At 43.1% G+C, this 72,089-nt stretch overlaps 1 pseudogene; it reads left to right on the top strand.

The window, feature by feature from the left end:
- The first annotated feature begins 17,784 nt into the window (after positions 1 to 17,784).
- LOC118574472 lies at positions 17,785 to 64,334 on the top strand (annotated as a pseudogene).
- The last annotated feature ends 7,755 nt before the right edge of the window (positions 64,335 to 72,089 follow it).

Genomic DNA, 72,089 nt, shown 5'->3' with positions numbered 1-72,089 from the left:
GGCTGAGTCAAGAGATGCTGCCAACCACCGCCACCATGAGAAGCAAGATATAAAGTACTGGCAAGCCAAAAGCCACAATGCAATTTATAGATTAGTAGAAATGGGTTAATTTAAGATATAAGAACTAGATAGCAAGAAGCCTGCCATGGCAATACAGTTTTATAAGTAATATAACTCTTTATGTGTTTACCTGGGTCTGAGTGGCTAAGGCTCCAGTGGGACTGGAAATAACTCCAGCTACATCCTATCATATCTATATCCTATATTTCCATACCATATCCCCCTTTCTTCTTTTAGAAAGATATTGAAAATGACCAATAACAATTTGTAACCAACAACCTAAACAAAGACAAACATCTGTAATCCATTTTTTGGGGGGAATGTGGGTATAGTTTTCTAGGCTACTTCCTACTGATAAAGGGCTCTGTATACTTATGGGGATCCTGAGAAAATTAAGAACTATAGTGAAGTCCTGACTAGAATAATCTGTGAGGCTGCATTGTCTGAGCCAGTTAGTTGCCTTGAAGCTGTTCTGGATGTTGGATCATCTGGGCCATGGTGTCATTGGAGACCTTTCAGAGGTTCTTAGCTGGTCAAACTATATTAGCCTAGAACCAATCCACAGGTTCTCATCTTCTATGGGAAAAAAAGCAGAATCTCTTTTTCAAAGCAACATATCCTTAGACATACATTTTGAAATCAAGATACCTTTAAAATATACATATAGATTTAACTCAATATCTTTTACAATCAAATGTCTCTCTGCAGTTAAAAACCCTAAAGACAACATAATCCATATTCTCTGTGTAATATCCATCTTTATGCGGCTTATTTTTTATATTACCTTTACTGTCTCTTTAAAAATTTTGTTTTAAAACTATTTCTTTATATAACTGTTGATCCTTTTTCCTCTTTCTTTTAAGCCTACATACAATTTTACACAGAGTGTAAACCGTTTAGAGGTTTATTTCATCTGAATCTGTTTTATTGTGAATCTATTGCTTTAAACTGTAGAATGACTAGGACTGAAATGGCAGCTTCAGCTTCTGGCTCCGCCCACCTCAGCTTTCCAACATGGCAGAACTACATTTACCACCAATTCTGGAAAGGAAGCTCACCACCGGCTATGGGAAGCAGTGGGTCTATGCTTCTATCCAGCAGTGTGTAACCCAAAAACCTCTTTTGTTCTGTACTAGCAAAAGCTAAATTTGTGACAATGCATTGCATGTGTGGCTTGGAGATGCCACTATGTACCTTGGCAGAAATCTGCCATGCTGCACTCAATCCCACAGAACCCACCACACTGTAGCTCACAGCTGGCCTGAGAGACACAACTAGGAAGCTCTTTTTACCTTTGTTTTAAAATCTTTTTTGTTTAAACCTTTCTCAGGTTTTAGGTCCCACATTTTGGCGACATTTGTAGCTAGGAGATTTCTCTGGTCCTATGGAATCTCTCCCACCCATGTCTTGATCCCAAATAAGCACACACACGCTTACATTAATTACAAACTGGATTGCCTATGGCTCAAGCCTTTTGCTAACTGTGGAAAATTATAACTATAACTATTAATCTATGTATTGCCACATGTTCTGTGGCTTTACCTGTGTCCCATTACATGTTGCTCTTTGGGCATCTCCTTGCATCTCCTGACTCTGCTCTTCCTCTTCCAGCATTCCTTTAGTCTGCTTGCCCCACCTATTTAGTCTGCTGGCCAAACAGTGTTTTATTAAACCAGTGTACAAAAGCATTGTTCCCCAGCAGTTTGACTTCTTCCTTTCAAATTTGTATCCCCTTGATCTCCTTTGTTGCCTTATTTCTCTACCTAGAACTTTGCATACTATATTGATTAGATACAAAGAGAGTAGGAAAGCTTGTCTTGTTCCTGATTTTAGTGGAATTGCTTTGAGTTTCTTACCATTTAATTTGATGGTGGCTTTAGGGTTGCTGTAAATTGCCTTTATTATGTTTAGGTATGTTCTTTGTATCCCTAATCTCTCCTGGACTTTTATCATGAAGGGGTGTTGGATTTTGTCATGATCATGTGGGCTTTTTTTCTTTCAGTTTGTTTATATGGTGTATTACATTGATGGACTTTCATATGTTGAACCATCTCTGGGATGAAGCCTAGTTGATCAGGGTGGATGATTTTTTTCTATGTTCTTGGATTCAGTTTGCAAATATTGTATTGAGTATTTTTGCATCTGTGTTCATAAGGGAAATTCGGCTGTAATTCTCACTGTTAAGTCATCATGTGCTTTGGGTATCAGGATGACTGTGTCCTCATAAAATAAATTGGGCAATGTTCCTTCTGTTTCTACTTTGTGGAATAATTTGAGGAGTTTTGGCATTAACTCTTCTTTGAAAATCTGGTAGAATTCTGTGCTAAAACCATCTGGCTTTGGGCTTATTTTGTTTTCTTGTGGGGTAGGGGTAGTGTTTTGTTTTTTTGGTTGTTTTTTGTTTGGGAAAGGTTTAAAGACTGCTTCTATTTTGCTAGTGGTTATAGGTTGATTTAAATTGTTTATTTGATCTTGATTTAACTTAAGTAAGTGGTAGCTATTGAGAAAATTACCCATTTCTTTTATATTTTCCAATATGGTGGGGTACAGGTTTTTAAAGTATGTCCTCATGATTCTCTGGATTTCCTTGGATTCTGTTGTTATATCCCCCTTTTCGCTTCTGATTTTATTTATTTGGATATTCTCTCTTTGCCTTTTGATTAGTTTGGAAAAGGATTTATCTATCTTGTTGATTTTCTCAAAGAAGCAACTCTTTGTTTCATTGATACTTTGTATTGTTTTTTGTTTCTATTTTCTTGATTCCAGCTCCAAGTTTGACTATTTCCTACCATCTACTCCTCTTGGTTGTGTGTACCTCTTTATGTTCTAGAGCTTTCAGGTGTGTAGTTAAGTTGCTAGAATGAGATCACTCCAATTTTTTTTTTTTATGTAGGCACTTAGTGCTATGAACTTAGCACTATTTTCATTGTATCCCATAAGTTTGGGTATAGTATGTATTCATTTTCATTGAATTCTATAAAGTCTTTATTTTGTTTAGTAGAGAGTTGTTCAGTTTCCATGAGTTTGTAAGCTTTCTGTTGTTTCTGTTGTTGATATCCAGCTCTAATTTGTGGCAGTCAGATAGAATACAGGGCATTATGTAAATTTTCTTGTATCTGGTGAGACTTTGTGTCCAAGTATATGGTCAGTTTTGGAGAAAGTTCTATGAGGTGCTGAGAAGAAGGTATATTCTTTTGTATTTAGGTAAAATGTTCTATAAATATCTATTAGGTCCATTTGGTTTATAACGTCTGTTAGCTCCAGTGTTTCTCTTTTTATTTTTTTTTCCGGATAACCTGTCCATTAGTGAGAGTGGGGTATTGAAGTCCCCCTATTATAAGTATGCTAGAGTCAACATGTGATTTATGCTGTATTTGTGTTTCTTTTACAAACTTGGGTGCCTTTGGGTTTGGGGTAGAGATGTTAAGAATTAAAATGTCATTTTGATGGATTTTTCTTTGATGAGTATATGGTGTCCTTCCCTATCTCTTCTAATTAGTTTTGGTTTGAAGTCTTTTTCGTTGGATATTAAAAGGGCTACAACATCTTGTTTCTTAAGCACATTCGCTTGGAGAATCTTTTTCCAACTCTTTACCCTGAGGTAATGTCTATCCTTGAATTTGAGGTGCTTTTTTGGATGCAGCAGAATGATGGATCCTGTTTTTGCATCCATTCTGTTAATCTGTGGTTTATTTGTTTTTTTTTTTAATTGGGGAATTGAGACCATTGATATTGAGAAGTATAAATGACCAATGGTTGTTAATTCCTGTGTGGTGGTGGTGGCATGCTTGCTTTTCCCTTCTTTAGATTTTGCTGGTCTGAGATTATTTATTCCCTGTGTGTTCATGATTGTAGTTAACCTCTTTAGGTTGGACTTTTCCTTCTAGTATCTTCTTTATGGATGGATTTATAGATAGATATTGCTTAAATTTGGTTTTACTATGGAATGTGTTATTTTCTCCTTCTATGGTGATTGAAAGTTTTGCTGGGTATAGCAGTGTAGGCTGGCATATGTGGTCTCTTAAGATTCTGCAGCACATCTGTCCAGACCCTTCTGGATTTTAGAATCTCCATTGAGAAGTCAGCTGTAATTCTAATAGGTCTCCCTTTATATATTATTTGGTCCATTCCCCTTGCAGCTTCTAAAACTCTTTTTCTGTATATTTAGTGTTTTGATTATTATGTGAAGAGGGGACTTTCTTTTCTGATCCAATCTATTTGGTGTTCTGTAAGCTTCATTCTTGTACCTTGATAGTCATGTCCTTCTTTAGGTTAGGAAAATTTTCTTCTATGATTTTGTTGAAATATTTTATGTGCTTGGACCTGTGTTTCTTCTTCTTCCTCTATTCCTATTATTCTTAGATTTGGTCTTTTTATGGTGTCTCAGATTTCCTGAATGTTTTATTTTGGGAGTTTTTTGGATTTCACATTTTCTTTAACCAATGTATCCTATCCACTTCTTCTATTGTATCTTCAATGTCTGAGATTCTCTCTTCCATCTCTTGTAGTCTGTTGATGAAGTTTGCCTCTATAGTTCCTGTTCAAATTCCTAAATTTTTCATTTCCAGAATTCCTTCAGTTTGGGTTTTCTTTATTGTTTCTATTTTGATTTTCTGTCTTGAACTGCTTTATTCATTTCTTTCCACTGTATTTTTCTAGATTTTTTTAAAAGGATTTGTTTCTTTCTGCTATTTGTGTTTTCCTGGATTACTTAAGAAGTTTATTCATTTCTGCTTTAAGGACCTCTATCATATTCGTACGGGCTGTTTTAAGGTCTTTTTCTTGTGCTTCTGCTGTGTTGAGATTTTCAGGGCTTTCTGTCGTAGGGTTGCAGGACTCTCATGGAGCCATATTTTCCTGGAGGTTATTGATTGTGTTTTTACACTGGCATCTAGTCATCATGGACTGGGATGATTATAGTTGTAGGTGTTGATAATATCTGGTTGTTTTCATCTAGTCATCAGTGACTGGGATGATTATAGTTGTAGGTGTTGATAATATCTGGTTGTTTTTGTTGGGTAGATGTTTTTTGCCTTGATTTTGTTTCCTCTCTTGTTTTTAGAATGTGGTAGCTGTGTGTTGCTTGGTGGGAAATTTTTTGTGGACCTGATAAATATGGGTTCCAGGGACTCCAGGTACAATGTGTTTCTGGCTTTTGGGAATGGAGATAGGCTAGGTGTTTGAGGGGAATTCAAGGTAGGGAGGAAATCAGAGTGTTCCAACAGGATCTGCTTATTTAGTCTCCTTGGAATTGGAGTAGAAAATGGAAAAAGGCTGAGACTAGAGGATTGGACCTGGAGGAATGGAAGAAGGGGAGAAATTCTGCAGTCAGTCTGCCTTCTTCCCTGGCAGGAGTGGCCTGTGGGTTAGCAAGGAGTTGAGGGCTGGGATAAAGCAACAACAAGTGGAGGGAAAGAGGTTAGGAGGTGGAGATCTGTGGGATTCACTAGAGATGAGGTTGGAGGAGGGCTGCCACATGTGTTCTGCTGCAGAGCTGGGAATGTGACTTGGAGAGGTTGGAGGAACAGAGAAGTCTATAGTCAGTTTACCTGTTTCCCTGGCCTGCTCAGCTGCTGTGTTCACAAGAAATCCCTGCTGGTGTTGGAGGCTGGGATAATGGGATGAGCTGGGGGAAGGAAGGTTGAAAGATGGGATCTTTGTGATCCATTGGGGGTGGAGTCAGAAACAAAAAGGAGACCACAGCAGGTGGCCTACAGTACTGGAGGTGGGACTAACAGATTTGGAGGAGCAAGGGAGGTGAATAGCTTCAGTAAGTCAACAAATCAGGGAACTGGCAGGCGTGGTCTGTGGGTTAGCAGGGCTTGTCTGCTGGAGTTGGGAGCTGGGAAGTTTGTAAGAAGGGGAAAGTCTGTGGAAACCACAGGAGATGGGGCAGTCAGACAGGGAAGACAGTTCAGCAGGTATTCTATGGCAGAGCTGGGGTTAAGACTGGGGAATGGGTATGGAAGAACAGAGGGAGAGGTGAAGCTCTGTAGTCAGCCCACCTGCTTCCCTGGAGTTAGACTACCTGGAGGTTAGCAGGGAGTCTGCATCTCCCTGTTTAAAGCTGAGTAATTAACAAGAACGAAGTTATTCAATTAGTCTGGGCCATAAGGAATGAAATTATGTCATTTTAAGGAAAATAGATGCTAAGTAAAATAAGCCACTCCCACAAAAACAAGTAGCCTATTTTCTTTCTTACCTGGAATCTGGAGAGTCTACAAAAGCATATGATATTTTGAACGGGCTGTGGAATTCAGTTTGTTAGTATTTAATTGGGGACTTTGGCATCTACAGTCATTAGTATTATTAGCCTCTAGTTTCTTTTTAAATCTTTTTCACTTAGTTATTTATTTTGTGGTGGAGGGATATACACATATACACATGAAGGTCAAGGGAAGCTACAGTTGTTGTTTCTTTTTTCTACCAGGGATCTAATTAAGGTCACTGGGCTTGGTAGCAGGCTTCTCTACCCGTTGAGCCATATCACCAGTTCTAGGGTTTTTTTTTTTCCTTATAGTATGTGTCAAGCTAACCTCAAGGGTTTTTGTTGTTGTTGTTGTTGTTTGGTATTCCTTCTACTGACATTTTCTGACAGAATTTAAGAATTGGCACTGATTCTCTTTTAACTTTTTATGTAGGTATGTTAGTACATGTGTGTTTGTGCATATATAAAGTGGGGTGCATGTATGTTTGGTATATCTACATGTGCATATACTTTTCAAGGCCAGAGGGGGATGTCTGGTGTCCCACTCTATCTCCTCACTCCTTTGCTTTATTCCATTGAGACAAGGTCTCTCACTGAACCTAGAGCTTGTGATTATGGCCCATCTCTACCCTGCACTGGGGTTGAAGTTGTGGCTGCAGCCACACTGGGCTCTTTAGGCATCTCAGATCTAAACTCTGGACATCATGTTTGAGCAACAAGTGCTCCTTCACCAAAAAACAAAAACAAAAAAACTGACACAGCAATCAGTCACTACACTCTGAAGAGACTGCATCACTGTACATATCCTTCCTATGTCCAAATCCTTTCTATTTAAACCTAAATAAAGAGCATGCCTAAATACCAAAAAACAAACAAACAAACAAAAGTGCTCCTACTTCCTGAGATATCTCTCTCACCCCTTAATTCCTATTTGAACATGCAGTAGAATTCATCAATAGAATTGAATCATTGGTCTGTTTGGGCTCAGTAAGTTGTGTGATTCTAGGATTTATTGGTTTCTTTTCACTTCTCCAGTGCCTTAATAACAGGCCTATATGGTCCTTTTTTATTACTGTAACACATACTATAATTTGTCCTTTTACATTTTATTTTCAGTGTGTGCATCTTTGTGTGTGTGTGGTGATGTGGAAGGGAACACATGTGTGTCACATTTGAAGGTGAGAGAATGAGTTGTCTTTGGAGAATAAGTTGTCTCCTTCCACTTTTTCATGGGTTCTAGAAATTAAACTCAGATCACTAGCTTCATGAGAAAAATCTTTCTACCTGCTGAGTCATCTCATGTCCCCATTATTCTTATTCATTTATTTGAATGAGTGTTGTCTCCTTCTTATTGGTTAGGTTAGCTAAGTTGATTTTGATATTTTTTAATTTATTTTATGTTAGCATACAAAGTCATTGGCTTTATTATCACATTCTGTACAGACCTGTCATACTTATTCATTCCCCTCTCCCACAGTCATTTCCCCAAGATTTAGCTTGTTTGTTAGGTTGGTTTGTTTTTTTTGAGACAGGATTTCTTTGTGTAGCCTTGGCTATCCTAGAACTCTCTATGTAGATCAGGCTGGCCTCTAACTCATAGAGATCCACCTGCCTCTGTCTCCCCAGTGCTAGGACTAAAGACATGATCAGCTTGATTTAGCTGTATTTAAAATCAACTCTTACTGAAATTTTCTCTACTTCCTGAGTGCTGGGATTACAATGTGCAGCATCATATCCAGCATAAAGTGAATTCTTACATGTAACATGAAATTGACTTTAATTCTGGAAACTTTTTACCCATTCATTTACTCTATTTTTTAGTACTCAAATACTCATAATAAAAACTTAAATAAAAAGGGAGAAAAATACAGTTGATAGCACAGAAATACAGAGTATTATGCAAAAACTGTGGCCAATTTTATGTCAATAAATTTAATAGCATAAAAGAAATTAGTTACATCATAGAAATAGGCCTACCATCACAGAGTCATGAAGAAAAAGAATATCCAAATAGAGTAGTGAATAAGGAGATTGAATCAGCCATCAAAAACAGTCCAAACAAATGTTAGAGAGATGGATCAGTGGTTAAGAGTGCTTGCTTCTCTTGCTGAGGACCTGAGTTCAGTTCCTAGCCCTGATATAACATGACAACTCACAACTGTCTGTACTCCAGGGATTGGACACCATCTTCTGGCCTCCTCAGAGGCAGGCATATGGTGTACACACATACATGCAGCAAAACACCCATATACTTAAAATGAAAATAAATATCTTAGTAATAATAATAAAAGCCAAATAAGGCAAGTCACATACCATAGAAACTTAATAGAATGATGGTTGCTAGGGATGCAGGTAGAGAAAAGGTAAGAAAATGTTGGGCACATGATACAAGTTTTCAGTTATTAAATGACTTCTGGAATCCAATGCCGAGCACAGTGACTTGCTGTGGGATGTCCTATATGTTAAATATGTTGCTCTGATTGGTTAATAAATAAAACACTGATTGGCCAGTATCCAGGCAGGAAGTATAGGCGGGACAAGGAGAATGGAGAATTTGGGGAAGTGGAAGGCTGAGGCAGAGAGATGCTGCCAGCTACCACCATGACAAGCGAGATGTAAGGTACTGGTAAGCCATGAGCCACAGGGCAACTTATAGACTAATAGATATGGGTTAATTTAAGACAGAAAAACTAGACAACAAGAAGCCTGCCCCAGCCATACAGTTTGTAAGCAATGTAAGTCTCTGTGTCTTTACTTGGTTGGGTCTGAGCAGCTGTGGGGCTGGCAGGTGAGAGAGATTTGTCCTGACTGTAGGCCAGGCAGGACTGGAGAAAACTCCAGCTACAGTGACTCAGGTTAATAATGTGGTGGTTTGAAAGAAAATGGCCCCAAAGGGAGTGGCACTATTAGGAGGTGTGGCCTTGTTAGAGGAAGTGTGTCACTGTAGGGGCGGGATTTGAAGTTTCATAATAACAGGAGTTGGTAGATTTCCTGTTGCCTCTGAGTCAAGATGGACTGAACTGTCAGTTCCAGTACCACATATGCCTTCACATTGTCATGATCCCCTTCATGACAATAATGGACTGAACCTCTGAAACTGTAAGTGAACCACCCCAATTAAATGTGTCCTTTATAAGAGTTGCCATGGTCATGGTGTCTCTTCACAGCAATAGTAAACCTTAACTTAGACAATAATGCTATATACTTGCCAAGTGGTGGTGGTGGTGGTGGTGGTGGTGGTGGTGGTGGTGGTGGTGCATGCCTTTAATCCCAGCACTCTGGAGGCAGAGGCAGGCAGATCTCTCTGGTTTCAAGGACAGCTTGGTCTACAGAGGAAGTTCAAGGACAGCCAGGGCTCCACAGAGAAAAAACAAATAACAACAACAATACTAATAATGCTATATACTTAAAATTATGAGGGGATTTTAAATATTTTCAGCATGCATGTACCAAGAAAGATGACAGAAGACCAGGTATGGTGGCACATGTCTTTAATCCCAGTACTCTGAAGACAGAGGCAAGTGGATATCTGTGAGTTCAAGGCCAGGCTGAGCTACATAGCAAGTTCCAGGAAAGCTAGAACTACATAGAAAGACCCTGTCTCAATGCCCCCTCAAAATTAATGAATATACTTAACTAATTTGATTGTGTCAATAATTTCCCTGTATGTATATCAAGTAATCATATTACATTCTTGAAATATATTTCTATTTGGTTATTATTACACATAGACCTGGAAAAATAATTAAAATGTATCATCACACTGAACACATACAGCTTAAAAATTTCTAGACTAGCCTGATTCCCTTAGGGTACACAAAAATTTATAAAACAGGAAATAAATACTTGAATTATAGAAAGCTTTTAGATTTAAATTTGACAGAAATATATTAATGATGAGTTAATTGCTGCACATATACATTTAAATATCTCAGTCATTTATTTATGGTTGAATTCTAACCCAGAAAGAAAAGTCTAAAACTTTCTTTCAGACCAGGAATCTTTTTACCATTTACCTATTAATTATACAACACATAGTACCTTTTATTTTAACTAAGTTCTTAGATCCAAGTTATTGATTTTGCACCATACAGGCTTGGCGGTATAGCTCATGGCCATGATTTGACCCCTAGCACCTCAAAAAATTAATATTGAGTATATAATCATGCATTACTGAAGTGATCTCAAGGTCATTTCCATTTGGTATGCAAATTAATTATACACCATTGAGAAACAAAAGTCTCACCTTGTAGAAGTTTGTGTAAATTTGGACCATCATTGAACATAATTTTCACATTCAGAAGTTGTGATGCTTCTTCCTAAAAGTGACAAGAGAGTGTGAAGAAAAAAAAAATTTCTGAACAAAGATGCAAGCTATTGTAGAAGAAAACAAAGGCTGAGGACAAAGCAACCAGCTCTGTCTACTATGTTAAAATTTTATTCTAGGGTTCTTGTTTTCTGCTTTGCTTTCCTTGGAAAATTCCTATTCTTCATTCAACTCTGAAGGATACTAAAGTGTATTTTAAAAAAAATGTTTAAAAGTTGAGTGGGGGTGGTACATGCCTTTGATCCCAGCACTGGAAGGGAGATGAAGATGGATCTCTGTCAGTTCGAGACCAGCCTGGTCTACAGAGTGAGTTCCAGGACAGCCAGGGCTACTCAGAGAGCAGTTCCCCCCCCCCCACCAAAAAAAGGTGTGAGTATCACAGAATGTTTAAACTAAAATGATTAAATATTAAAGGCCTGATTGTCGTTTACTTTTGCAAAGCAGAGATGTGTTTAACACAGGCCAACCAGTTCAAAGAAGGATCAAAACCCAGCTGTAGAGCTAGAACGCCAAACTGAACACATAAATAGCTTTTATTATAGGATAAAAAAGGCAGTTGAATTAATTTAATTTTTAAATTTTTTGTACCAAAAAATTTTAATTAAAAAATAATTCTATATGTATTTAGAGAACTCTTGATCATGTTGAAAATAGATAATATGGCACTTATGAGTATAATTTAGGTTCATCTTGGGCCATTCTTGTCATTTCTTAGAATTTATCCTATTTTGTTTTACGAGACAGGTTTTTTGTTTTTTTTGTTTTTTTTCTTGTGTAACAGCCCCAGGTGTCCTGGAACTCTGCAGACTAGGCTGGCCTTGAACTTTGAGAGATCCACCTGTTTTTGCCTCCTGAGTGCTAGGATTAAAGGTATGTGCCACCATCACCCAGCTTCAAATTAATTCTTTTAGACTTATTTATTTTATATGTATGAGTTTTTTACAAACTACATGAATGTTGGTGCAACACATGTGTGTAGTATGGATAGAGACCAGAGGAGGATAACAGATCCTATGGAATTACAGATGTTTCTGAGCTGCCATGGGAGTGTTGAGAATTGAACCTAGCCCTCTAGAAAAGCTCTTAACTGCTGAGCCATCTCTCCAGCCTCAGCAACTAAATCTGTATGCATAATATTTGCATCTGGAAAATGAACCACCACAGCACGCAAGTTACTCAACTGAAATGTTAATCTCATTCCAAAAGTTTTGCATATAAATTGTTAGTCACCTTTCTATTGCAGTGACAAAATATTTGGCATAATCAACTTAGAAGAATTATTTATCCAAGATTTTCTGAGATTCCAGTGTAAGTGCATGCTCATTGGCAGTACACGGGGAAGGGAGGATGTGGTAGAGCAAGTTGGTGACCAGAAAACAAAGAAAAAAGAAAGAAGCTGGGGTCTCATTATCCTCTTTAAGATCATGCCTCCCCCAGCAATTGTCCCACTAGTATCGCCACTTAAAGATTCCATCACAACCCAATAGTGCCACAAGCTGGCGGCAAAGCATTTATAAATCACAATGGTTCAGCATTACTATAAGGTTCCAGAATATCAAAGTTATGAAATAATTCAAGGGCAATGAAAAAAGCATGGCACTTGGTAAAGGGTTAATTTTATAAAGTGCAAGGTGTTTGGTTCAACAAGATTCTGAATGTTTCAGAATGACATTTTTGCCCTTTGTCCTCATTAATTTTCCATTGCTAATAACAAAATATCACAAACATGTTGATAATAAGGAAGGCATCATAGAATCAGTTGAAAGCCTAGATGTAACAAACATTCACAGGAAAGGGAATTCCTCCTGCCTTTGTGCCACAGAATGAGGAGGTACTCTTCTGCCTTCCAACAGAAATATCAGATCATCTTGGGTTTTGAGCCTGCTGACTTTCAAACTAAAAGCCACACCCCTCTCCCATTCCCAGGACTGTGTACAAGGGCTAGAACCACATACTCCTGGCTCTCCAGCTTAATAAATACATCGTTTCAAATATATTGGCCTTTGTAGTCAAGTGAGTCAATTCTTTAAGTATATGGATGTATTGTGGATATATGTATGTGAATGTATACACAACTAACAGTTCTATTTTTTTTCTGTAGAACCTTGATTAATGCAGACTTTGCTATTAAGAATGTTCCTAAAAGAACAGACCTTTAAGGGAGAATTTTCTGGCATTTTTCTCTAATCTGATTAGATTTAAAGATACCAAGGGCTATTTCCAGTGGTGAAGCAAGTGCTGATATTTGGATGTGTGATCCTACAGTAGAGATATACAAAATATCATTGGCTACCCCTAATCAAACTCTTATAAGAAGCAAGCATTCGGGTGACTGTGTATATGATACATTGAAACATTTTCAGCAAATTAATGGATGTAATATTGACTGACTGCTTGCCCCTAAAATTACAGGACAAAGAAGAGAAAGATACAGATAAACTCGGTGTTGGACCTGAGTGCTTGCTTCCCTGATCTCCTGTAGCCATCAAGGCAAGAAGGCAAGACTGCTGAAAATCAAACATCCAAGCTCATCTTGTGACTGGCTGGATTCCAATGGAAGTTGATTTCCTAATCTCCTGGGCTGTGTGCTATTGAAAAAACTGACTATGAAGAAGGGGGATCATGGATGCTGGGATAAGGCTATATAGGAAAATGCTGATGAAACTGAAGACTTGAACCACTAAGTACTGATGACTCTCTTCTCTCAGTATGGGCACACTTCCTCTGGGAGAATTACCATGCATGCCTGAGGAAACTGAAATGACTTCTTCACTGGTCTTGCAAATCTTTTCAGGACTCAACTCCAGGACTTATCTCTGCTTCTGAACTTAGAACTAGATTTAAGTCATCACAACCCACTAAAGATGGAATTTGAAGTGTCAGCCACAAGAAAATGACATAGATCTTTAACCACACCACTTGGAAAGTAAAGGCAAGGGGATGAGAAGTTCAAGGTCAAACTATAATCTAGAAATGACTAGGTAAAATGTTAGGGGTCATTAAATCACAAGAAAGTAAACTGTCTTTGGTGCCACTTTTCCCATTCATCCCAGCTGCAGCTTCTTTCTGATAGGGAGGGGGACATAAGCTTGGTGGCTTAGCAACCTATGTCAGAGCGTGTAGTATTTAGTTGGGAAAAACACTTTTACTCAGAGTAATTGCTTAGGAGAAAATCTAGGAATAGCACCTGGCTGAGAAGGAATAAAAACTTAATTTGCACAAGAAAGAAGCTTGGTACCTATTCCCTGTCTGGCCTTGTAAGCAATCTCCTTCAGGGGGAAGTAACTGCCTTAACTCAGTAACTAACAAATGGCTAAAACATCATCCCAGGAATGTGAGCAGTAAATCTCTTAAATTAGGTTCTTGTGTAAATAACCCAGGCTGTAAGTAGGAGTTTAGGATTTAATAGTTAGTGGTTCTTTTCTCTATCTGTGGGTGAAATGAGCTAATGTTTATTTTTCCTCATTTGTCCTTGGAAAAAGGCATCTTTGCTGAAATACTTTTGTCCAGAGAATAGCCCTGGCCAGATATATGTTAATGAAAAATATACACAGCTGAGGACAGTTGTCCAATTACCCCAAATGTGTAGGGAAAGTTGTGCCCAAGATTGAGATGCAATTGTGAGATTACATGCACATGTAACATGGAGATGCACAGTAAATGGGGACTCATATCTGTTATTGCACAAGAACTTTACGACAAGAAACAGCCAACTCATTCAAAAGGCAGTAATCCCATAACACCTTGCATGATGGTTTCCTCTAACAGAACCATTAGTTCTGTTAGGTTGACCTTCTGAACTCTAGTTGTCACTGCTCTATACTCCCATGGACTTTTGCTACTAGCAGCTCTCAATACCCCACCAGATACAAAATCTTCTGGCACACTAATTTTGGACGTCCCAGTCTCAAAAACAGTAGCAATTTCTGTTGCTTACAAATTATTCTGCTAAAGCGTTTTGCCATAGTAGCCAAAATGGAATAAGACATTTCAATCTTTTCATCAAGGCAACAGTATCTTGCTTTATTAAAGTTGCCACTAGAGGACAGCATGTTCCTAAATTATTGGAGAAGTTTTAAGTCTGTCTTTTGATTTTATAACCTTTGACTTCTGGAAAAACTGAAATAAATATCCTCTTTCATTACAAAGAAATCTTTTCTTCGACACTATACCCTTCTACCGAGATTCATAGTTAATTTCCATATTGATGTATATAAAATCCACCAAAGCTTTCAGACAGAAATGAAAGTCTTCCTAACTTTCCCCAGGGCTAAATAAAGATGATTTCTCAGTGGCACACACTGACTTGCCAGCATATGGATTTTTAAAGTCTCAAATCTGGAGTGACATCAGCAAGATGACCAAAGTAGAAATTACCAGTCCACAGCTGCTGGCTGAGAAGAAAAGCTGCTATTTAGAATGAAGAAGCTAGGCCAGGTGGTGGTGGCACATGCCTTTAGTCCCAGTACTTGGTAGGCAGAGCCAGGGGGATCAGTTCAAGGCCAGCCAGGGTGACATAGAGAAACCTTGTCTTGAAAATAAACAAAGGTCAAAATATAATGCCTATTTAGTAGACATGTAAATTACAACACGGGTGGGGGAGTAAAATGTTTGTCAAGTGGAAGAGTATCATCAGGAATGAACATGAAAACACCCTGCATCCCTCACATATCAACACACAGCTACATTCACTGTACATGCTTTTAAACTCAATGCTATTAAACATGTGACAGGACATCCTAAAATGTCCAAGTCAAGGATAGCTCAATACATACCATGCTCTTCCTCCTCTGCCCTGTTATTCAGGTGTGTGTGCAAGTAACTGACAGAGTATCGGTATTCCTTTTATTAAAGAAAATTTATTGAAGTAAAATTTACATGCCAAGTTATACAACCACAATCATAAGTTACCTTGCCAACACCAACACATAATTTTCTTATTTATAGATTTGGCCATTTATTTCAAGTTTTTCTTTTTAATTTTCATATTTATTTATTTTTCTAGTATCAGCTTGATACAGTATAAATTCTTATCCTAATAGTGAAATGTTTCACTGAAGCTTGGCCAATGATTGAGTAAAATCAAAACTTATTATAAGCCAAAGTCATCCTAGGTTTCCCCATTCAAAAGTAGCCTCCCTGGTTCTGTGGGTTGCAGTCTGATTTTCCTTTGCTTTATCTAGTTTCGACATATAACTGAGTACATAACATGTTTGTCCTTCTGAGTCTGGGTTACCTCACTCAGGATGATATTATCTAGTTCCAAACATTAGCCTACAAACCTCAGGAAGTCATTGTTTTTTCTGCTGAGTAGAACTCCATTGTGTATATGTACCACATTTTCATAATCCATTCCTCAGGTGACAGGCATCTAGGTTGTTGCCAGGTTCTAGCTATTACAAAAAATGCTGATATGAACATAACAGAACAAATGCTCTTGTGATATGATTTAAATTTTCACTGCAACGTTTTATACATAAAGTTAAAATAAAACCATGAATACCAAAGGGAAAATATGAATGAGAAGTTTTAAAAGGCAAACTTAGGACCAATAGAATTTTTCCCATAAAAGGCTGGATTCCACCACCTGTATCAGGTGCCGTGGGAGCCTGAAGGCCCCACCTAACAAGGACTGGGAAGGCAATCTTGCACAAACATCATTAGCAACAATAGTGGTTTGGGGATCAATTGTTGAGTGGCCATATAGAGGAGAGGTTACAGGGCACTGGACCCAGACTTTTGAAAGATGTTTCTTTCTACCAAGCTTCCTCCTTCCACAAGGCCTAAAGAGGAAGGTCTTTGGTCCACAGGAGTGGAAATTGGCAGTACTACAAAGGGTGAATGAAATGGTTAGCTCCCTGTTCTTGTATAAGGTATAGGTGACCAAGTTCACCTGTTCATTGATTGCACTGCACGAGGAGATAGTGTTCCAAGAGAAGGGAGAGTTACAGTATTAGCATGGGAGTGCATGGGAAACATCAGTGTCTGTGCTACTCTCTGGGCACTCTCTCATCCTAGAGTCACCAAGGGAATGAGGATAACCAGAGATGACTCTCTAACCACCTAGGGCTGAGGGGCGGTGTCTCAACCTATGGGTCACAACAGATTTAAGGGTTGCTTGTCAGATATTTACATTATGATTGATAACATTACTAATCCAACACCTATGGAGTAGTAACAAAACAATTATCGGTGTGTGTCAGGGGTATGGGTAGGGAACCATCACAACAAAAGACATTGTGGTACTGGGTCACAGCCTTAGGAAGATTTAGCATGACAGGCCAAGGGGTTACAGGGTATAGAGCAGGAGTGGCTGGTCAGGAAGCAATCAAGGCCTGTCTTAGTTAGTGTATTTATTGCTACGATGAAACAGCAACACCAAAGAGCAAATTACAGAGGAAAATGTTTAGCGGGTCTACACTTCCAGACCATCTTTGGAGTTTGTCAGTGTAGGAACTCCAACAGGGCAGGATTTGACTCATAGGCAATGCAGGGGTGCTGTTTACTGCCTTGTATCCCCTGGCATGGTCAGCCAGCTTTCTAATAGAACTCAAGACTTCCATCCCAGGAATAGCACCACCAATATCGGCTAGACCCTCCCCCATTGACCAGTAATTGAGAAGATGCTTTACAGCTGGCTCTCATGGAGGCATTTCCTCCATTGAGGCACCTTCTTCTCTTATGACTCATGTCCAGTTGACACAAAATCAGTGAGTGCAAGCCCTTAGTTATTAACTCCAGACATAGGAATGATAGACCTCGGGCATTACTATTTGAATAGGGACAGCAAGGGCTCCCTGTAATTCCCATCCCTTCTGTTGTATTGACAGTTTCATTTGTCACTTTTGATTTGGTCAACCCTTACTGTTCTTAACAGCAGGGAACTTGTCTGTATGAAAGCCAAGAAGGTCCTCTTGTACAGTTGCAGGGCTGAGCCTTTATGTACCTGGCTATCCCCAGCTTATCTCAGAGCCTTTTCAAACAGACAGAAGGAGCTGGTGCTGTTCAAACTCCCTCTTAGTAAGAAATGATACCACTGCAGATGGAGTTTCATCACCTCCCATTGCCACTTACATTCAGCAGGTAATGCATCCCCAATCCTCCAAAATGGGGACCTATTATTGACCCAGAGAAGAACCCTGACAATATAAACTGGTTACCTGCCGTCTCACCACTAGGGGCAGAGTGGGTTACGCTAGTGATAAGCTCCTTCCAGGCATCCATTACTTTTAAGGAACAAAGAATCCATTGCAGTAAGACCGCAAAATCTACCAGGTAAGTAACTCAAGCCGTTTTTCTCCTCACCTTTTGGCAAACAGGGGACAATGTTTTCAGTCCCAGGGCATCTGTGTGCATTTAGGTAAGCACCTAGCTGCAGCAGCGTTTTCCCAGAAGGCAGCTGTCCCTGAGAATGGCTGCCCCTGCAAGGGGGACCTTGCTTCCTCCGGGATCCTCCCTCCTAAGAGTGACCTTCTGGGTGAGCCAGCATCGTGAATTTATGGGTGTTCATTGGTTTATTGGGAACGCATGGATGGTTTCCTAGAGAGTAGCTTTTCACATGAGATGAAAGGATGTCATTCACCAGGGGACATGGTGTGAGGAAATGGAAGGTATGGGGGCTATCTCTGGGATTCTTGCAGGGAGGTTCCCACACGGTCTGGTGCAAGAGACTAAGCCCACGAGGGTTTTTGTTTGTCTGTTCCGTGGTTTTTTTGTTTGTTTGTTTGTTTTTTGTTTTGTTTTTTGATGTTTGTTCGTGTGGGTTCCCCCACCTCACCCCCGGAGCATGCTGAATATGTTGAGCAGCGAATCTTTCATTGCCCCGACTCATAGAAAGCGTGTGAACAATTAGGAATTAAAACGAAATATTCTTAAATTGATTTGATATGTGCCTGCTGTAGAAAAATTGGTTGCAAGTGCTAGCCTGACCTCTGTGTGTTCTCCTTTCTCTCTTGTGCCTTGATCAGGAATTAGCCCCCGAGAGAGGCTCAGAGACCAAGGGAGGCACATCTCCAAGCACTTTGCCATAGGTTCACCAGAAAACCTGCTGCTTACTGCCCAAGCCCATCTGAAAAGCAAAAGGGTTCTCTTGTGCAGCCTGCAAGGACCAGCTCTTGGGTGCCTGAATATCCCAATCTTAAAGAGTGCCCTGGGAAGCAGGCAGATCAACTAATTCGTGTTGCATAACCCTACTCCCTCCCCGCGCCTCCCTCCTGTGAGTTTAATACAGGAACTGATTTCACAGACCCTGCCTTCCCTTCTCTGCCTGGTAAATTTCTCGCGCTATTTTTTCCCTTACCCTTTATAGGCAGCCATGGAGCAATGCTTTGGATTCCAGGGCATCTCCATGCTCCTTGGCAGGGTGTATTTGCACTTTCCCGGTGCGGGGTAACTCTTTGCCGCGAATGGGAGGGATCCCTCAATCTGTCTGCCTCGCGGCCGCAATTGAGCTCCAGGTTCACGTTCGGGTTCCATAAGTTCCTGGCGAACCAGGGAGGTCTGCCTGGGTCAGCCAGTGTCTTGCATTTGGGGTCGTTCGCTGAGCTTTATGAGGAAGGTATCGGAATTCTTGGACTCTTGCACTTTCTAGTCACGGAGATTCAGCCCATACAGAGGCTTGTGCATAGCGCCTGCTCAGTATGCTCATAGAATGCCCTAGATCCAGGACCTTTGACGAATGATTAAGACCGGAAATGAAAGAATAGTCAGTTGACTAGATATAGCCTGCGGAAGGTAAAACCCGCAGTCGTGAAGGCTCCTAGCCTGCGCCTTCTCCCTTCCCCTTCATCTGTGTCTCCTAGTAGGAATCTGCCCCACAGAGGCTTAGTGTCTAAGGGAGACACCTTTCCAAGCTACCTTTGAGGTAGCTCGCCCAGGAAACCTGCATGTCCCAAAACTTATGCTTCTCTGGGCAGTATTTCATTACTCAAATTACCAATTCTTTCGTTGGTTTTTCACCAAGGGGGCAAAAATGCAAACAACAAAGGAAAACACTCAATGATTTTGCCTCTCAAAAACACAATTTGTAATTTAAAAGGCAATGGAAAAATGTTGTCTTCCCTCAAAAAAGTATTTCTAAAGTGAGGAACAAATTTCATTTACAAAATATTTTATGAAAACATGCTTTTGGATTTCCTCAGGGGCTTTTTCTTCTTAAAGTGTCCGCATGTCCAAATCGGCATGGATCATATTAAAGATTTTGTTTGTTTGTTTTTTGGTTTGGAAAGGGTTTTATTTAAGATTGTGAGGGAACATCCATTTTTCTGTCTCCAAGAAGCAAAAATTATGAAAATGGCAGTCACATCATAAAGTGTGAGGTTAAGCAAGATGGAATAATCTCAGAAAGAGAATAATGGCTCTTTATCCTGTAAACCTGAGATCTAGTCAATAATATACATGGGTAATGAATCCAATGTATGTGTGTATAGAAAAAAATCATTTAGTAGAGAACAGAAAGGGTTGAGATAAGGGGGTGGGGAAAGACTGACTGCAAGTGATCTGTATAAGTTCTGCAAGCACTCGTGGAGTGGATTGCTTTTCTAGTTCTGTGCAGGTCTGTTTTGGAATTCTCTATGTTGGGATGCTAAGTGTATGAAGATTATCAATGTGAATGTGTAAAATTAAGTGTGAAATTCCATAGCTTTAGTGTGGCTAATTACTCTAAGTGAGCTGTCTATATGTCAGGTCGGGTTAAACTGGGGAAGTGTCATTTCAATGCTGGCAAAGTTTTATTTATAAACATAAAATAAAACCATGAATACCAAAGCATATCACAATAGCGGGAATAAGAATGGAGCCAACAGGTCAAGCTACACCTGGTGTTAAGGACAAATATGCCTTCCAACTGGGATCAAGGGCAGGAAGATCTAGATTTTCAGATACCCGGTGCCTCCCTGTGACAGTGTTTCCAAGAGAGGTCATTGTGTATACAGCAGGACAGGCACCATGCTCAGGAATTGTGGTCTAACACAAATGGTATTGAATATATTATTTTGGTACTAGAGGTAAAGCACATACAGTTGGATGAGTAGGAATGGAAGGCGTGGGAGGATTTGGAGAAAGGGAAAATATGAATGAGAAGTTTTAAAAGGCAAACTTAGGACCAATAGAATTTTTCCCATAAAAGGCTGGATTCCACCACCTGTATCAGGTGCCTTGGGAGCCTGAAGGCCCCACCTAACAAGGGCTGGGACTGCAATCTTGCACAAACATCATTAGCAACAATAGTGGTTTGGGGATCAATTGTTGAGTGGCCGTATAGAGGAGAGGTTACAGGGCACTGGACCCAGACTTTTGAAAGATGTCTGTTTCTACCAAGCTTCCTCCTTCCACAAGGCCTAAAGAGGAAGGTCTTTGGTCCACAGGAGTGGAAATTGGCAGTACTACCAAGGGTGCATGCAATGGTTAGCTCCCTGTTCTTGTGTAAGGTATAGGTGACCAAGTTCACCTGTTAATTGATTGCACTGCACGAGGAGATAGACAGTGTTCCAAGAGAGGGGACAGTTACAGTATTAGCATGGGAGTGCATCGGAAATATCAGTGTCTGTGCTACTCTCTGGGCACTCTCTCATCCTTGAGTCACCAAGGGAATGAGGATAGCCAGAGAAGGCTCTCTAACAACCTAGGGCAGTGGGTTTCATCCTGTGGGTCACAAAAGATTTAACTGTTACATATCAGATATTATTAATATCTTTGATAATGGTACCAATCCAACAGCTGTGAAGTAGTAACAAATAATTGTCAGTGTGTTTTGGTGTAGGGGTGTGGGACCACCACAACATGAGACACTGTATTACAGGGTGCTAGCCTTAGGAGATTGTTCCACTTGAAAATGTGCTTACTTCCCAGATACTTCTGAGGCTGTGGCTAGTATTATGATGATAATAATATATTCATTGGTTTTTCATCAAGGATAAATGAAACAGTCAATAAAGAACAATTATAAATATTTTTACATATTTAAAAACTATTTTTAATTTAAAAGGTAATTGTGAAGAGGTGTCTCCCCATGAAAATATTTCTAGAGCTAGGCATAGAATTCTTTTACAAAAGACTTTACAAAAACATTTCCATGTGTTTATTTTGTGTCTTTTTCATTTCTTTTCTTTTCTGTCCTCTTTGTGTACCTAGCACAAATCTTTCACTTTTATTCAGTCATAGATTGTGATGAAATTTGTTTTCCTTTTTTTCTTAACTATTTATTATTATTATATTTCTGTTTTAATTTTACACATCAACCATGGGTTCCCCTGTCCCCCTCCCTCCCCCACCCCTACCTTAATCCATCCCCTCCCCTCTATTCCCATCTCCTCCAGGGCCAAGACTCCCCTGGGGATTCATTTAAACCTGATGGATTCAGTACAGGTACGTCCAGTCCCCTCGTTCCAGGCTGAGCAAAGTGTCCCTGTGTAAGCCCAAGGTTTCAAAGAGCCAGCTCATGCACTAAGGACAGGTCCAGGTCCCACAGCCTGGGTGCCTCCCAAATAGATCAAGCTATTCAATTGTCTCACTTATCCAGAAGGCCTGATCCAGCTGGGGGCTCCACAGCCTTTGGTTCATAATTCATGTGCTTCCATTCGTTTGGCTATTTGTCCCTGTGCTTTTTGCAATCTTGGATTCAACAATTCATGCTCTTGCAGACTCTCCTCTTTCTCAACAGTTGGACACCTGGAGCTCCACCTGGGGCCTGGATGAGGATCTCTGCATCCACTTCCATCAGTTATTGGACAAGAGTTCCAGCACGACAGTTAGGGTGTTTAGCCATCTGATCACCAGACTAGGTTAGATCAGGCTTTCTCTCAACCATTGCCAGCAGTCTACAGAGGATGTATCATTGTGGATTTTGGGGACCTCTCGAGCACTTTGCTTCTTCCTGTTCTCATGTGGTCATCATTTACCATAGTCTGTTATTCCTTGTTCTCCCTTTCTCTTCTTGATCCAGCTGGGATCTCCTGCTCCCCTAAGCTTTCTTTCCCTCAAACCTTGTCCTTCATTACTCCCACTGTCATCCAGGTTGTTCATGTAGATCTCATCCATTTCTCTGTCATTGGGTGATCCCTGTGTCTTTCCTAGGGTCCCGTTTTCTATGTAGCCTCCCTGGAGTTGTGTAGCAGTCTAGTCATCTTTGTTTTACATCTAGTATCCTCCTATGAATGAGTACATACCATGTTTGTCCTTCTGAGTCTGGGTTACCTCACTCAGGATGATTTATTCTAGATCTATCCATTTGCCTGCAAACCTCATGATGTCATTGTTTTTCTCTGATGAGTAGTACTCCATTGTGTATATGTACCATATTTTCTTTATCTATTCTTCCGTTGAAGGGAATGTAGGTTGTTTCCAGGTTCTGGCTATTACAAAGAATGCTGATATGAACATAGCTGAGCAAATGGCCTTGTGGTATGATTGAGCATTCCTTGGGTATATGCCCAAGTGTGCTACAGCTGGGTCTTGGGGGAGGGATTCTAGTCCAAGCAAAACACAGAAGGGGATCTTTCAGGCTTGTGAGAGACCTGTGAAGACCCTAGGTGGAGATTACTGTGACAATTTTGGACAATATAAGTTCCTAGGTTGTAACAGGAATCTTGGAAGATCAGAGAAACAGAACCAGCCACAGCTAATCTTACCTCGCCAGTTCTTCAGCTGATCTCATTTCCTCAAACTGGAAGCCTCTGTGTCCTCATCCAAATGGATCTCAGCTGAACTGCTGCTCAAAAGCCTAAAAGCTTAACCAGGCTCTAGTTCCTGCTACTCATGCCTTATATAGCTTTCTGCTTCCTGCTATCACATCCTAGGATTAAAGGCATATGTCACCATGCCTGGCTGTTTCCAGTATGTCTTTGAACTCACAGAGATCCAGATGGATCTCTGCCTGCAGAATGCTAGGATTAAAGGTGTGTGTGTGTGCCATTTTCTGGCCTCTTTGTCTGTCTACTGGCTGTTCTGTTCTGACGCCAGAAAAGTTTATTAAGGTGCACAATATATTGGGGAACACAATATCACCACACTAGGGAGTACCAGGTTGTAGTGTGGTTAGTGATTGCAATAAAGGGGACATAGAACATATTATCATGTGGGTACTATATCTGTATCTACCCCATACCTCAAAACCTCTCAGGTATTCAGCAAGAATGGCCCCCTCTCTCCACTTTCCTTTGGCTGTCAAGGTCTCATCCTTTGCCTATTCATGGATTTGGTAATCATGAAAGCATAAAGAGAACTTGCATCATTATCAATGGTTTAGGGGTTTGGAAATACCTCTTCTCACTCCCAATTCCCTTTCACATCTTTGTGCCCAGCCATTACTTTCTTCCATATCTCCTTTATATGCTGCATGTATTATGGCTATGATGGCTAGGTGTCCATGGTACACAGCCCTTCCTTGCAGACCCTAATTTTCCTGGTAATTTACTTCTGGAGAGTCTCTGTGATAGGCTGTGCCCTTTCTTACCTTTCTACCTGTGTTCCCTGCTTCCTGGCCAGCTTCCACAGAGGACTGTGGGAGAGAATTCTATCCCTCCACTCCTTTCCTGTTTTTATCTTTTTGTTTCATATTTGGTTTTCTTATATTTGCCTGTTTTGCTACCAGATGAGTATTGAAAATTGTTTCCTAATCCACTTTATTTCACATCTTTTTGATATTCTAAAGTGTTGCTAAGTAGTTTTTATATGGACAGATCCTTTGAATGAAGCATCCTTCTTCACTTCCACCCATAGTATTTGATCATTAATCTTAAACTTGATGGTCTTAGTTTGCCCCCTTTGTCTGAATCAATTCTTCAGGATACCAGAGACCACAGATCATAAACGTATCCCAGGTATGAGCATTCATGCATTTCCCAGGAAGAACTATATCACCACTGAGTGGCTTTGAAATAGGGCATTATTAGGCTGTTCTCCATCACATGTACATATATAAAACGGACCTTGATTTTCCAACTCCTAAGAACTGTGGTCCACCCATCTTATAAACTCTGAATGTGTATTCTCTGCAACCTATATCCCACGAGTGATGATATCCCTAATGATGTGTCTTATGACTGGGGATTCAGACTTTGTATGCTTTGACAGTGAAGTTGAGAAAAAGTTTGAATAGTAATATTCCCCATTACTCCTCCTTGTCCTTGTCTGCTTCAGGACATTGATTTCCTCTCCATGAAAGCCTATTCTTGACTAGTTAATAACCCTTGCTGAGTCTGGGTCCTCCAGAAGGGATGTTAAATCTTGGGCTGCCTGTGGCCCTAAGCTCCAAAGACAGTTCTGCCATTGGCCAACCTTGACACTACATCAAGAACAAGTATCATGGAGCCAAATGCCCTGTGATAGTTCTGTTTCCTTTGCCAAACAAACAGCTATCACTCCTGTCCATCCCTGTACTAGCCACCTTCCCATCCTTGCATGACTAAACAGAAGTATCTCCACAGCTTCCATACTCACTCTAGAAGATCTTAGTGAAGTAAGTGAGCTCGTAAATTTCCTGAGTTCCTAAATCCCACCATACCTGGCCTCACAGGATTTCACCACCCAATAAACAGAAAAAAGGAGCTGGGCTTTATATTAAACAATAAGAATTCAAACAAAATTAAGTCAAAGGCTGGAGAGATGGCTCAGCAGGTATGATTGATTGCTGCTTTTCTAGAGCTCTGAAGTTTGCTTCCCAGCATCCACAAAGGGCAAGCAGCTTAAAACTACATGCAATACCAGCTCCAGGAGATATGACAACTTCTGGACACTGCAAGTAACTGCATATGCACATTTAAACCCTCTTAAAGAATCCCCCATGTATTGTTTATGCCAAAAGTTACGATTTTGTTCTATTTTTTTCTTTTTTTAGGAAACAAGGAAGGAAACGATAAAGATAAAAAGTTTTGAAAGCTAAATATGAAAATTACTTTTAATATACATTAAATGTGTAGGTGTTTTCATTAATTTTTCCTCTTTTATTGAAATTATATCTTTTTATCACTGCCTGGGGGACCAGCCTCCAACAGCACAGGGTTCAAAGGGAATCCACAGAGTTGGTGCGTACTAGACTTTTTTATCTGAGAGGCTTAAGGGGAAAAGACACCCACACACTCTCTTGATGGTTTCTTTCTTTATTCTTCTCTATTCTCCATTCTGTGTTCTATATTGTCTTTTCTTATTTCTATCCAGAAATGTCCCTTCTGTCTTTCTTGAGGTTTTCCTTCTCCTTCTAACTCTTCTAATTCTCTTATCCTTAATGTGTTCCTTCTAACCCACTTTAACTCTATCTTTATTCTTTCCCTTACAGCTTCTATACCCCAGGAAAATTTTTCAGGAAATATAAAAATTACTGGTAGTGGGGATCTCCCCACACCTATTCACACCATACCAGATACCAGAGAGAGATGGAAGTGGTAAACATGTGAAGGCACAGCAGAAGCAAAAGACATTCTGAAGTCTGTAATCTTGACCCATCAAAGAGTTTCCTCCTGGTGGGCTAATATCTTCCACTTCAATTGTCACCTGCTGCTCCTCTGACATGGCCACCATCAATTTTTCTTCTCACATAATATATCTTGATTACAGTTTTCCATCCCTCTATTCCTTCCATCCCCTCTCCACCTGTTTCGATTCACCTACCCCCTTTTGTCTCTCATTAAAAAACAAATAAGTGACTATGGTTGTGGTCCTTGCCTTTAATCACAGCACTCCAGAGGCAGAGGCAGGCAGTTCTCTGTAACCGAAGCCAAACTGGTCTACAGAGCGAGTTCCAGGACAGCCAGGCCTGCAAAGAGAAACCCTGCTCAAAAACAAAACAAAAACCAAACAGGCTTCTAAGGAATAAATGTAAAATAAGATAAAATAAAATAAAAATTAACACATTAGAATCAGACAAAACAAAAAGAAGGAAAAGAGCCCAAGAAAAGGCACAAGAAACAGAGACCCACTTGTTCACATACTCAAGAACCCCATAAAACCCTAAAGTGACAACTATATACATATACAAAGTAACTGTAGGGTAAAAAGAGAAGAAAAATATAAATAAAATAAAAATTAATTTTTTTTTAAAAAAAAGAAAAAGCCTTGAGATGACATTATGCAACCAGCTTCTATCTAACTAGACAAGACTTCTAGGAACTTCCAAAGATGCTGTTGAGTTTGTTTCCAGTTGGCCATCTACTGTTGAGCATGCAGCCTACCCTTAAGGGTAGTTTGTTTCTCCAGTTGGAGGAAACTAAATTTTCATTTGTATGTAGTTATCAATTGGAGTTGCTTCAGAGGCTGATTATTGTGGGCTATTTTTACCCTTCTGGAACAGCCATTCATTGTCCCACTCCATATCTGAACTTACACTATAATAATAAATAAAAACCTCATAGAAGCTATTGACTTAGCAGCATACTTAGTGCCCACTGATCCAAGAGCTAACAACGTTATCACATAGTATCTTGTGCCTATAAAATAGCTCTCCCTAAGTTGTTGTAACCACCTCTGTGGTGTGCTCACCAATATATTTTAAAGTTGCCCTGATATGTGATTTTCTTTGTCCTGTAAAACCATAGAAACCCAGTGAAACTGTTTACACATTGAGACATAGAATTTGGTGTAGCCTAAATCTGTGTTACCAGGCCATGATCACTCAATGGCTCCAGAATAAACTATCTCTTATTTCCTTTAAGATAAGAGCTGTATTTTTTATGTCAGCAAAACCTACCTTTACATGGGTTCTGGGGATTGAACTCAGGTACTAAGGCTTGTATAGAAAACACTTTTGCTCACTAATCTACCTTGTCAGTCTTAGAAAGGAAGTTCTGTAAGTGGTAGGATGAAAGGTTTATTCTCCAAATAGTGATCCTAGGAGAAAGCATCCTTCAGCTTTCAATGGACTCTTTCATGAAAGGTGCTTGTTACTTTTCTTTAAAAAGAATCTATTCTATTTCCCCTTGGCCAGGGAGATCCATGCATCCCCCCTTGAGCCCTCCTTGTTACTTAGCCTCTCTGGGTCTGTGGATTGTAACATGATTATCCTTTACTTAATAGCTAATGTCTACTTCTAAGCGAGTACATACCATATTTGACTTTCTGGGTCTGGGTTACCTAACTCAGCATGATTTTTTTCTAGTTCCATCCATCTGCCTTCAAGTTTCATGACATTATTTTTTTTAACACCTGAGTCATACTTTCAAGGGTAGACTAGGGGTGCAAGGGGATGGGAACAAGAGGAATTAGGTGGCAGTGGGGGAGAGAGTACCAGGAGAGATGACTGGAATTGGGGTTATTTGGGGGGTAAGATAGAAACCTAGTGCAGTGGAAACTCCCAGAAATCTATGAGGGTGACATTAGAGAAGACCCCTAGTAATGGGGGATATGGAGCCTGAATCAGTCATCCTCTGTAACCAGACAAGGCTAGTACAGGGATTAGGACACCAACCCAAGCACACAAAACCTCTGACATACAATTTGTCCTACTTGTAAGATATGCTGGGGTAAAAGTGGCACAGAATTTGTGGGAGTGGTTAACCAATGACTCATCCAACTTGAGGCCCATGCCAGTAGAGGGAGCCCATGCCTGACACTGCCTGGAGGGCCAAGAACTAGAGTCTGGATAGCCCAGGGACTAAACATGACCAGCAAAAAAATTTTAAGTCAGTGAAATGATTCCTAATGAAAATACTTGTAGACTGTAGCCTAGCATAATCATCATCAGAGAGGCTTTATCCAGCAACTGACAGGAGCAGATGCAGAGACCCACAGCCAAACATTAGGCAGAGCATGGGGAATCCTGTGGAAGAGGGGGAAAGGGATTGTAGGTGTGAAAGGGGTCAAGGAAGTCACAAAATAGTGGCCCACAGAATCAACTAAACAGGGTTCATAGGATCTCACAGAGATTGAACCAACAATCAGGGAGCCTGCATGAGTCTGACCAAGGTCCTTTGCATGTATGTTATGGTTGTATAGCTTGGTGTTTTGTGGGACTTCCAACAGTGGTCATGGGGTCTGTCTCTGGCTCTTGTCTGCTTTTAGGACACTTTTCTTCTTACTGGGTTGCCTTGTCCAGCCTTAATATGAGGATATGTGCCTAGTCTTATGTCTTATTGTAACTTGAAATGCCAATTTTGGTTGATATCCCTGGGGAGGTCTGCCCTTTTCTGAAGGCAAATGGAGGAGGAGTGGATCTGGGGGACAGACTGGGAGGAGAGGAGGGAGGGTAAACTGTGGTCAGCAGGTAATATATGAGAGAATAATAAATAAAAAAGAAAAATGAAGGAAAATAAATTTTAAAGATTACAATAATCAGTGGGAACTTACACCTGTTAGGTTTCCAAAGGATGAGTAGAATTAATTTTCATGGCATACTTTCTTCTGATGTTATAGCCTGAATGCACTCTGTAGGCTAGTCAAGTGAGGGGTATAGTGTCACATTTTGAGCATAAGTTTGGCAGGCCCAAATGAACTGAAAGACATTGTGGTGTTTCCTTCCAGGATGAACAGTGTGAGAAAGGCTTCCACTATGATCTTTGGGCATCTCTACATCCTGAAGTTCCAGATAATTACTCTGCGTTTAAAAAAAAAAACACAAACACAGAAACAAAAACAAAAAACAGTCTCTTGAATTCTATGGAAATGCTAGTGGAAAGGATAACAAGGCAGTTAGATTCTTGAATGGAACAGTTGTTCCATTCATATCATATCATCTTTTGTAGTTTCAACAACAGGTAGTAGAAAAGGCTGTTAAGTGACATTCTAGTGATAGAACCTGATTTAGGAGTTCTATGGATGACTATCCAGACAACATAAGATGAATATAGGCCTGTAGAACTTCAAGATAGCATCCTGTACTTTAGGGCAAAATACAAGTGACATGGACACACACCTGACCACAATAGGACTTTTGTAGATTCTATAGCTGACTGAGGAAGGATATCAAGGTTCTTTTTTAATGAAAAAATAAATAAAAAAGGAAAGGACATGACTGCTCTTAAGTATGGTAGAAGAGAAAGTTTATTGTAGATAAAAGGAAGAGCATAGTCAGAGGCAGGGACATCTGGGAGAGTCCAGACTGGCTATGACCAGTCTGAGCTGTGCCATGTGGGCAGAGGAGGGAGGGCAAGGGAAAGGGAAGAGAGAGGAATCAGGTACCGCAGCCTGGAGGCCCAAAAGAGAAGGGATAACCAAAATGGCTATATTATATAGGGAAAAGCCTCTGGCAAAAGGGCAGTTCAGGGTAGAGGGAAGGTTTGCCAGCCATACCCTGTAACGGGTAGAGACTGGGGGATGCTGGGAGAGCCTGTGGCCATTGTCTGCTTTTATCTGTTAAATAAGTACCTCAGCCATTTGTCCCAGGGTTTGAGACTTAACACTGGAGGTAGACCATGCATTCACAGTGGATTGGCTTAGTCCACTGGATATAAGCTGGGAAGCCATAGCTGTGGAATGCTAGAGCTGCTGACAAAGAGCATGAAAATGTGTGAAAGGTGGTAGGCCATCCTAACTGAGTGGGTAGCTTAGGTCTTCTGAAAGGGTGATCAATGTTGCCGATGGAGAGGGGGCTATGGTTAGCCGTGGGCTCATGAAGTTTTGTTTCTGTGGCTTACACTGACTCATCTAGTGATGAGATTCCTAATTTAGTTTCTGTAGAGGGTCCTAGTATCCTGAGGGGCCACAATGGCCTGGGACTGTAATGTCTCAATCCAGCAATGAGGACCATGTGGGGTCTGTGACCCTCCCTGGTCAGATACCTAGAGTTAGGCTGGGAGGCCTATCTCTGTCCAGAAGTGGCCATGATGGTATTCAGTCATCTTGAAGTCTGGTGGCAAGTTGTTACTGGCTTTTTTTCCTCAGAAAAGGGCAGAGAGAGTGGACCTGGAACAAGGATACCTTGATATTTAGGGTACAATACTGCCATTCAGTAGAACTATTTTGCTGTTCCCACCAACAACTCTGATTTTTCTCAGTATGTCTGGGGGATGAGAAAATGGGAAGGATGGAGACTCTAATCAAAATACAAGTACAAGAGTACAAGAAAGAAGGCTCTAACAGGCTTGCCAGCCTTAGGAAGAGCCAGGGTCTCAGTGACCCATGTGGGGTACCAGCCAGTCTAGCTCCCTAAGAAGACAAGGCTCTAGAGCACCAGATCTCAGCTCCACAAGAAGTACAGGCAAAAAGATGCTGTGGCAGCCATGTCTGGCATATATGAAAGGAGCTCTCTGCCCTGGAGTCATCACATGAGGCTCAGATGTGTGGACAGGGGGCATGTGAATCTTCCATGTCGTCCTAGGAGCAAGGCACAGAGTCTGCCCAAGTACCTGTGGCCATACTCAGGGTCCCTGGCTGATAGTTTGTTTTCTCCTGTTCCCTACCTACACCCACATCTCACTTCCTGAAACCAGGTATTGTACCAGAGATACTGCTTCTTCTCGGGAGCTTGGGGGGCAGGTACCCATAAATTGCAGCCAAAGGCCATTTACTTCTAGGTCCTTCCGTAGTTGCTCCCTTTATCTTCCTTCTCTCCATCTGACCCACCCACCTTTCCTTCCTTCCTTCCTTCCTTCCTTCCTTCCTTCCTTCCTTCCTTCCTTCCTTCCTTCCTTCACTCATTCTTTTGTTTCATCCTTCCTTCTTTTGATTCCCCTTGCTCACTTGCTTACTGATATTCTTAGCTCATTCACTTTGCTTTTCACTCTGTTTCACCTTGCTTTCTACTCTTTTTTTCCATTTCATTTTTATTTTGTTTCAATTTGACTGTTGCTGTCCTTCAGGACTTCTGCAGGTGGAGTTGACTGTCCTCTACCTATCAGCCAAGGACTCAGTTATAAAAGTTATATCCACAGCAGAATCCAAGTGTATGGGGAGTTATTGCAAGGAAAATATGTACTTGGAACATCCTGGTTGTGTGTGCCTATTGTGTACATATCAATCAGCAAGGAGCAGAAGGCAGTGTTCTTCCTCATGGTGAACCTGAGCAGAGGCCCCTCGGCCATGGAAGCAAGGTAGAGGTGTGATGTGTCATGTACATAACCAGGATTCACTACCTGAGCCTCCCTGGAAAACCAACTAACAACAAACCCAACTCAAAGGCAAGTCAGAACTCTTAGAGTTTACTCCTCACTGGTCCACAATATTCCCATAGAATATCCAGGGACAAGGTCAAGAAGGGTTTCCCTGACCTATTAGGGAGCCTGCCTGTGGTCAGTCAGTGGGATAATGTGTAGATCAGGGCCCAACATAGGCAGGTAGCAAATGAGGCTATGGTTCAACTCTACTTGAGGGTTAGCTGGTATATTCTCTGTCTCTGTCACTGTTTCTCTCTCTCTCTCTCTCTCTCTCTCTCTCTCTCTCTCTCTCTCTCTCTCTCTCTCTCTCTCTCTCTTTCCTGTGTGTATGTGTATATGTGTGTATCTCTGTGTGTCTATATTTGTTATGTGTGTCTATGTGTGAATGTGCATGGAGGTGGATTCCTTGTGTTTGCTCTACATTAGAAACAAGTCCTGGGCTGGAGAGATGGCTCAGAAGTTAAGAGCACTGACTGCTCTTTCAGAGGTCCTGAGTTCAATTCCCAACAATCACAGGGGAAAGAAAGAAAGAAGGCCACAGAGAGTACAGAAGCCATTGCAGAGCATCTTGCCTCTAGAAGGTGTGTAATACAGCTATTAAGTTCAAACCTGAAAGAGTTCTTGGTGTGAGTTTTTAAGCTCTATAAAGTCCCAGCAGAAGTGTACAAGTAGGTGCATCTGGCAGAAAGCACTAGGATCACAGAGTAGTACCACACAGTCTTGTCAGGAAGTGGGTGTCTTATTTTATGATGTGGCTCTCAAGACCTTTGGCAGGAAAGTATGTACATGGAAGGTGCCAAGCCCAATCCATAGACATGGGTGGCCTGGTACCAGTCAGAAACTAAAGTAAGCCTGTCACAAGGGAGGTCCATCTCCATTCTGAGAGGGGTTCCCTAATCTGGGTGTTTGTAGAAATAGAGAGTATGGAAGCACTGACAAGGTTGTCTGGAGAACAGAGAGCAGTCCTTTTCCCTAGGTATCACAGAAAGTCTCAACAAGAAGGATGGGGGCCTCTACAGATTTGGTCATTCTGGCCATGAAGGCTTCTATTTGGTAATGAAAAGAATTTTATAAGAGAAAGTGGTAATTCCCCCAAGAATCCAGCGAGGTCTATTTTCCCTGAACACCTGTGGCATGACATTAATGTGAGTGTGTGTGTGTGTGTGTGTGTGTGTGTGTGTGTGTGTGTGTGTGTTATGCACATGAGTACTCATGCCACAGCACACATGGAAAAGTCAGGATAGCTCTCTCCTCCCATTTTACACGGTCCTGGGTGTCAAGCTGAGGTCTGCATCAACAGGAGGCACTAAGAGCTTTGGGAAGCCATCTCACCAGCTGGCAGGTATTTATTTATTTTAATTTTATTCCATTTAGTACATTTTATTTATTCAACTTGTGTACATATGTGTGGGTGAGTGTAGGTGTGCAGGTCATGCACATGTGGGTGTGGGTCAGAGGTTGACTTAGGTCCTGGGTTTGAACTCAGGTCTTCAGCAGGGAGCTTCACCCCTTCAGCCATTTCACCAACTCCTCAGGCATTTTTTTAAACCTAAGGTAAAAGTTTATGTTTTATAAAAGTGTCAGTTTTTACCCCCCTCTCTCATCAATCCCTCCTCACCCCCCATCTCTCTCTCTCTCTCTCTCTCTCTCTCTCTCTCTCTCTCTCTCTCTCTCTCTCTCTGTGTGTGTGTGTGTGTGTGTGTGTGTGTGCCCACTTGTAGTGACAACCAGGTGAAAAACAAATTCCTTCTCCTGACACCTACACTCACTTTGTCCTTGGCCATGTGTCCAGCTCCCTGGGAGAAAAGATGGTAAAGGAAAGTTGTAGGTTCCATTTCAGTATGGCCCAATTATAGCACAAAGGGGGCACAACCTGAGGAAGGGTAGTAGTGTCCTGGTGTGGTACTGGCAGCCAAGAGGACTAGGTTCTCTGTTACATGGTTTTCTAGGTGCCCTTCAGTCTCTGTAAATACCATAAGAGAGAGCCTCCTTTTCATCAATGGTGGGTTATAGACATCAGTACCTGAAAAGATGTAGATGCACGTGATAAAAAAGTGTCTGTGCAACAAACAGACTCTGTGACCTTTGGAGGAAGGAAACAGTGGCTACTGTCTTGACATCCAGTGGCTGTGTGGAAAAAGGGGAGCAACTATGTACAGACAGTGAGATCATACAGTGGATAGGCAAGCACAAATACATGGTTTGGAGCCACAGCCTAGGACCTGACAGGCTGGTAAGAAATGAAATAGACTAACATTCTTCTCTGATATTTTCTAGTCCCCACTGAGAGTCTCTGGAATCCTAATCTTTCAGCAGAGGCTGAGGTGCCTCAATACAAAAACTCATGTGAGCTTTAGAAGATGGCCAACAGATACACTTGAATGCCCAGACAAGGCCCTGGAATGCACAGGTTGGGTCTCTGGACAAGAAGACCAAAGGATTCTGATGTCAGATTTGCTTTGTAACCTGACTCCTGTTTGTTGCTGAGGAAGTGGTGCTCTCAAGATGGAAACTGTGTACTTTTTGTCCTCCCTTTGTACAAGTTGGATTCCGCTTCTACTAGGTACAAATCCATTTCTAAACCTTGGCCCCATGTGGGTGGGTGGTTGTCTCCCCTGTGCCAACTTCCCATCTTCTTCTATGTCTTATATAGGGTCAGGTAGCCTTGAACTTGAAGCTTTGTTGTGGCATGGAAATGCAATGTCAGCACACCCATAGGAGACCTAGACACTATATGGGTTACCCTTAAACCTCAGCATCACTGGGCACACCTTTAATTCCACCATTCAGGAGGCAAAGCCATGTGGATGTCTCTGAGTTTGAGGCCAGCCTGGTCTACAGAGCAAGATCCAGGACAGGCACCAAAACTACACAGAGAAACCCTGTCTCGAAAAACAAAACAAAGCAAAACAAACAAACAAACAAACAAAAATCTCAGCATCAATATGCCATCTGAGGGTCCTACACACATTTGCCATTTAAAATGTTTCTGGCAGTCTATGGCAGAAACTGTACTCATCCCTGTTCCCAGTTTTGGGCCAAGGTTTGATTCTGTGGCTTCTCGTGACACTTGCTTCTAGTTTTGGAGTTCCCAATTTAGTTTTTCTGTATGGTCCTTAGGCCTTGAGGGCAGACCATGCCCCTTGTAGTTAATCATCTCCATATAATGGGGTTGAGAACCCTGTGAGGTCTATGACACCCCACTCCATGTCAGGATCCATATTGTAAGGCTCCAAGACCCATCTCTGACCAGAAGTGGTCAAGATTGAACTCAACCATTTTGGAGTGTAATGACATGTTGTTGGCCTTTTTTCCTTCAGGGAAGGGTGGAGGGAGAGATGCTGGAAGACAGGTCCCTTGGCATTCTTGGTGCAACACTGCCATCAAGTGTAATTGATTTATTGTTTCTTCCAATACCTCAGTGTGCTCTTTCTCAGCCATTCTGGTCTATGGGTGAAGGAATGAGGAATAATTAATGGGGACCATGGTCCAAAGACAGAACCAAAGGGGGCTCCAGTTAGCCCAGTTCAGATAATGGGTAGGGCCTCACCACTGCCGGTCCTGGAAGCTCACTGTACCCCAGAGTGACATAGGTAGCCAGGCTATGATACCATCTATGTACCATCATAGTGACATAGGAAGTGCAGGCTTGGATATCCTGTGGCAGCCATGTCTGTCATGGTGGAGAAGCACTCTCTAACCTGGAGTCAGCAGCCTTGGAGCAGATCTGTGAACAAGATGCTTATGACACCTTCATATCCTCCTACCACCATAAAGGAGCAGCTTCTGCTCAAGAACATACAAATAGACACATACCATCTCACTCTCAAGTCAAGGAGAACTTACATGTAGTTACAACAGTGTCTCTGGGTTCGTTTTTTTTTTTTTTTTTTTTGTACTCTCAACTGTATTTACCCCCTATTTCCTGAAATTAAACTCTACGCTTGGGATTCTACTCTCAGTTCATGGGCTAGGGGGGTGGGTGGGCACAGAAATTCCACCAAGTGGTCATTTATCTGTCTGTCAGACCTTCAGTCCTTCTTTCCTTCTTCTTCCCTCCCTCCAACTCTTCCTTCTCCCTTCCTTCCTCCTCTCCTTCTTCCCTGACACCCTGCCTCCTCTTCTGATGTCCTCAGCTGTTTCTTTCTGCTTCATTTTCTCCCTGTTGCTCCTTGTTTTCCATCTTTTCTGTATTTTGACTTTCTTTTTCTTTCCTTTGCACTTTTGCTGTCTTCAGGATTTCTACACAGAGTCCAATGTCCTTTACCTACCTTCTAAGAGTTCACCAAGACAACCAGAACCCCAGCACAATCCAAGGGTATGGGAAAGAACTACAAGTGTAGGATGCAGTTGTTGTGTGAGCCCACTGAGTGTGTAAGAGAAAGGAGAAGGCAGAGTCCCTCCTTAGGGTGGTTCTGAGTCAGCAAGGAAGGTAGATATGAGACAGGAAAGGTACCATGTGGACTGGTTTCAATGCCAGTGCCACATTGACCAAACCCACTAGCTGTGAAATGGACTTAAAGCAGGTCACCCCTCTAGGAGGCTTCTTTTTCCTAAGCCAACTTACTCAAGAGTGCTAGAGAATATCTAGGATCAAGGTCAAGAAAGCTCCCCCTACACACATACCATGTGAGGTCTACCAAAGAATGAACCTGGTCTTTCACCATCCAGAGTAATTACAGGAAGAGTCCGATCCAACTTTTGCTAATAGTTAAGGATGACTATGCTTTTCCTTGACCTGATGGTGAGCTGGTATGTGTGTTTGTATCTTAGTGAGTACATTCAGAGAGTATCTGCTGCAGACAGAAGTCCATTGAAGGTCCAGACACCATGGCAAAGCACCCTACCTCTAGTAGGCATGTAAGACAGACCTAAGTTCAAACACAGGACTGTTGGTCTGATTAAAGCCCTTAGAGACACAGCCCTCAGCTGAAGCACAGGTGGGTGAGAGCTGGGATCATAGAGGTGTGTGGCATCTAGTCTTGTGAGAGGGTGGGTGTTTGCTAATGGCATGGTGCCTGGGACATTTTGCTTGAAAGTATTTGAACAGTTCTAGAAACAGGCCATAGTTGTGGGTAGCCTCAGGCCAGTGAGAAGTCAGAGCAGGCCAGACAGAGGGGAGTTCAGTTACCATCAACAAAAGCACTTCTTTAGCTGGCGCTTGGCAGAGATGGAGAATAGGAAAGCTCTGGCAGGGCTGTCTGAAGGAGAAATGGGTAGAGTCCTTTTTCATCTGGGCTGTACAGACTTCCTCAGTAATGAAGGTGAGCCTCTGGAATTTCAGTCCCAGATGCCCTATGGGTTAGAGTTGTCAAGATGCCAGCCAAGGATCCTGAACACATATGCCAGCTAGAGTGCTGCTGGCAAGATGAGTGGTGCTGTATTCAGCCCTAAGAACAATTTCTGCCCTAGATTTTGTTTCTGTGGTTCCTCCTGAATCCTCCATTTAATGACAGGGTTCCCAATTTAGATTTTCTATATGGCACTTATACCTTCGTGGAGCCTCAAGAAGAGGCTAACATTGAGTTCTGTCATCTTAGAGTCTAGTAGAAAGTGCTGTTTTTTGGTTTTTTGGTTTTTGTTTGTTTGTGGTTTTTTTTTTTTTTTTTACTCAGTGAAGGAAGGCCGGGAGAGAGGGCCTGGATACCTTGGAATTCTTGAAGCAACATTGCCATCAAGCTTTCCTTTCTCTGCCAACATCCCAGTGTGTTGTTTCACAGTATGTCCTGGATGAAAGAGTAAGGGTGCTGGAGAACTCTGGTCCCAAGACTGAAATGAAGGGAGCTCCAGCTAGCATGCCAGTCCTGGGGTAAGGCAGGGTTCAGGTGACCCATGGTGGCCCCAGCCAGTGCCATCCCCTAAGGATGGCTAGGCTCCAGAGCAATAACTTCAGCTACACAGGAAGTATAATCATTGAGATCCTGTGGCAGCCATTTCTGCCAGGGTGGAGTGGGGGCTCTCTGCCCAGAAGTCAGCAGGTGGGTTGAGGATATGTAGGAAATTTGCAATATCTTACTAACACCAAGAATGAGAGTCTACCCAAGTGCCTGTAAGAACAATGGGGTCCCTGGCCCTTTGGGTTTGTGTGTTTTGTTTTTTGCCTCCCACCTTAACCACCCCTCATTTCCTGGAATCAGATTTTCTCCTTGGAATTCTGGCCTCTGCTCAAGAGCTTGGGTGTCCCCAGAAATTCGACTAAGAGGTCCTATGATTTTTCAACAAATCCTTGCTTTCTACCTGTCCATCCTTCTCTCCCCACTTCATTTTTACCTTCCTTCCTTCCTTCCTTTCCTCCTTCCTTCCTTCTCCCCTTCCCTCCTTCCCTTCCTCCTGGATGGCTAACATGCCCACTGTGTTGTCTCTGCTTCATTTTCTGTCTCTCCTTGCTTTCTGTCTTCTTTCTATTTTGACTCTTTTTGTTTCCTTTGCACTTTTACTGTCCTTCCAGATTGCTGCACCTGTCAGCCAAGGGTTCATCATTCAAGCCAAGCCTTCAGCATGAGCCAAGACTATGGGGAATATCTGCAATGGTGGCGTGCAGATGGGGTATTTTTGCTGGGTTAGTCAAGTGATATATAGCAGCAAGTAGCAGAAGGAAGCGTCCTTCCTTAGGGTGAATCTGAGTAGACAGCCACAGTCAAGCAAGGAAGGAGGATATCAGAGGAAAGGTATCATATGGTCAACTCTGACTACCAGTGCCTCCCTGTCTGAACCCTCTAGCTGCAGAAGAGACTCACAGGCAGGATTCTCTGTACCAGGTCACCTTGCTCAAAACTCTCAGGGAATATGCAGGATAAAGGTCAAGATTGGTTGTCCCTTATTGAACCACGAGGCTATGGTTCTCCTTGAAATGATTATGAATGTTCTCTCTCTCTCTCTCTCTCTCTCTCTCTCTCTCTCTCTCTCTCTCTCTCTCTCTCTCTCTCTCTCTGTGTGTGTGTGTGTGTGTGTGTGTGTGTGTGTGTGTGTGTGTATGTGTCTGTCTGTCCCTTGCATTGGAATCAAGGCCATAGAGGGTGCAGAAGTCATGACAGAGCACACTGCCTGGGTAGTAGATGTGACAGACAGTCCTAAGTTTGAATAATAAATGGCTGTTGGTCTTAAATGCAAGCTCTTTAAGGACAGTACCCTAAGCAGATATTTAGGTGGGTACATCTGGCAGGTAGTGCAGGGAACAAAGAGAAATGACATCTATTTCTGTCAGTGGGTGAGTATCTATGATTATTACCTACTGGTCTGGACCTTGGCTGGAAAGTATGTGGAAGGTTGCAAGACCAGTACATAGGAGTGGATGGCCTGGAGCCAATAAGAAGTCAGAACAGCAAGTCACATAGGAGATTAATTCCATCCTCATCCTTGGAAGGGCTTTCTCTGCTTGAGGTTGGTAGAGATGGGGAGTTTGAAAGCACTGACAGGGCTTCTCAGTAAGAAAGGGAAGGAGATCTTCTTCTGCTAGGCACTACAGAAAATCTCAATAAGGAGAAGGTGGGCCTATGCAGGTTCAGTCCTTAAGGATAGGGAGGCTTCCTGTTGGGTAGTTAAAAGCAGTTCTCAGTGGAAAATATTAATTCCCCAATAATCTAGCAAGGTACAGCCTCCCTGAATATATGTGGCATGAAATCTATATTAGGTTGGGAGTATGTGTGTATACGATCACTGACAGTCATAGCCAGCCCCCAAAAAATTCTTTTTCCTAGACCTACACATGTTTAGTTCTGAGACATGTGTTCAGATCCCTGGGAGAAATGTGAAGAAATGTTGTAGGTTCCTTTTGAGTTTGCCCACAAGTGACTACCTGAGGCAGGGGTGCTGGTAGTCTGGTGTAATGTTGGCATCCTGGCAGAGCTAACAAAACTAGGATCTCTTTAATGTGTCTATGTGCCTCTCAGTCTATGTAAATCCCATTAGAGAGCTTTCTTTTAACTGTGTTGAGAGATGTAGAAATGGGTAGATGGCTAGATGCACATGATAAAGAAAGGTTGACATACAAGAATAATATCATGTCGTTTGTAGACAGGAAATAGTGGGAAAGTGATGATTGAAAATGAATGTGTTGGTTAATAAGAATGATTAATTACAAATGGTGAGATCATAATGGTGGTTGGATGAGTCCAAAGAGATGGTTTGTAGCCTCAGTGCTGGGCCTAATAGGCAGGTAGCACCTGGGATGGAGTAAAGGTTCTTCTTTTGATATTTTCTTGCCCTGAGATTAGGCTCCTGCAGAGCGTTAACTTTCAGCAGAGGAAGAGGATGCTTCAACCCATGCATGATATGGCAGATGGCCCAGAGCATCCACTTGAATGAACAGCCAGGGTGATGAACTCCACAGGTGAAGGTCTCTAGACAAGAAGACCAAAGTGTTTGGGTGACAGCTGTTCCCTCTATGCTGCTCTTGGCTTTTTTTCTAAGGACCTAAAGCCCTCACATTAGAAACTTCCTGTGTAATCCAGAGTCTCCTTCTGCCAGATATAAATCCATCTCTATTACTAGGCCCTGTGTGGGCAAGTAGTTGTCTCCCTTGTGCCAGCTGCACAGTTTCTTCTCTGTCCTATGCACTTTCTCTGCCAGGATCCTCCTGTGTGAAGGTTGGGAGGAGAGGGTCAGCTAACCTTGAACATGACACTTAGATGTATCATGGTTATCCAGTATCTGCCATCCATGGAAGGTGTGGACACATATTGGTTACCCTTGACCCCAGAATCATGATGGTAGCTGAGGCTCCTGTGCAATTCTGCCAATTAGAGTTTTCCTCCGGGGCTGGGGGTGGTGTAGAGACCCACAGAGGTTTCGTAGTGAGAACTTACTCAGGGTTCCAGTTTCTGAGCTTGCTTTACCCAGAAGGGATACATAAGGGGATGATATGATCATGGGCATGGTTACCAGGTATTTGGAAGGGTCTACACTTGGCTGTGTGGTGTGCTTTGATCTAGCAAGGGGGAGGTCTTTTGCCTTGCCTCTTGACTTTGTTATGAAAAACCCATTTGAAGACAAAGAAGGGACCACTGGGTTTTGATCCAGGTACCCCCCCCCCCCAAAAAAAGCTATCCCTTGTTTCTGTCTTTCTCCTCTTTGCTATTTTTATGTCTAAAAGTTTCTTACACCACTCTCCTCCTCATAGGAACCCTTTTAAAAGGTGAGAGCTGTCCTCCCACAGGGTAGGGTAGAGTTGGGCTGTGTTCAGCATTGTCCAGTTTCTGCCCAGAGGTTTATTTCTGTGGTTTCTCATAATTTTTGTATCTAGTGGTGGGTTTTCCTACATGGTGTTTATGGCTCAGGACATGACATGTGTTTGTGGTAGAGGGACTGAAATAGTTGGACTGGGGACATGAATCACACACACACACACACACACACACACACACACACACACACACACCAGAGAGAGACAGAGAGAAAGACAGAGGCAGAAAGAGACACTCCACTCCACCCTCTGACAGGATCCTTTCTTCACTCCCACCACCACCCCTGCACAATAAGATCCAGATGCCTTTGAGCAGAAAAATCCAAGACTGAAACATCCTCATTGTAGTCTAGTGACAAATTGTTGTTTGTTTGTTTTTTTTTTCCTCAGAGAATCGGGGAGGGAGAAACTCTAGAAGGATATCTAGGCACACTTGGTACAACACTGCCATCAAGCAGAATGACTTTCATGTTTCTGCTAACACTTCAGTGAGCTGCTTCTGAGAAGCACTGGGTTTGGAGGAGCAAGGTTGCAAGGGGACTTCAGTCCCAAGACTGAAGTGAAGGAGGCTATAGCAAACATTCCAGTGCTAGAGCAATTCAAGGGTCTAGGTCACCGCTAGCTCCTGAGACTTGCCAGGCTACAAAGGAAGTGAAGACTTGGATTTCCTGTGGCAGCCATGTTTGTCTCTCCCTGGGACTCAGCTACCTTGGAAAAGATATGTTATGGGCAAAACATGCCTGTGACTCCTTCCATATCCTACCACCAACAAGGATTAGAGATATTGTCCATGGGTTCATAATATTTTTCTGATGCTGCTGTGGGAATCTATCCTAAGTTAATGGTCTTGAGAATCCGAGAAATTCCAACAAGGATCTACATATTTATCAGTCCATCTTACCTTTCTCATTCCTTTCTTCCTCCCTCATGCTGTGCCTCCTTGTAGCATGAATATTGAGAGGTCTTATTAATAAACACAAATCCATAGCCAGGTGGTGTTGGTGCATGTCTTTAATCCCAGCAATCGTGAGGCAGAGGCAAGCAGATCTCTCTGAGTTTGAGACCAGCTTGGTCTACAAAGCAAGTTCCAGGAAACACATAAAAATACGGAGAGAAACCATATCTTGAAAAAAAAAAAAATCAAACCCAGAGCCAGGTATTGTGGTGAATGCTGAACGATCAGATTAACAGAACCAGCCACAGCTATCCTCACCTCGACAATTCCTTAGCTGATCTCATTTATTCAAACTGGAAGCCTTTGTGTCCTCATCCTAATGGATCTCAGAGGAACTGCTGCTCAAAAGTCTAAAAGCTTAATCAGGCTCTAGTTTCTAGTCCTCATGCCTTATATACCTTTCTGCTAACTGCCAAAATTTACTGAGTTAAAGGCACGTGTCACTATGCCTGGCCGTTTCCAGTGTAGCCTTGAATTTACAGAAATCAGAATGGATCTTTGCCTCTGGAATGCTAGGAATAAAGGTGTGTGTGCCACCATTTTCTGGCCCCTGTATCTGTCTGGTGGCTGTTCTGTTCTCTCAACCCACATAACTTTATTAAAATATACAATATATTGAGGAACACAATATTACCACAGTGCCTCCTTGTAGTACTTTATAGGTCGTTCTTATTAATGAAAACAAACCCAGAGCCAGGTTTTGGAGTGAATGCTGAATGATCAGAGAAACAGAGCAATTCATAGGTAAACTCATTTGCCAACTTCTCAGCTGATCTTGTTTCCATGAGTCTTCAGACTGAGAGCTTCTGTGTCCTCACCCGAATTGATCTCAGCTGAATCACTGCTCAAAAGCCTAACAGCTTTAAAAAATATCTCTAGTTGTCGGTCCTTGTGTCTTGTGTCCCTTTCTGCTTCCTGCCATCCCTTCCTGGGACTAAAGGCATGTGTCTTTCCCAAGTAAGACATGAGATTAAAAGTACTGTGATTAAAGGTGTGTGCTACCACTGCCTGACCTCTATGGTTAATACAGTGGTTGTTCTTTTCTCTGATCTCCAGGCAAGTTTAATGGGGTACACAGTATATCAACCACATTTCCTCCTACCTTCCGTTCTTTCCTTTTCCCTTTCATGGCTCCCTCCTTCATCCTATGACCTCAAATCCATTCTGTCTTCTCTGCATCATTTCCTGTTCCTCCCGTATTCAAGTCATGTGGGAGATAGTGAGAGTGTATACATGGGTACGGGTGTGTGTATTAAAAACCACACTAATTCTCCGGATGCCTACACTGACTTTGTCCTTCTCCACATGTTGAGATCCTGAGGAGAAAACTAGATGAAGTTGTGGCTGTCTTTTGAGTTTGTCCCAAAGGTAACACCAAGGGACTGCCTGAGGAAAGGGTGCTGATGTGCTGGTGTGGTAGTGGCATTCTGGCTGGAGCCAAGAGCACTGGCTCCGCTGTTATGAGTCCTGGTGCTCTGGAGTCTATGGAAATACCATCAGACAGCTTTGCTTTCTGTGAATGGAAGGTTACGGACATCTGTACCTGGGTAAGAAAGGTCCATGGACAAGAGAGAATCTGTCATTTGAAGAAAGTAAATAGTAGTACATATGTTGACCGCAGTGGCTGTGTGTGGTACCGAGAACTCCTGTTCACAGACGATGAGATAACAGTGATTTCTAGGAAGGTCAGAACGGATGGTTTTGAGGCTCAGTCCAGGACTAGTCAGGATGGTAGCTGCTTGGATGGACTCACAGTTTTTCTTTGATATTTTCTCGTCCCCACTGAGGGTTCCTGGGAACCTAATCATTCATCAGAGGCAGAGGAGCCTCAACTCAAAGGCTAGATGGCTGACAGAAACACTTGAATGCTCTGACAGACTCATAGGATGCACAATGGTAGAAGACCAAGGGATTTGGATGACATTTGTCCTTCCTATTCTGACTCTTGCTCATGGCCCAGGAACTGGGACAGTCAACATGGAAACTATCTGTGTGCTTTCTGTCCTCTTCACAGCCTGGCATCGACCTCTGCCTGGTATAAATCCATTACTGATCCTACAGCCATTGTGGGTAGGTGTTGTCTCCCTTGGGCCAACTGAACACCTTCTTCTCTGTCCTATGCACCTTCCCAGTCATGAATCTGGTGTGTGAGTGTTGGGAGCAGAGGTGTAAGGTAATATAGAACCTGAGGCTTAGTTATGTCATGGTTATCCAGTGTATGCACTGACATGGGACACTTGAATACATACTGGCTACTCTTGGCATGCAGAATCAAGATCCTAGCTGAGAGTCATGCACCTGTGTGCCAGTTAGATCATTTCTGCTGGGCTAGGAGAGCTTGCTGTCTTCAGCTCTAGTCCCAGTTTACACCCAAATTTGGCTGTTTTTTTCCCTCAGAGAAGGGCGGAGGGATAGATCCTGGAATATGGGTACCAATACATTCTTAGTACAATACTGCCATCAAGCGGATTTGCTTTCCTTATTCTGTTAACACCTCAGTGTGCTGTTTCTCAGCAGGACCTAGGGTAAGGGGATGAGGATGCATGGAAGCTCTGGTCCCAGGACTGAAGTGAAGGTGGCTCCAGCTAGCTTGCCAGTTCTGGGGCAAGCCAGGGTCCATATGATCTGTGGGGTTCTCCCTTGCCAGTTCTCGAGGCCCTCCAGGTCCCAGAACGCTAACCAGAGCTAAACAGGAAATGCAGCCTCAGATTTCTTGGGGTAGCCATGTTTGACAGAGTGCTAAAGCGCTTTCTTCCCAGGAGTCAGCTGCTTTGGAGGAGACATGTGGGTAATGTGCTGATGCTCACTCATTCCCTTCTACCACTGTCAAGGAGTGGAGACAGCACATGTTGCCATGGGGACAGCCCAGGCTCTGGCTTCATGGTAGTTTCTCTGAACCCACATCTATGCCTACTCCTCATTTCATGGAATAGATGCTGCTTTGGGGAATCTGTCCTCTGTTAATGGTCTTGAGGATCCCAGAAATTCCAACAAGGATCTACATATTTATCAGTCCATCTTACCTTTCTCATTCCTTTCTTCCTCCCTCATGCTGTGCCTCCTTGTAGCATGAATATTGAGAGGTCTTATTAATAAACACAAATCCATAGCCAGGTGGTGTTGGTGCATGTCTTTAATCCCAGCAATCGTGAGGCAGAGGCAAGCAGATCTCTCTGAGTTTGAGACCAGCTTGGTCTACAAAGCGAGTTCCAGGAAACACATAAAAATACGGAGAGAAACCATATCTTGAAAAACAAAAACAAAATCAAACCCAGAGCCAGGTATTGTGGTGAATGCTGAACGATCAGATTAACAGAACCAGCCACAGCTATCCTCACCTCGACAATTCCTTAGCTGATCTCATTTATTCAAACTGGAAGCCTTTGTGTCCTCATCCTAATGGATCTCAGAGGAACTGCTGCTCAAAAGTCTAAAAGCTTAATCAGGCTCTAGTTTCTAGTCCTCATGCCTTACATACCTTTCTGCTAACTGCCAAAATTTACTGAGTTAAAGGCACGTGTCACTATGCCTGGCCGTTTCCAGTGTAGCCTTGAATTTACAGAAATCAGAATGGATCTTTGCCTCTGGAATGCTAGGAATAAAGGTGTGTGTGCCACCATTTTCTGGCCCCTGTATCTGTCTGGTGGCTGTTCTGTTCTCTCAACCCACATAACTTTATTAAAATATACAATATATTGAGGAACACAATATTACCACAGTGCCTCCTTGTAGTACTTTATAGGTCGTTCTTATTAATGAAAACAAACCCAGAGCCAGGTTTTGGAGTGAATGCTGAATGATCAGAGAAACAGAGCAATTCATAGGTAAACTCATTTGCCAACTTCTCAGCTGATCTTGTTTCCATGAGTCTTCAGACTGAGAGCTTCTGTGTCCTCACCCGAATTGATCTCAGCTGAATCACTGCTCAAAAGCCTAACAGCTTTAAAAAATATCTCTAGTTGTCGGTCCTTGTGTCTTGTGTCCCTTTCTGCTTCCTGCCATCCCTTCCTGGGACTAAAGGCATGTGTCTTTCCCAAGTAAGACATGAGATTAAAAGTACTGTGATTAAAGGTGTGTGCTACCACTGCCTGACCTCTATGGTTAATACAGTGGTTGTTCTTTTCTCTGATCTCCAGGCAAGTTTAATGGGGTACACAGTATATCAACCACATTTCCTCCTACCTTCCGTTCTTTCCTTTTCCCTTTCATGGCTCCCTCCTTCATCCTATGACCTCAAATCCATTCTGTCTTCTCTGCATCATTTCCTGTTCCTCCCGTATTCAAGTCATGTGGGAGATAGTGAGAGTGTATACATGGGTACGGGTGTGTGTATTAAAAACCACACTAATTCTCCGGATGCCTACACTGACTTTGTCCTTCTCCACATGTTGAGATCCTGAGGAGAAAACTAGATGAAGTTGTGGCTGTCTTTTGAGTTTGTCCCAAAGGTAACACCAAGGGACTGCCTGAGGAAAGGGTGCTGATGTGCTGGTGTGGTAGTGGCATTCTGGCTGGAGCCAAGAGCACTGGCTCCGCTGTTATGAGTCCTGGTGCTCTGGAGTCTATGGAAATACCATCAGACAGCTTTGCTTTCTGTGAATGGAAGGTTACGGACATCTGTACCTGGGTAAGAAAGGTCCATGGACAAGAGAGAATCTGTCATTTGAAGAAAGTAAATAGTAGTACATATGTTGACCGCAGTGGCTGTGTGTGGTACCGAGAACTCCTGTTCACAGACGATGAGATAACAGTGATTTCTAGGAAGGTCAGAACGGATGGTTTTGAGGCTCAGTCCAGGACTAGTCAGGATGGTAGCTGCTTGGATGGACTCACAGTTTTTCTTTGATATTTTCTAGTCCCCACTGAGGGTTCCTGGGAACCTAATCATTCATCAGAGGCAGAGGAGCCTCAACTCAAAGGCTAGATGGCTGACAGAAACACTTGAATGCTCTGACAGACTCATAGGATGCACAATGGTAGAAGACCAAGGGATTTGGATGACATTTGTCCTTCCTATTCTGACTCTTGCTCATGGCCCAGGAACTGGGACAGTCAACATGGAAACTATCTGTGTGCTTTCTGTCCTCTTCACAGCCTGGCATCGACCTCTGCCTGGTATAAATCCATTACTGATCCTACAGCCATTGTGGGTAGGTGTTGTCTCCCTTGGGCCAACTGAACACCTTCTTCTCTGTCCTATGCACCTTCCCAGTCATGAATCTGGTGTGTGAGTGTTGGGAGCAGAGGTGTAAGGTAATATAGAACCTGAGGCTTAGTTATGTCATGGTTATCCAGTGTATGCACTGACATGGGACACTTGAATACATACTGGCTACTCTTGGCATGCAGAATCAAGATCCTAGCTGAGAGTCATGCACCTGTGTGCCAGTTAGATCATTTCTGCTGGGCTAGGAGAGCTTGCTGTCTTCAGCTCTAGTCCCAGTTTACACCCAAATTTGGCTGTTTTTTTCCCTCAGAGAAGGGCGGAGGGATAGATCCTGGAATATGGGTACCAATACATTCTTAGTACAATACTGCCATCAAGCGGATTTGCTTTCCTTATTCTGTTAACACCTCAGTGTGCTGTTTCTCAGCAGGACCTAGGGTAAGGGGATGAGGATGCATGGAAGCTCTGGTCCCAGGACTGAAGTGAAGGTGGCTCCAGCTAGCTTGCCAGTTCTGGGGCAAGCCAGGGTCCATATGATCTGTGGGGTTCTCCCTTGCCAGTTCTCGAGGCCCTCCAGGTCCCAGAACGCTAACCAGAGCTAAACAGGAAATGCAGCCTCAGATTTCTTGGGGTAGCCATGTTTGACAGAGTGCTAAAGCGCTTTCTTCCCAGGAGTCAGCTGCTTTGGAGGAGACATGTGGGTAATGTGCTGATGCTCACTCATTCCCTTCTACCACTGTCAAGGAGTGGAGACAGCACATGTTGCCATGGGGACAGCCCAGGCTCTGGCTTCATGGTAGTTTCTCTGAACCCACATCTATGCCTACTCCTCATTTCATGGAATAGATGCTGCTTTGGGGAATCTGTCCTCTGTTAATGGTCTTGAGGATCCCAGAAATTCCAACAAGGATCTACATATTTATCAGTCCATCTTACCTTTCTCATTCCTTTCTTCCTCCCTCATGCTGTGCCTCCTTGTAGCATGAATATTGAGAGGTCTTATTAATAAACACAAATCCATAGCCAGGTGGTGTTGGTGCATGTCTTTAATCCCAGCAATCGTGAGGCAGAGGCAAGCAGATCTCTCTGAGTTTGAGACCAGCTTGGTCTACAAAGCGAGTTCCAGGAAACACATAAAAATACGGAGAGAAACCATATCTTGAAAAACAAAAACAAAATCAAACCCAGAGCCAGGTATTGTGGTGAATGCTGAACGATCAGATTAACAGAACCAGCCACAGCTATCCTCACCTCGACAATTCCTTAGCTGATCTCATTTATTCAAACTGGAAGCCTTTGTGTCCTCATCCTAATGGATCTCAGAGGAACTGCTGCTCAAAAGTCTAAAAGCTTAATCAGGCTCTAGTTTCTAGTCCTCATGCCTTACATACCTTTCTGCTAACTGCCAAAATTTACTGAGTTAAAGGCACGTGTCACTATGCCTGGCCGTTTCCAGTGTAGCCTTGAATTTACAGAAATCAGAATGGATCTTTGCCTCTGGAATGCTAGGAATAAAGGTGTGTGTGCCACCATTTTCTGGCCCCTGTATCTGTCTGGTGGCTGTTCTGTTCTCTCAACCCACATAACTTTATTAAAATATACAATATATTGAGGAACACAATATTACCACAGTGCCTCCTTGTAGTACTTTATAGGTCGTTCTTATTAATGAAAACAAACCCAGAGCCAGGTTTTGGAGTGAATGCTGAATGATCAGAGAAACAGAGCAATTCATAGGTAAACTCATTTGCCAACTTCTCAGCTGATCTTGTTTCCATGAGTCTTCAGACTGAGAGCTTCTGTGTCCTCACCCGAATTGATCTCAGCTGAATCACTGCTCAAAAGCCTAACAGCTTTAAAAAATATCTCTAGTTGTCGGTCCTTGTGTCTTGTGTCCCTTTCTGCTTCCTGCCATCCCTTCCTGGGACTAAAGGCATGTGTCTTTCCCAAGTAAGACATGAGATTAAAAGTACTGTGATTAAAGGTGTGTGCTACCACTGCCTGACCTCTATGGTTAATACAGTGGTTGTTCTTTTCTCTGATCTCCAGGCAAGTTTAATGGGGTACACAGTATATCAACCACATTTCCTCCTACCTTCCGTTCTTTCCTTTTCCCTTTCATGGCTCCCTCCTTCATCCTATGACCTCAAATCCATTCTGTCTTCTCTGCATCATTTCCTGTTCCTCCCGTATTCAAGTCATGTGGGAGATAGTGAGAGTGTATACATGGGTACGGGTGTGTGTATTAAAAACCACACTAATTCTCCGGATGCCTACACTGACTTTGTCCTTCTCCACATGTTGAGATCCTGAGGAGAAAACTAGATGAAGTTGTGGCTGTCTTTTGAGTTTGTCCCAAAGGTAACACCAAGGGACTGCCTGAGGAAAGGGTGCTGATGTGCTGGTGTGGTAGTGGCATTCTGGCTGGAGCCAAGAGCACTGGCTCCGCTGTTATGAGTCCTGGTGCTCTGGAGTCTATGGAAATACCATCAGACAGCTTTGCTTTCTGTGAATGGAAGGTTACGGACATCTGTACCTGGGTAAGAAAGGTCCATGGACAAGAGAGAATCTGTCATTTGAAGAAAGTAAATAGTAGTACATATGTTGACCGCAGTGGCTGTGTGTGGTACCGAGAACTCCTGTTCACAGACGATGAGATAACAGTGATTTCTAGGAAGGTCAGAACGGATGGTTTTGAGGCTCAGTCCAGGACTAGTCAGGATGGTAGCTGCTTGGATGGACTCACAGTTTTTCTTTGATATTTTCTAGTCCCCACTGAGGGTTCCTGGGAACCTAATCATTCATCAGAGGCAGAGGAGCCTCAACTCAAAGGCTAGATGGCTGACAGAAACACTTGAATGCTCTGACAGACTCATAGGATGCACAATGGTAGAAGACCAAGGGATTTGGATGACATTTGTCCTTCCTATTCTGACTCTTGCTCATGGCCCAGGAACTGGGACAGTCAACATGGAAACTATCTGTGTGCTTTCTGTCCTCTTCACAGCCTGGCATCGACCTCTGCCTGGTATAAATCCATTACTGATCCTACAGCCATTGTGGGTAGGTGTTGTCTCCCTTGGGCCAACTGAACACCTTCTTCTCTGTCCTATGCACCTTCCCAGTCATGAATCTGGTGTGTGAGTGTTGGGAGCAGAGGTGTAAGGTAATATAGAACCTGAGGCTTAGTTATGTCATGGTTATCCAGTGTATGCACTGACATGGGACACTTGAATACATACTGGCTACTCTTGGCATGCAGAATCAAGATCCTAGCTGAGAGTCATGCACCTGTGTGCCAGTTAGATCATTTCTGCTGGGCTAGGAGAGCTTGCTGTCTTCAGCTCTAGTCCCAGTTTACACCCAAATTTGGCTGTTTTTTTCCCTCAGAGAAGGGCGGAGGGATAGATCCTGGAATATGGGTACCAATACATTCTTAGTACAATACTGCCATCAAGCGGATTTGCTTTCCTTATTCTGTTAACACCTCAGTGTGCTGTTTCTCAGCAGGACCTAGGGTAAGGGGATGAGGATGCATGGAAGCTCTGGTCCCAGGACTGAAGTGAAGGTGGCTCCAGCTAGCTTGCCAGTTCTGGGGCAAGCCAGGGTCCATATGATCTGTGGGGTTCTCCCTTGCCAGTTCTCGAGGCCCTCCAGGTCCCAGAACGCTAACCAGAGCTAAACAGGAAATGCAGCCTCAGATTTCTTGGGGTAGCCATGTTTGACAGAGTGCTAAAGCGCTTTCTTCCCAGGAGTCAGCTGCTTTGGAGGAGACATGTGGGTAATGTGCTGATGCTCACTCATTCCCTTCTACCACTGTCAAGGAGTGGAGACAGCACATGTTGCCATGGGGACAGCCCAGGCTCTGGCTTCATGGTAGTTTCTCTGAACCCACATCTATGCCTACTCCTCATTTCATGGAATAGATGCTGCTTTGGGGAATCTGTCCTCTGTTAATGGTCTTGAGGATCCCAGAAATTCCAACAAGGATCTACATATTTATCAGTCCATCTTACCTTTCTCATTCCTTTCTTCCTCCCTCATGCTGTGCCTCCTTGTAGCATGAATATTGAGAGGTCTTATTAATAAACACAAATCCATAGCCAGGTGGTGTTGGTGCATGTCTTTAATCCCAGCAATCGTGAGGCAGAGGCAAGCAGATCTCTCTGAGTTTGAGACCAGCTTGGTCTACAAAGCGAGTTCCAGGAAACACATAAAAATACGGAGAGAAACCATATCTTGAAAAACAAAAACAAAATCAAACCCAGAGCCAGGTATTGTGGTGAATGCTGAACGATCAGATTAACAGAACCAGCCACAGCTATCCTCACCTCGACAATTCCTTAGCTGATCTCATTTATTCAAACTGGAAGCCTTTGTGTCCTCATCCTAATGGATCTCAGAGGAACTGCTGCTCAAAAGTCTAAAAGCTTAATCAGGCTCTAGTTTCTAGTCCTCATGCCTTACATACCTTTCTGCTAACTGCCAAAATTTACTGAGTTAAAGGCACGTGTCACTATGCCTGGCCGTTTCCAGTGTAGCCTTGAATTTACAGAAATCAGAATGGATCTTTGCCTCTGGAATGCTAGGAATAAAGGTGTGTGTGCCACCATTTTCTGGCCCCTGTATCTGTCTGGTGGCTGTTCTGTTCTCTCAACCCACATAACTTTATTAAAATATACAATATATTGAGGAACACAATATTACCACAGTGCCTCCTTGTAGTACTTTATAGGTCGTTCTTATTAATGAAAACAAACCCAGAGCCAGGTTTTGGAGTGAATGCTGAATGATCAGAGAAACAGAGCAATTCATAGGTAAACTCATTTGCCAACTTCTCAGCTGATCTTGTTTCCATGAGTCTTCAGACTGAGAGCTTCTGTGTCCTCACCCGAATTGATCTCAGCTGAATCACTGCTCAAAAGCCTAACAGCTTTAAAAAATATCTCTAGTTGTCGGTCCTTGTGTCTTGTGTCCCTTTCTGCTTCCTGCCATCCCTTCCTGGGACTAAAGGCATGTGTCTTTCCCAAGTAAGACATGAGATTAAAAGTACTGTGATTAAAGGTGTGTGCTACCACTGCCTGACCTCTATGGTTAATACAGTGGTTGTTCTTTTCTCTGATCTCCAGGCAAGTTTAATGGGGTACACAGTATATCAACCACATTTCCTCCTACCTTCCGTTCTTTCCTTTTCCCTTTCATGGCTCCCTCCTTCATCCTATGACCTCAAATCCATTCTGTCTTCTCTGCATCATTTCCTGTTCCTCCCGTATTCAAGTCATGTGGGAGATAGTGAGAGTGTATACATGGGTACGGGTGTGTGTATTAAAAACCACACTAATTCTCCGGATGCCTACACTGACTTTGTCCTTCTCCACATGTTGAGATCCTGAGGAGAAAACTAGATGAAGTTGTGGCTGTCTTTTGAGTTTGTCCCAAAGGTAACACCAAGGGACTGCCTGAGGAAAGGGTGCTGATGTGCTGGTGTGGTAGTGGCATTCTGGCTGGAGCCAAGAGCACTGGCTCCGCTGTTATGAGTCCTGGTGCTCTGGAGTCTATGGAAATACCATCAGACAGCTTTGCTTTCTGTGAATGGAAGGTTACGGACATCTGTACCTGGGTAAGAAAGGTCCATGGACAAGAGAGAATCTGTCATTTGAAGAAAGTAAATAGTAGTACATATGTTGACCGCAGTGGCTGTGTGTGGTACCGAGAACTCCTGTTCACAGACGATGAGATAACAGTGATTTCTAGGAAGGTCAGAACGGATGGTTTTGAGGCTCAGTCCAGGACTAGTCAGGATGGTAGCTGCTTGGATGGACTCACAGTTTTTCTTTGATATTTTCTAGTCCCCACTGAGGGTTCCTGGGAACCTAATCATTCATCAGAGGCAGAGGAGCCTCAACTCAAAGGCTAGATGGCTGACAGAAACACTTGAATGCTCTGACAGACTCATAGGATGCACAATGGTAGAAGACCAAGGGATTTGGATGACATTAGTCCTTCCTATTCTGACTCTTGCTCATGGCCCAGGAACTGGGACAGTCAACATGGAAACTATCTGTGTGCTTTCTGTCCTCTGCACAGCCTGGCATCGACCTCTGCCTGGTATAAATCCATTACTGATCCTACAGCCAATGTGGGTAGGTGTTGTCTCCCTTGGGCCAACTGAACACCTTCTTCTCTGTCCTATGCACCTTCCCAGTCATGAATCTGGTGTGTGAGTGTTGGGAGCAGAGGTGTAAGGTAATATAGAACCTGAGGCTTAGTTATGTCATGGTTATCCAGTGTATGCACTGACATGGGACACTTGAATACATACTGGCTACTCTTGGCATGCAGAATCAAGATCCTAGCTGAGAGTCATGCACCTATGAGCCAGTTAGATCATTTCTCCTGGGCTAGGAGAGCTTGCTGTCTTCAGCTCTAGTCCCAGTTTACACCCAAATTTGGCTGTTTTTTTTTCCCTCAGAGAAGGGCGGAGGGATAGATCCTGGAATATGGGTACCAATACATTCTTAGTACAATACTGCCATCAAGCGGATTTGCTTTCCTTATTCTGTTAACACCTCAGTGTGCTGTTTCTCAGCAGGACCTAGGGTAAGGGGATGAGGATGCATGGAAGCTCTGGTCCCAGGACTGAAGTGAAGGTGGCTCCAGCTAGCTTGCCAGTTCTGGGGCAAGCCAGGGTCCATATGATCTGTGGGGTTCTCCCTTGCCAGTTCTCGAGGCCCTCCAGGTCCCAGAACGCTAACCAGAGCTAAACAGGAAATGCAGCCTCAGATTTCTTGGGGTAGCCATGTTTGACAGAGTGCTAAAGCGCTTTCTTCCCAGGAGTCAGCTGCTTTGGAGGAGACATGTGGGTAATGTGCTGATGCTCACTCATTCCCTTCTACCACTGTCAAGGAGTGGAGACAGCACATGTTGCCATGGGGACAGCCCAGGCTCTGGCTTCATGATAGTTTCTCTGAACCCACATCTATGCCTACTCCTCATTTCATGGAATAGATGCTGCTTTGGGGAATCTGTCCTCTGTTAATGGTCTTGAGGATCCCAGAAATTCCAACAAGGATCTACATATTTATCAGTCCATCTTACCTTTCTCATTCTTTTCTTCCTCCCTCAATCTTTGCTTTCTTGAACCAGGAATCTTAACACATCTTATTTATAAAAACTAAAACAGGCTCAGGTATTGTTGTTAATGGTGGATGATTAAAGAAAGAGAAGCAGCCCCATCTAACCTCAACTCTCCAATTCCTTAGCCGATATCATTTCTTTAAATTGGAAGCCTTTGTGCACCCCTCATCCACATGGATCTCAGTTGAACTGCTGCTCAAAAGCCTAAAAACTTAACCATGCTCTACTTCCTAGTCTTCACACTTTATATACCTTTTGGCTTCCTGCCATCAATTACTGAGATTAAAGGCATATGTTACTATCCCTGGTGGTTTCCAGTGTAGCTTTGAACTTACAGAAATCAGAATGGATCTCTGCTTCTCAAATGCTAGGATTAAAAGTGTGTGTGCCACCATTTTTTGGCCTGTATTTCTGTCTTGTGGCTCTTTTGTTTTCTGACCCCACATAAATTTACTAAAGTTTACAGTATATTGGGGAACACAATATCACCACAGTGCCTCCTTTTGACACTTAAAAGGTGTTTTCTTTTTTTTTTATTTATTATTTTTGTGTTTAATTTTACATATCGGCCATGGGTTCCCCTGTCTTCCCCCCTCCTGTCCCTACCCCTATCTTCCATTCAACCCCTCCCCTCCATTTCCATTTCCTCCAGGGCCAAGAGTCCTCTGGTAATTCATTTAAACCTGGTGGATTCAGTACAGGCAGGTTATTGCTCTCCTTCCAGGCTGAGCAAAGTGTCCCTGTTTAAACCCAAAGTTCCAAACAGCCAGCTCTTGTACTAAGAACAGATCTGGGTCCCACTGCCTGGGTGCCTCCCAAACAGTTCAAGCTATTCATTTGTCTCACTTATCCAGAGGGCCTGATGCAGCCTTTGGTTCATAATTCACGTGCTTACATTCATTTGGCTATTTGTCCCTGTGATTTTCCAATCTTGGTCTCAACAATTCATGCTCTTACAGTCCTTCCTCCTTCTGGACAATTGGACTCCTGGAGCTCCACCTGGGGCCTGGCTGAGGTTCTCTGCATCTACTTCCTTCAGTTATTGGATGAGAGTTCCAGTACGACTGTTAGTGTGTTTGGCCATCTAATCACCAGACTAGGTCAGATCATGCTTTCTCTTGACAATTTCCAGCAGTCTACAGAGGATGTATCATTGTGGATTTCTGGGGTCCTCTCCAGCACTCTGCCAATTCCTGTTCTCATGTGGTCATCATTTATAATGGTCTGTTATTCCTTGTTCTCCCTTTCTGCGAGGAGATGGACAGACATCAAGGCAGAAGTACATACAATATACAGAGCAGTATAGCATCACCAGAACCTAGCCCTTCTCTACCAGCGAGACCTGAGCATCACAGAATGGAAGAAGCAGAAGAAAGCAACCTTATAGGTAACATCATGAAGAGGGTAGAGCCTTATATAGAAGAAATCAAAAATAAAGTGGAGGAACAGACAACAAAAAAATGGGAAGAACGCTATAAAAAAAACTAGAGGAAAGGACAATTAAAGCAGAAGAAAACACTAAGTCCCTGAAAGAAAATCATGAAAAAGCAACAAAACATATGAGGGAAACAGTTGAAGACCTGAAGAGGGAAATAGAAAAAATGAAGAAGACACTAGCAGAAGGAATGCTGGAAATAGAAAATCTGAGTAAATGAATGGGAACTTCAGATGCAAGTATATCCAACAGAATGCAAGAGATGGAAGAGAGGATCTCTATTGTTGAAGATACATTAGAAGAAATAGATTCAATGAAAACACTAAAGCCAGCAAAGTCATGACCCAACATGTCCAAGAAATTTGGGACAACTTGAAAAGACCAAACCTACGAATAATAGGGATAGAGGAAGGAGAAGAATACCACCTCAAAGGCACAGAAAATATATTTAACAAGGTCCTTCTTATTAATGAAAACAAACCCAGAGCCACGTTTTGGAGTGAATGCTGAATGATCCGAGAAACAGAACAAGTCACAAGTAACCTCACATGCCAACTCCTCAGCTGACCTTGTTTCTAAGAATCTTCAGACTGAAAGCTTCTGTGTCCTCACCCGTATTGATCTCAGCTGAACTGCTGCTCAAAGGTCTAAAATCTTTTAGAAAAATGTCCAGTTCCTGGTCCTTGTGTCTTGTGTCCCTTTCTGCTTCCTGCCATCCCTTCCTGGGACTAAAGGCATGTGTCTTTCCCAAGTAAGAAATGAGGTTTTAAGTGCTTTGAATAAAGGCATGTGCTACCATTGCCTGACCTCTATGTTTAATACAGTGGCTGTTCTGTTCTCTGACTGACCTCCAGGCAAGTTTATTGGGGTGCACAATATTTCACCCACACTTCCTCCTTCCCTCCCTTCTTTCCTCTTCTCCTTTTTGGCTCCCTCCTTCATCCCATGATCACAAATCCATTCTGTCCTCTCTGCATCATTTCCCATACCTCCAGTATACATGTATGTGAAAGACAAGTCATGTGGGGGAGAGTGTGTGTGTATACATGGGTATGGGTGTGTATATTAAAAGCCCACTAATTCTCTGGATGCCTACACTGACTTTATCCTTCTCCATATGTTGAGATCCCGAGGAGAAATCTAGATGGAAGATGTCTTTTGAGTTTTTCCCTAATGTAACACCAAGGTACTGCTTGAGGAAAGGGTGCCGGTATAGTGGTGTGCTGATGTGGTACTGGCATCCTGACAGGAGCCAAGAAGACTGGCTTCTCAGTTATGTGTCCTGGTGCTCTGGAGTCTATGGAAATACAGTCAGACAGCTTTCCTTTGTGTGAATGGAGGGTCACAGACATATGTACCTGGATGCATCCACAGGGTAATAAAAGGGCCATAAGCAAGAGGCACTCTGTCCTTTATAATATCTAAATAGTGACTAATATCTTGACTTGCAGTGGCAATGTGGGCTAGTGGGAACTACTGACTACAGAATATGGGATCATAATATTCTTTGGAATGCCATAATAGATGGTTTAGAAGTACAGCCCAGGACCTGACACTGGTAGCAGCTGTATGGACTAACAGTTCTTTGGTATTTTCTAGTCCCCAGTGAGGGTCCCTGGAAACCCAATCTTTTATCAGAGGCTGAGGTACGTCAACAGTATATCTAATGTGAGCTTTAGAAAATCGCCAACATATTCACTTTTATGGACTGATAAAGTCCTAGAATGTACAGGTTGGAGTTTCTGGACAAGAAGTCTAAAGAGTTTAGATGACATTTGTCCTTTTTACTCTGATTCTCGTCCATGCCACATGAACTGGGACTCTCCACATGGAAAGTATCTACATGCTTTCTGTCCTCTGTATAACCCAGCATTTCCTTCTTCTGGTTTTGAATACATCACTGTTCTTGGGGCCTGTGTGGGTAGGTGTTGTCTCCCTTGTGCCAAGTCTCCACCTTCCTCTCTGTCCTTCATGTTATCCTTGTCAGTAGTCTGGTGTGTGAGTATAAGGAGGATATCAGGCAGCCTTGAATTAGAGCTTTCTTTTGGAATGACTATACACTCTCTTCACACCCACAGGAGCACTGGACCTTCTGTAGGTTACCCTGAAACCCAGCTTCAAGATTGCCCTTAGGGTCATGCACTTATGGGCCAGTTAGTTTTTTCCTGGCATGATATAGGGTGTTGTGCTCACTGTAAGGTCCAATTCCTGCCCAATATATCCTTTATGTGCCTTCTTATGATTCATGCTTCTTATTTGGGTGTTCCCAACTTAGTTTTCATCTATAGTCCTTAGGCCTTGAGAGCATGTCATGTTCTCATGTTGGAATGAGATTGAGGAAACTGGAGTCTTTGGCCTCCCGGATTGTATGCAATCAGTAAGGCTCCAAGGCCCATCTCCATCTAAAAGAAGCCAAGACTGAACTCACCCATCTTGGAATCTAATGGCTAATTGGTTTACTTTTTCTTTTTTAATCAGAGAATTGCACAGGGAGAGAGCCTGGAAGACTGGTGCCTTGACATTGTTGGTGCAATGCTGCCATCAAGCAGTATTTCTTTACTGTTTCCACCAATACTTTTTTCTCTGAAAAAGTCTGGCAATGAACGTTTGAGGAATATATGGGGTACTCTGGTCCAAAGACTAAAGTGGCCACTAGCCCAGTCCCGCTGACAGATTAGGGCCTCATTGTAGATGGAGTTTTCCTTTGTCCACCCAGCTCCTGCAGCCACTCAGACCCAAGTAAACACACAAAGACTTATATTACTTATAAACTCTATGGCTGTGGCAACCTTCTTGCTATCTAGTTCTTATATCTTAAATTAACCCATTTCTATTAATCTATAAGTTGCCACATGGCTCACAGGTATTTTCATATCTTGCTTCTTCTGTGAATGGCTGGCTATTCTTGACTCAGCCTTCCTGTTCCCAGAATTCTCCTCTGTTTGTCCTGCCTATACCTCCTGCCTGGCTACTGGCCAATCAGCACTTTATTTATTAACCAATCAGAGCAACACATTCACAGCACACTAAGTGATATCCATAGCACTTCCCCTTTTAATTTTTTTCAAAAAAGAAGGTTTTAACTTTAACATAGTAAAATTACATATAACAAAACAATTATCAAACAAGAATTACAGTTACAATATCTTGTCTATTTATATTTGGTAAAATTAAAGAAGATATCCTATCTATTCTATATTTGTGAGTCTAAGGTTTCATATCTAACTTATCTTTTATCATAACTAAGGAAATTATAACTATCTAGTCTTCACCTCACCATCGCCAATCTCAGAGGCTTGCTGTACTGCAGAGTAATAACCAGCGCTACACAGAAAGTGCAGGCTTGGATATCCTGTGGCAGCCATGTTTGTCAGGCAGGGGAGGAGCTCTAAACCCAGTAGTCAGCAGCCTGGAACATATATGTGTGCAAAGCATCTAAGATCAGAGACAGATTGAGTGCCTGTGATTTCATGTTCTCCATCTTCATGATTATTTCTTTGAAACTTCACTTGTACTTAGCCCTCAATTCCTGGAATGAGACACTCCCCTTGGGATCCTCAACTCTGGACATGAGCTTCAGATTCTCCAGAAATGTCACCAAGAGCTTACCTATTTCTCAGTCATTCCTTCCTTCATTTCTCCACTCCCTTCTTTCTCCCTCAGTCTATCCTCACTGCATCCCTTCTTTCCTATTCTCCTTTTTCACTCCCTCCCTCTGTTCCTGCTGATATTTCCACTCTGCTCTCTCTGCTTCACATTTAGTTGCTTCTTGCAGGCTTTTCTGCATTTTGGTTTTCTTTTTGTTTCCTTGATAATCTGTTGTCCTTGATTAGGGCTTCAATTAGAGTTCAGTGTCCTGTACCTCTCATCTAGGTGTTCAACATCAAAACCCCAGCACAATCCAAGGTATGGGGAATAAACTTGTGTTGATTGCAATCATTGCAGATGGATATCTTTTTCCTGTGAATGAAGTGAGTAAGCAGAAAGAAGATGGAGAAGGCAGAGTCCTTTCTTAGTATGAAGCTGAGCCAACAAGGAAGGTAGATGTGAGACAGATGAGGTGTCAGGTAGAGTGCTTTCACTCACTACTAGTGCCCCTTTTGCCAAGCCCATAGGTACACGCCTGTTTTGTTATAAGCAGGCGCCATCCTTGGAGGCCACTCCTCCCTAGGCCATTTTGCTTAAATGTCCCACAGAATCCCTGTGTCAATCTCAAGAAACACTCCTTTCTCATGTGCTGGCTGCCCTGTATGGGTAGCTGGTCTCAGTTCAACCAGTGGAATTATAGATAAAGCAGGTACCCCTTTTGGCAGGTGGTAAATAGGCTATGTTTCATTTTCACTTGAGTGTAAGATGGTACATGTGTTAGTTTGTATGTTAAAAGGGTGTATCCTGAAGTGGAATCATAACCATATTGGTCAGACACCATGGTGGCAGAGCATTTTGGCTCTAATAGTTCTTAAAGACATCCCTAAATTCAAACACAGAAGGGATTTTGGTCTGAACTTTAAGTTCTTTATGGACCCAGCCCTCAGAAGGACAGGTAGGTGAATCTAGTTGGAAGTCCTGAGATTGTAGAGGAATGGATACAATCTTCTCAGGAGGTTGGTATTTTTGCCTTTGATATGCTTTTTGGGACCTTTGCCTGGAAAGTATGTATGATGAAGGTGCTAGGACCAGTCCATAGGTGTGGGTGGCCTTGGGCCAGTGAGAAATCATATCAAGGGAGTTCAGTTTCCACCATCAAAAGTGCTCCTTCAGCTGGAACTTTGCAGAAATGGAGAACAGAAAAGTTCTGCAATGACTTTCTAGAATTAAGGGGGACGAGTCCTTTTTGTTTGGCAGTATAGAAAGTCTCAATAATGAGGTGGGCTTCTGGAAGTTCAGTCCTAGACACACTATGGGCCAGCCCTGACCACCATTTAAGGTACTAGCTGAGGGTCATCCACACACATACCATCTAGAATGCTTCTGGCATGATATGTGGGGTGCTTTACTTAGCCCCAGGACCAGTCTGTACCCAAGAGTTTGTTCCTCTGGTTTCCACTGACTCTCGTATCTAGTGAGGGGACTCCCAAATTAGTTTCCCTATATGTTCCTTATGCTTTGAGAGTGGGTCTTGACCTTGTGGAAGAGTGTCTCAATATAGTGAAATCTAGTAGGCCAGATCTCCAGCGTAAGGATCCAAGGCCCATATTTGACAAAAGTGGCCAAGATAAAACTCAGTGACCTTGAAGTATTGTGGCAAGTTGTTTGCTGTTCTTTATCTATATGTCTTCTATTTCTCTCTATTCCTATCTTTATTTGTATATATATATATATAATCATTTCTATCATCATCTCTCTGTTATCTCTGTCATCCATCTATCATTTCTCTATCTCTATCATTTCTATCTACTGAAAACAATAAAGGGTCCTGCCCTTACTGCTTTCTCCCAGGGTCTGTGAGAACCAGCTAAGGATTATAATCTGAGGGCTTTCAAATGAATCTAAGCACACTGAATTCCTTAGTGCATTCACTTCATTCTCCTAAATACAATTCTATCTACACAGCTTCTTTTCTGTTCTCATACTTAGCTCTTCTCAGTCCCTCCTGCTCTCAGTCTCTTATGCTGTTCTCTCAACTCTATCTAGTTCTTTCCATCTTTGTCCTCATCTTTTTCTTCTCAATCAATTCCTTTAGTGCTGTGAGGAAATTGATATATATATATATATATATATATATATATATATACAAAAGCAGTAATTCTTTGACAAAGCAATGTGAGGCTTGAAGTTTTCAGGGTTGCAGAGAGAGGTGATAAGGATTCACAAATAAAGCAATAATTGTCAGCTTCCAATTAAAACCCAAAAGGTGGATTGACTAAAGGGGAGTTTTCTGGTAGGTTCAACTAAAGGCTAAGATCAATTAGGGAATTCTAAAATGTAATTTATGTGCTCAAACTATAACCTACAAGTAGTTAGCCAAAATGTTAGAAGTCTATATATGTCAGTGGGAAATAACTACCTTAACACAGTAACTAGCAAGTAGTTGAAACATTATCTCAGAAATGTGAGCAGTAAATCTCTTAAATTAGGGACTTATGTAAATATCCTGGGGTGAAGGTAAGGAGTTTAGGATTTAGTTGTTAGTGGTTATTTTCTCTATGTGTGGGTGAGATGAGCTAATGTTTATCTGTGTTTTTCATAGTATAAAAAGGTATCTTAGCTGAAATACTTTTGTCTGGAGAATTGTCCTGGACAGATTTATGTTAATAAAAAATAAACACAGCTGGAGACAGTTATCCAATTACACCAAATGTATAGGGAAAGTTGTGCCCAAGATTGAGATGCAATCATGAGATTACATGTACATATAACATGGTAGTGCACATTAAATAGGGAGAATCATAGCTGTTATTGCACAAGAAGTTTACAATAAATAGTCAATTCATTCAAAAGGCAGTAATTCCATAACTACTTGCATCATGGTTTCCTCTAACAGAACCCTTCGTTCTGTTAGGTTGACCTTCTGAACTCTAGTTGTCACTGCTCTATACTCCCATGGACTTTTACTACCAGCAGCTCTCAAAGCTATCTCTATCATCTCTATCTGTATTATCTTTCTATCATCTCTCTATCATTTCTATTATCACCTTTCTCTATCATCTCTATCATCTCTACCATCTTTATTATCTCTTTCTCTACAGTCTATCATCTCTTTCTCTATCTTCTCTCTATTATCTCTTTATCATCTCTCCATAATCCCTTTCTCTATTATCTACTGTCTCTATTATCTGTTTCCATCTATCTCTCTCACTCCTATCTATAGTAGGACAAAAGGAGCAGCCCTGATAATAGTATACCTTGGCCTTTTTTTAATCTAATATGGCCATCCAACAGAACTATATTGCCACTTTTAACAAAACCTCAACATGATTTTTCTCAATAGCTCTAGGGCGAGGGAGTGAGGAGGTGAGGAATGCTTGGGACTCTATTCCAAATTCTGAAATGAAGGGGACTCCAACCAGCTTGCCAGGCTTTAGATAAAATAGGTTGCAAGTGACCAGTGGGGGCCCCAGGCATTCCTAGCAATAAACTCATGGACATAGAAAGTGCAGGCTGGAGATCTTGTGAGAAGCCATGTCAGGCATGGTGGAGAGGAACTCTATCCAGAAGTTATCAGCTCTGCCTAAATATATATGTGCACAAGTTGATTGTGACTCCATTTCCTCTCAGCATCAAGTCTGCTCAAGTACCTCTGGGAACAACACAGTCTCTGACTGTTTTTTTTTTTTTTTTTTTTTTTGCAAAATAGACAATTTTTACTAAAATGACACATTCTACACTTGAAATTACACATTTATAAGGAGAAAGGAAAATTAAAATGCACTGCTATCTTTTTTTTTTTTACTTGTTACCTGAATGAACTTCAGTCCTCTCCTACAGAATGAGGAAAACAATTCATGAGGTCACTCTAAGTTACAAGTCATTACATGTTAGAAGGGAGGAGAATGCACTTATTTTAGTAGCACACTTAGCGACTGGCGGGTGTGCTCCCCCTCGAAGATTGCAGATCTGTGCGGTGGTTGGCTCTGGAGGCGGGGCTGCCAAGGCAGAACTGGCAGAAGCGGAGCTCACATCAGGTCCCAGTGAGTCTGCCTGCCAGCCCTGGGCTCCCAACTCCTGGCTCATTCGCCCCTCCTGCTTCCCAGGTCCAGGTCGTCACAGGCACCATGTCCAGCTACCCCAAAAGCTATAATCCTGGTCGGTCGGCAATACCTGGTCGGTTGTCCCCATGGAAGGACACCCGTGACCCTCCTGACCGGCTGATGCGCCCATGGACCATCAGCAGTACCTGCAACCAGAGGTGCTATGCAGGGCCAAGGCTACTGCCGCCAGTACCAGCAGGTCATTATCCCTCTTGTATGAATCAGAGAAGGTTGGATTTGCCTCTTGCAAGGAGCTGGTCTGGCAGCGAAGAGTCCTAGAACACACTGAGATGATGGTGAACAACATGGATCAGGATTTGAAGATAAGCCAGAAACATATCAACAGCATTAAGAGTGTGTTTGGAGGATTTATCAAGTATTTCAAATCCAAACCAATAGAGACTCCACCTGAACAGAATGACAGTATCACCCTGCAGCCCAACAGCAGATTGAAAGAAGCCATAAATACAAGGATCAGGAAAGCAAGTACCAAGCCAGCCACCCAAACCTCAGAAGGCTGCATCATGATGAAGACCGGATCCCCAAAGGGCCTGCTTCTGCTGAAACTACTGAGGTTTACCTAAAGAACTTGAGCCTATCACCAGAAGATTGACAACAATTTAGATGAGCTCTCCATGGGATTGGGCCAATTCAAGGACACATAGCCTTAAGAATGCAGACAGAAATTAAGGAGCAGGATGACATTCTTGACCGGCTAACAACCAAAGTGGACAAGTTAGATATCAATATAAAAAGCACAGAAAAAAAAAGTTCGGCAACTATAAAGAAACTGAAAAGGAATTATCTGTTGTGATAAAAAGATTCAAAAGCCTCTTTTAAACTCCTAAGAAATGTCATTGATTACACAATATGTAATTAACATGTGTGTTCAGATGTGGGTCTTAAGAAATTTTATTTTCAATGGGGAAAAATGTGTGTATTCCACATTTTGGTACAATTAATATCGCTACAGTTCTGTGAGCGCTTTGAGCCTTTGATTACTGTGCTGGACAGAGAAGACAACATTTTTTCTTTCATGAGTGCATGCAAAGATGTGGGCAGGGTGTCAGTCTCATAACTACTGCCTTCTACTTACTCATTTGCTGAGTCTCTCACTCCAAGGCCTTCAATGATTTTTTGAACCCCCTCTCATACCTACCCCTCATTTTTTTTTTTTTTTGGAATCAGACATTGTCCTTCAGATTCTAGACTCTGCTTGTGGACTTGGGGAATTACCAGGAATTCCAACAAGAGGCTATATATTTGTTGGTCCTTTTCTTCCTTCCTTTGCTGTCTTCCTTCCTCCATCTACCTTGCTCACCTTCTCTTCCCTCCTTCTTTCTTTCGTCTCTCCCTGTCTTCCTTCCACTCTTACAGCCTCAGCCTGTTGTCTATGTTTTCTCCCTTTACCTTTTCTCTTTTCTGTCTTTTGTTTCCTTTGTACTTTTGCTGCCATTAAGGACTGATGCAGGTAGAGTTCTGTTCAGTACCTGTCATCTAAGGGTTCACCAACAAAACTAACTCCCCAGTACAAGTCACAGATATAGGGAATAACTATAAGTATGGGGACCAGGTCAGGTGTCTTTGTGTTGTGAGTCAAGTGTGTAACAGCTAGAAGCAGATGGCAATGTTCTATCTAAGGTGAATCTGAGTAAAGACAATCACAGTCAAGCAAGGAAGGCAGATGTGAGCTGGGAAGGAGGTCATTTCAATACCAGTGCCTGCTTAGGAAAACACACTGAGCTGTAAAGACATACATACAAGCAAGTCACCATTCTTAGAAGCTTCTCTTTCCATGACTACCTTGCTCAACAGTCCCAGAGAACACCCAGGGTCAAGTTCAAGTAAGGTCCCCCTCTTTCTCTGTAATGATTGTCCCTCCATTGGAATAATGGGTAGAACAGGACCCAACTTTGGCATGTGGCAGAGGATAAGATTTCCTTTACCTAAGGAAGAGTTGGCAGGAATATATGTATGTGGAAGGTACCAGGACAGATGTGGGTTGCCTCGGAAACAAGAGCAGGTCTATCACAAAGGAGCTCAATTGCCAGCATGACAAGGGCTCCTTCAGATGGACAGCACATTAATATATAATTAACATAGCTCATAAATATAGTAATTAGAGGAGAAGGGGTCAACAGCCTTTTTTTTATGGGATGAAGAGAAGTTTTCAACAATGAAGAGATAGTCCTCTAAAGGTTCATTCCTTAAGCACAGGAAGGCTTCTTGTTGGAAAGTGAAAAGTATTTCCCAATGTAAGATGGTAATTCCCCAGGAATCCACATGTCTTGGGGTTTTTTATTGCTGTGAAGAGACACCATAACCATAGCAACTCTTATAAAGAAAACATTTAATTGAGGTTGTGGCTTACAGTTTCAGAGGTTCAGTCCATTATCATCATGATGGGGAGTAAGGTAGCATGCAAGCTACATCTTGGCCAGAAGGCCCCAGGAAATTGACTGACTGTCACAATAGTGCAGCTTGAGGAAAAGACTTCAAAGCCCACTCCCAACAGTGACACACTTCCTCCAATAAGATCACACCTACTCCAACAAGGCCACACCTTCTAATAGTGCTGTTGGATAAGCAGCGGTTCTCATGGCTGGCCGCCGGCCTTGGTGGCCATGCCAATGGATGAGAGTGCTGGAGGAGAGTAACAGGCCATGGTTACCTTTTCTAGAGCTTTATTAGGAGAGAAAGGGAGAGAGAGAGAGAGAGAGAGAGAGAGAGAGAGAGAGAGAGACCTGCAGAGGGGGGAGAATACAGAAGGAGAGAGTGTGGAAAGAGAGAACACACAGAGTACGCTCACTTTTTAGGCTGGGATGTGGTGTCAGGCTGGTGACATAATTAAGGACATAATCCTTACAAGTGCTACTTCCTTTGCAGGTCATTTTCTTTTAAACCACCACCTTCCACTCCATGGCCCCCAACGGCTTGTAGCCATATTATAATGCAAAAATGCATTTAAAAGTCTTCATAGTCTGTAACAGTCTCACATTTATTTCAGTGTCCAAAGTCTAAAGTCTCTTCTGAGATGCATGACAAATCTCTTAACTGTAATCACCTATAGAAAAAAAAATAAAAAAGCAGATGACATACTTCCAACTTAAGATGGCACAGGATATATATTATCATTCCAAAATTCAGGGAAGGTACCATACTGAGGAAATACTCACCCAAAGCAAGACTGAAAACCAGCTGGGCACACTCCAAACTCTGAACCTCCATGTATGATGTCAAAATGCTCTTCACGTGTCCAATCTCATTCATATTTGTTTACTGCAACACACTTCGTTCCCTTGGACTGGTTTCACTCTTGGTTAGCAGCTTTCCTCTGGCATCTGTAACATCTTTGGTTCTCTGAGGCAATCCAGGCTTCACCTTCAAAGATTCATGCAATGGCCTCTCTACTAGGCCTCCATTCAGGGACACCCCTGACACATGCCTGGCCTGAGTGGCTTTATTCCTTATCTCCTTTCTTCTATCTTTAACCTTAGAGCCAGAACCACATGGCCAAAGCTGCCAAGTTCTGCTTGCTGGTGCTAGAACATGCCCCCTTGTTTAATTATGTCTTCACCAGCTTTCTGTTTTCTTTAACTGCCTAAGCTTTGCTGCCCTTGAACTTTAGACCAGGCTGGCCTCAAACTCAGAGATCCACCAGCTTCTACCTTCCTAGAACTGGGATTAAAGGTGTGCCCCAGCACACCCAACTCTAAACTTTTCTTTAATTCTATTACACAAGTTGGAAACTTAGCTGACTGGGATCTTGTCCTGAGGTCACCACTCCCTTCATTCAATTTCTTAATCCATTTATCTCCTTGAACACATGATTTAGCTCCATTCTAGTTCTTGGTGCTCTTTCTCCTCAAAATTTACATTTTGTAATTTACCCTGTTCAGCTTACTCCTTTTCATTATAAATCTTCATTAGAGTTACTACTAAAAACCACAGGACAGAGTCTATACTAGGCTGTTTTGAAATTTCCTCTGCTGATGGAATTAATCCAAAATGCTTCACTTTAGCCACAGGCAGACTCTTCAGATAAGGGCAAAAGTCAGCCACTCTCTTCAACAAATATCACAAGAACAATTTCTAGGCAGCATACTAACGTTCTTCTCCAAAACCTCTTGAGCAGCTCCCAACATTTCAAATCATTATCAGCACCATTGTCTGATATGCTTCTGAAAGGCCATTGTAAGGGAAACATGGCCCCCCCACCACTAGCTCTGCTAATTGTAGATTCAGTGGAAAATACTGCACTCTGCCCCCAGGCCCCATACCAGAAAGTTAGCCCATCATGCCGTGCTAACAGGATGCTTGCAAGATAACTGCCTGCGGTTGTGCTTGCAAGATAAATTGCTTGAGAAGAATGCTTGCAAAATAACTCCTTGTTAGATAAACTTGGAATTCGTTTACCCACCCAGACTCTGAGAAAGACCACGGAGACATCTGGCCTCTAGATGTCTGCACTCTGGATGACCCCGCTCCCCTGCCCTGATAGAACTGCCTCATAAAAGGCCTGCGAGCCTTAGACTCGGGGTCACCAGTTACTTCTCGTGCTGGTGGCCCACGAGCTCATGCTAAATAAAGCTTCTTTTGTGACCCGATATTGGAGTGAAGCTCTCTGTTTTGGACGCTGACCCTAACATTTGGAGGCCCCACCGAGACTGGTAAGGACGGTGGTGAGTCGGCGGGGAAGTAGCTGTTCAAGCGGCCTGTGAGGATCCTTGGACGGTGGTGGACAGACGTGTCCTGAACCCACAGGCTGCAGCTCTGGAGGACGCTCTGGAGTGTGGGGACCCTGGGACAGGGGCCCCATCTGATTCCCTTTTGCCTAGGAGATTTTTCAGACAGCCCGGGCCAATAGACAATTTTTTGGTTTCATTTTTCCCTACCATTTTGCCAGCTTGTCTTGTTTGTGTGTTGTGTCTCTATTTTTGTGTCCTTCTGTGTCTGTTTCTACTTGTTTGGAATGGGACAGTCTGCCTCCACCCCTTTGTCCCTAACCCTCTCTCATTGGTCGGCAGTGACAGACCACGCGTCCAACCTGGCAGTTTGGGTGAGGAAGGGAAAGTGGCAGACTTTCTGTTTGTCTGAATGGCCCACCTTTGGAGTTGGGTGGCCAGTAGATGGTACCTTTGATCTTAATATAATTAGGGCAGTCAAACAAAAGATTTTCATTCCAGGTTCGCACGGACATCCAGACCAGCAGGCCTACATTTGGGTATGGGAGGATCTGGTGACTGACCCTCCTAAGTGGGTATACCCTTCCTGACTGCTCCTACAGCACTTTCACTAACTTCTGCCCCGATTCTTGCGACAAAGCCTTCCCAATCGACTCCATTACCGACTCCATCCCCTCCTCAACCCCCCCCTTACCTGAATCTCAGAATGACCTCTTTCATTTGCCTTAGACTTCCCACCATGACCGCCTCCCTATTGGCCTGAACCACGACCTCCGGCAGAGACTGGGCCCGAGTCTGTCTTGGTCTCTCCCTCGGGTCCAGCACAGGGAACCCGCCAGAGGAGAGCAAGGCCCACGGATGAGGCTCCCCCAGCTATCACACTGCCTTTGTGCCCCATTGGGGGAATGGTCGATGATGGGGCCAGGGGTGACATGCCCGCTCTCCAATACTGGCCCTTTTCCTCCTCTGACTTGTATAACTGGAAAAATAATAACCCTCCATTTTCTGAGGACCCCTCCAGATTAACAGGTCTCTTAGATTCCATCATGTATTCCCACCAACCTACTTGGGATGATTGCCAGCAGCTCCTGGGGATCCTCTTCACTATGGAAGAGAGAGAGCACATTCTCCTGGAAGCCAGGAAACTAGTCCCCGGGCCAGATGGGCAACTGACTCAACTCCCCACCCTGATTGATGAGCGCTTCCCATTAAGACGACCAACCTGGGACCCAAATACCCCAGAAGGTAGGGAGCATCTGTCCCTCTGTCCCCAGACTCTAATGGCGGGTCTCCATGCGGCGGCCAGAAGGCCCACTAATTTGGCTAAGGTAGGTGAGGTTCTCCAAGGGCCTGACGAAACCCTCTGCCTTCCTTGAAAGGCTCATGGAAGCATACAGGAGGTATACGCCTTTCGATCTACAGTCTGAAGAACAAAAGGGGGCGGTAGCGATGGCCTTTATAGGACAGTCAGCTGCAGACATAAGACACAAGTTACAGAGATTAGATGGTTTGCAGGGACTGAGTTTGAGAGATTTAGTCAAGGAAGCAGAAAAAGTTTACTATAAAAGAGAAAATGCAGAGGAAAAAGAAGCTAGGTTAGAAAAAGAGAGAGAAGAAAAAGAAAGATAAAGAGAGAAGCGACAAAATCAAAACTTATCACGGATCCTGGCAATGGCAGTGAAGGACAACTCAGGGCCTCGAGGCAGAGGAGGTCGCCCGCCTTTAAAGCCTAACCAATGTGCATACTGCAAGGAGGAGGGTCATTGGGCTCGAGAGTGCCCCAAAAAACAAACAGGATGAGGCCGGTCAGTCTTGACCTTTGAGGACTGAGGAAGTCAGGGTTCAGAACCCCTCCCCGAGCTCTGGGTAACCTTTGAAGTGGAGGGGACCCCAGTTGACTTTGAAGTAGATACGGGGGCAGTCTTTTCAGCAATACAACAACCACTCGGGCCACTATCTTCCCACAAGTCTCTGGTCCAAGGGGCCAACAGCAGTAGAGAGAGACCCTGGACCACTCAGAAAACAGTCAACTTGGAGAAAGGTACTGTGCAACATTCTTTTCTGGTCCTCCCTGACTCTCCCATGCCTCTCCTGGGGAGGGATCTTCTGACAAAATTAGGAGCCCAAATAACTTTCACCGCCCAAGGACCTGAATTAAAGTTTGCCCATCCCATGGTTGGGGACCTCCACCTCCTCACTCTAGAACTCCCAGCAGCAGAGGAATATCGACTGTATGGGACCACCATCCCCGCGGCCTAGCTGACCATGGTCCCCACAGGACTGGGAAATGAAGAATGGACCCGCAGGTTCCCGGAGGCTTGGGCAGAGACGGGGGGACCTGGACTGGCAGTAGAACAGCCACCTGTTGTGGTCACCTTAAAACCCACAGCAGTTCCGGCTCGGGAAAAGAACCCCTTTGTCTGGCAAGAGGAACACCAGACAGCGTTCGAGATGCTGAAGAAGGCACTCCTGTCGGCACCTGCCCTCGCCCTTCCTGATGTGAGTAATCCCTTCACCCTGTACCTCCACGAGAAAAAGGGGGTGGTGGTTGGTGTACTTGCGCAAGCTCTTGGACCCTGGAAAAGGCCCGTCGCCTATTTATCCAAATGACTGAACCCAGTGGCTAGAGGGTGGCCCACTTGCCTTTGGGCAGTGGCAGCAGTGGCTACTCTGGTGAGAGACACGGACAAATTGACTCTGGGGCAGCACCTGACCATCATTGCTCCCCATGCGCTAGAGAACATTGTTCACCAGCCGCCGGAAGGATGGCTGAGCAATGCCCGGGCCACCTATTAACAGACAATGCTACTAGACCGAGACCGCATCACATTTGGGACCCCATCCCTTTTGAATCCGGCCACCCTCCTCCCAATCTCCCAGGAGGAGGGTGAGAGTGAACTAGTCCATAACTGCGAGGCCATCCTAGCCAAAGAGACCGGGGTCCGAAAGGACCTAACAGACCAGCCTCTAGCCCACTCTGATCTGATATGGTATATGGATGGCAGCAGCTTCCTGAGTGGGGGGCAGAGGAAAGCGGGAGCAGCCGTAGTGGACAAAAGTCGGGTAATTTGGTCTAGTAGCCTCCCGGAAGGAACTTCAGCCCAAAAAGCAGAACTGATCACACTCATGCAAGCTCTCACCATGGCTGCAGGAAAACGGGCCACAATATATACTGACAGCCGGTATGTGTTCGCAACAGCGCATGTGCATGGGGCAATATATCGAGAGAGGGGGTTACTAACATTGGCTGGAAAAGAAATCAAAAATAAAAAATAGATTGAGGCCCTATTGGAGGCTGTAATGTTGCCCCGAGAGCTGGCCATTGTACATTGCCCTGGGCACCAAAAAGGGGACTTCCCAGTTGCAGCGGGAAACAGGAAGGCTGATCAAGAGGCAAAGGAGGCTGCCCTCCAGGATCCAAGGAGCCTGACCATTCACGCCTCAACTCTGGAGGATCCAGCTCCTGAAGAGACTCCACCCCCGGAACTTCTGAAAGACACTCTGGAAAGGATCCACAAATTAACCCATCTGGGCAGCAGAAAATTGATCCAGCTAACTACAGAAGATAAGACTCTCTCCCCATCTGAGAAGAAACAAATGGCAGAGGAAGTAGTAGCTGCTTGCCAGGCCTGCCAGCAGGTGAATGCATATCCTGGGAGACTGGCCCTCGGAAAAAGGCTATGAGGAACCTTCCCTGGGCAGCGTTGGGAAGTAGACTTCACCGAGGTAAAGCCAGCTAAATATGGCCTAAGATATTTACTAGTGTTTGTAGACACCTTTACAGGATGGGTAGAAGCCTACCCCACCAAAAAGGAGACTGCAGCAACAGTCGCTAAGAAAATCCTGGAAGAAATCTTCCCAAGATTTGGACTGCCTCAGGTAATTGGGTCAGATAATGGCCCAGCGTTCATGGCCCAGGTAAGTCAGGGACTGACAAAGGTACTGGGGATTGATTGGAAGCTGCATTGTGCATACAGACCCCAGAGCTTAGGACAGGTAGAAAGAACCAACAGGACCATTAAGGAGACCTTAACCAAATTGACCATGGAGACTGGCTCTAGAGATTGGATGATGCTCCTACCGTATGCCCTCTTTAGAGCTAGAAATACCCCTTCCTTCATGGGTCTTACCCCCTTCGAACTGCTCTTTGGGTGTGCACCCCCAGTTAAGAACCTAACCATCCAGCAAGGAGAAACCATGCCTTCCCCTCTGTCTGACAGGCTGCA

Source organism: Onychomys torridus, chromosome X (assembly GCF_903995425.1).
Source record: "Onychomys torridus chromosome X, mOncTor1.1, whole genome shotgun sequence".
Classification (NCBI taxonomy): Eukaryota; Metazoa; Chordata; class Mammalia; order Rodentia; family Cricetidae; genus Onychomys; species Onychomys torridus.
This window is presented reverse-complemented; position numbering and strand designations above follow the sequence as displayed.